The 61,854-nt window shown below is 38.8% G+C and overlaps 1 protein-coding gene and 1 long non-coding RNA gene across 2 annotated transcripts; both read right to left on the minus strand.

Moving 5' to 3' along the window:
* Nucleotides 1-2,813: 2,813 nt before the first annotated feature.
* On the minus strand, nucleotides 2,814-39,452 carry ZNF532 (zinc finger protein 532). The gene is made up of 8 exons (XM_063453955.1): nucleotides 37,110-39,452; nucleotides 26,802-26,983; nucleotides 23,179-23,355; nucleotides 19,733-19,895; nucleotides 14,865-15,149; nucleotides 11,432-11,544; nucleotides 8,819-8,960; nucleotides 2,814-4,716 (listed from the first exon to the last, which is right to left on the minus strand). The coding sequence occupies exons 1-8, from the start codon at nucleotides 39,450-39,452 to the stop codon at nucleotides 4,222-4,224; spliced, it is 3,900 nt and encodes a 1,299-aa protein (XP_063310025.1). The 3' UTR covers nucleotides 2,814-4,221.
* A 4,748-nt stretch (nucleotides 39,453-44,200) lies between these two features.
* Nucleotides 44,201-59,239, minus strand: LOC134612468 (uncharacterized). The gene is made up of 5 exons (XR_010090930.1): nucleotides 59,044-59,239; nucleotides 58,256-58,377; nucleotides 55,162-55,571; nucleotides 54,029-54,093; nucleotides 44,201-44,285 (listed from the first exon to the last, which is right to left on the minus strand). It is a non-coding gene; the product is annotated as an uncharacterized LOC134612468 (long non-coding RNA).
* Nucleotides 59,240-61,854: the final 2,615 nt, after the last annotated feature.

Below are 61,854 nucleotides of genomic sequence, written 5' to 3' on the forward strand. Positions count from 1 at the left end.
CAACCAAAGACTTTTACCAAATCTTTTACCAAAACAGGCAAAGTGGATTTGGCAGTGTAGATTTTATAAACTTTAGTAATTCTTAACCTTAGTTTTCCATATATGGGGCTTTAAAAAAAAAATAAAAAATAAAAATCCCAGGCCTAGTGAGTAGACCTTTAAATTGTAACAATTACTGTAAAAAAAAAAAAAATAAAAAAAAAATTAATTTTACAAAAATAAACACAAAAGCACATATATCACTTAATCAGGGTAGACATTATCCTGTACATGTAGACATGTCTTCTATGTGTCATTAAATGTTAAAATTAATCTCTGAGAACCTACTCCGTGACCAAAACAAATTCTATAGATTCTAACAGATAATATGTACAACAAATATAAAAAACTCATATGCTTACTCAAAATGGCATAGGTTTTGGGCTCTTTGGAATTCAGGTCCAATAGAAAATCCATTGTGTCCTCTAAACATTTCAACGAGACATTTTGGAAAGACGAAGAAGTAACGAAAAAAAGACACGATGAAAGTAGCAGCAGCCTTGGTATGGTCATCGTTTAAGAACATTTGAATGTGTCCATTAGGTTCTCACTCCATTTTATAGAGAATTGCCCATGTACTAGACACATCAGAGGAACTAATTTGTGCCTAGAATCCATTACTCCTGGTTTCCAAGCCAGCTGCAAAGCATAAAGAAACAATTTGTACACCAGCTTTCTTCCTGAATAAGATGGATTATCGTATTTCCATTTTTTTGCGTAGTTTAATCAATCCGAACCGAACGTCTCCAGTGACGCAGACAAAGCCTGCAATCATAAACTACAACAAAAGTGTTATCAGAGAACATGCAATAATCGATGCGCTCAGGACTTACAAAGATGTTATTTTGAGTAACTGAGCAACACTACATCACTTCTTCTGAGTCAAATATTCTGCTTTTATTTACATTTCCATTGTGTTTAATACAGCTTAAAGGACACAAAGAAGATATAAGTAACCATCTGACAGCAGCAAGACTTGGAACTGGTCAATCACATACACAGCGCATGCACGTTCAAAATATACAGAAAATACAGTTTAAAAAACAAAACAAAACATACAAAAAACGTATTTATAGCCATGGCGTATAAAATAATATTACTAATAAAACAAATAAATCCTAGAACTCTCACAGAGAAATATATTCATCTGAAAAGGATAATACGGTGTACCCTCTTCAGTATCCTACAATTTACATTGTATACAAATCATAGGAGAACTAACTTCACAAAAGAACTGTGAAAATAATAAAAAAAAAAAAACACAGAAAAGTAAGTGACTTTATTCTGGTAGCATTTTGCTAACTCCAGTTGGCCCTGTGCATTGTGCAAAACACACATAAAAAAAAAAAAAAAAAAAAAACATTAAGTTATCTGAAAATGTGATTCTGATTGACCTTGACACTAGCTTTCCCTTGAAACTCAGGTAGCTGTTGAGAAAATATACCTATTCACAAAAATTAGCAGTACCATGGCTATCCATCATTGGTCTAGGACGCTTCCAGGGTTGAGGGGACAATCAATACAGTGATTAAGTGCTAGATATTTTATAGTGATACATTTAAAATGAAAAAAAATTTTTTGGCGTTCTTTGAACAAATTTTTGAATTTGTGCCAAGGACAGATATTCCATAAAGACATTATGACAAAGTACAAGGCAAATTGGTGTCACATTTAGTTCTGCAACGCCTCACCCACAAAAATCTAAATATTAACTATTAATATTATGGAGTTTCATATTAATGCCTAAAGCAATCGTTGCGTAAATTCATACCTAGTTATCTCCGTATACCAACTTATTAAGATGGAAGGATTAGCTTTTTAATGACATAAAGCATTTAAAAAAAAAAAAAAAAAAACAGATGCATTTCAATTCTAAAATAAAAATAACAAAGAAAAGCTTACTCCTGTTGTCTTCATTTATTTGCATGTTTTCTCAGAGATCTGATGACCCTTTTAGATCTTGCAAGCAATCACTGGACCCCACTGAATTGCTTTCAAAAAAGGGAACAATAACTGTGAACGCGCTCGCTCAATTTTCACAGGAAACAAAATTTACTGCCCACTGATGGCTCACATTCACTAACGAGAGTCTTCCCTAATTATTTCTCATTCTCCAAAATAATGTGATGGTGATGACGGTGGCAATATGTACACCATTGCATCATTATGATATTTAGATTTCTACGAATAATTCGAGAACTCGGACTTCTGGGATTGGGACAGCTGACAAATTGGCAGTTACTCCTCTTACTTCCTTCTGGAAATGCGAGACCTGAGGGGTGGAACTAGGCTGTATGCGGTGCCAATGGGGGGGGGGGGGAGGGGTAGGACAACTCTGGGCATGAAAAACAGGTAATTTGGACTTCCATGGGGTCTAATATGTATCAATCTTGTTCAGATACCTGGATTGATCATTTAAACTAAGTTCAGGATTGATTTAGAGTGACTTTCTTTTCAATAAAAGAAAAAGAATGATCATGAAATACTTTTTTTGTGCTAAATACTTTTTTTGTGTGTTTTTAAGATTCTAAATTTGTCAAAAGGTTTTGCCTATTAATTCGGATGGTATATGTCTCATGTCATTCTAAACATCCAAGCCTCTTTACTCCTACAGTCTTCCCACTCAGTAATAGAAACATAGAATGTGACGGCAGATAAGAACCATTCGGCCCATCTAGTCTGCCCAATTTTCTAAATACTTTCATTAGTCCCTGGCCTTATCTTATAGTTAGGATAGCCTTATGCCTATCCCACGCATGCTTAAACTCCTTTACTGTGTTAACCTCTACCACTTCAGCTGGAAGGCTATTCCATGCATCCACTACCCTCTCAGTAAAGTAATACTTCCTGATATTATTTTTAAATCTTTGTCCCTCTAATTTAAGACTATGTCCTCTTGTTGTGGTAGTTTTTCTTCTTTTAAATATAGTCTATCATATCCCCCCTGCCTCGTCTTTCCTCCAAGCTATACATGTTTAGAGTAATCTAATACTACAATAAAAGCATGAATTTTGGATTGCAGGCTGTACCATAAAGGTGACTGCACATGATCTTGACAATGTACTATTTTCTATGCATGAGTCTGATACATATTTAAAGAATTTAAGAAAATACATTTTAGATGTGAATCTGACATGCACACGTCTGTCCTCTCAAATGACAAAAAAAAAGAACAAAATGAATCACATATATTTTTCCAAGGGAGTCGGTCTATATTAATCTCTGACTAATTATGTTAATTCATAGCAAAGGTAATTTTACCAATATACCCATATGATAACATAAATGAAATGCCATAGTCATATTGTAAAGGATAGTGGATTATCTAGTAATGAATTATTAAGCTACAAATGTTGAGTTGTGTTAGCAGCTTCCATAAGTGTGAATGCTAACACAGTGGTTTATAAATTATTCATGGACTGGTTCACAATTAATATAAACTAAAGTATAGAAAAAAGTTTAGAAAATGGGGATCCTTGTAGGAGAAGAAAACAGCACTTTGTGGTTTAAATGCTGAAATTAATATCACTATTTCAAACTAAAATAACTTGTGTGTGTGCCTATTCTTCATACAGATAAATAAAAACACATTTAATTCCTACCCTGTAGCTTTTTTCAGCACAGGAATGAAATAAAATAATAACAATAAGCATATATTTGTACCACCATAAAACTCTTCCATGATGGAAAACATATTGGCGCACATTCTCATGGAGTTAATATTCACATGTAATAAAAAAATAAAAAAAAATATACTAAAAACATGTCATATTGAAGTGTACGTCAGCACAAGCAAGTAACAAAGAGTATAAAATTATTAAATATATACATTTGTTTTGTGTTTTATGTCAAATACTGCTTTTTTATAATTAACAAGAATGTATCCTAATAACGAGGTGTAAGATACAATGAAACCATATATTGCCACAACTCATAAAGTTCTTTAAATCTTAGATATCTTTTTTCTTCACAGATAAAACAATACAAAACAGCTAAAAACATACTCGGTTGTCTTTCAAAACCCAGTCTAGTGGGTCAGCGTGGGTAACATCTTTCAATGTACACGGCCTCTCACTTGGTGGTGCTCAGTCTTTGTAGGCCAATGAAATACAACTAGCTGAGGCCTGTGGGAGATATAATCTAACATGTTATTTTTTTGATGGTGTGGATATCATCAACTTCTCATTTTTCAGTGGAGTTCATCCTTTTCGATTTGATGAAAGCCATTCCATGAGTTCTCATGTGTGTGTTTAAGGCAGCTTCAGTTTCAAATGTCCTTGAACAGACTTTGCATGTTCTGCCGCAGGTGATGTTGTCTGCTACTTCATTACACGTGCTAGACTTGTTCTCTTCTTGATGGTCTCCTCCAGAACCATTCTGCTTGGGTGATGGTTGAGGCTCTTTAAGTTTGTGAACAATAAAAAGATGTCTGGAAAGGGACACGTGGGAGGTATAGCAGAGACCACACTCCTGGCACTGGTACGAGGAGCCATCAGATTTATGCTGGGGGATATGTTCGTGAAACTGAAGGAGATTTTCCGTTGTAAAACCACACACTGCACACTTGTGGACCTTGAAGACATTAATTTTTAACTTCTTCAGTGGCTGAGTAATGGCTCCTCTAGGGGGCCTGAATTCCAAAACTGGTTCTTCCAATTTACGCTTTGGGGGCGGCACCTGCAATGTACGAAATATTCCATGTGGTTATTCATTTACTGGACTGTTACTACCGCTCCTCTATTCTACTTATTTCCCACCATCTCTTAAATTACGTATGTGTGTCTTAGAGAGAGTTAAACTTATTTACCAGCCCAGAATGGATATTGCCACTCATTTTTACTTATTATCTGGATAAAAAAAAATGTATTTAAAAGTTTTAAATAAATAAAAAGTCAACTTTTTCTTACATGTTTGCAAAATCCCTGAATCCTAGGCACTTGGCACACGAACTCTTACTTATTTTTAATCTTTATTTACTAAATAACGTACAGTAGTAAATGACATTAGCAGTAAAAAAATAAAATATCAAGTTTATATATAAGTGTATAATATTTATTGTTCAGTATTTGCTAGATAATGAGAATGAGTAATATAATAATCTAATATACAAAGAACTCAAAATTATTCAATTAATTACACAATGGGAAGCACATTAAACCACTGACTACAATTAATATCTTGTTTGCTCTAACAGTAACTGCAACATGATTGCATTTAGTTTTATGTTTTTAATAGGCAATATTAGCATTGGGCTGCAATCTCTCCAAATATCAATTCAAATAGCAGAGAATATAATGACAAAGGGCCTCAAATAGTGCATTATAAAGTCATTTAATATACCAGGAGTACATAAAAGTAATTGACCAAGGTAGGTTTTACATATGTCTTTAATCGAGTCATAATAGTTAATCTGTAAGTGTGCATGGCATGTGTTATACAAAGTCTGATATTCTAATGTAATGGGGCTAGAGCTGGAATCATACAGATTTAAATTGTTTCATATCGTTATTTTAATAACCCAGTTGCACAAGTAAAAAACTGACTTAATTCGGGGGCGGGGCCTGACTGCAGAGCGGAGCAGACACATGTTGCTGCTGCTCCGGCATCTAACCTTACCTATTGCCGATTCTCGGTGAACAGAGGCTGTGACCGGGCTCCTTGAGGCTTCTAAGCGATAGAGGACACTGAGACCTGCAAGATGACACCACACAAGTGGATCTTTGCACCGGTTCCGACCCTCCCGGGATTACGGCCTACAAGCATGGCGGCAGTGGGGGAGACGGCCGCTTTCCCGCTGCTAAAACACGCAGCAAGGCAAAGTTTGAGCCTCCGTTCCCCACCCTATGAACCGGTGGGGGTTATCCCGGTCCCCACCAAAGCGACACACATAACTGCACGGACCGCAGCTGCCCACTCAGGCCTGGGCTCCGGATGCTTCGGGCCCAGCAACATGGCGGAAGCATCGCAACCACAACCCACAAGCCTGGACTTGATATTCCAGCTATTTTTGGAAAAGCTGGAACAACTCCTCGCAAGGCTCCCTTTGACACACGGAGGTACATCACGGGGTCGGGGAAGTGGAGGCGGAGCGAGCCTGTCCCGGGCATTACATACCCTCCTGCACCAACATTGAACACCGACCGCCAACCCGGGCCGGGGATCACCAGGAGGCTAACTCGGCAGCATCGGCCACATCGCTGGAGGCCCAACTGCAGCTGGCGGCGACGAAACACCGCGGCTCTCTGAGGCGCCCCCGCAGGGAAAAACTCAGCCTCTACAAGCACCTGAGTTTGTGGCACCAGGATGCAGACCCCACACAGGGCCTGGTGCTAAGGGGAGGCTCTGCTGCCTTCGCACCCGCACTCTACAGACTCTCCAAGTATCAACCCTCACAATGACATGGGAGGGGATTGGCTGACGAAACGCACCGTGACCTGAGACAGGGCCTGGGAATGTGCTCTCCAACCAGACCAACATCTAAGGGGAACCGCACCGCTAGACCCTCATAAGTGGACACTATTAGAGATGAATGGATGTCTGCTTATTGATGTATCATAACTAATGTAGATCCCCAGAACTGCAGACACCCCCAACATAACATAACATGTGTGTTCCATGGTGGCAATTAGCCTGATACTCAACTACTGTAGCGACATATTGCCTGTTCAGTTTTGTGCCTCATAGCTATGACACCTACCTTTAACATATTTGAGCAGGCATACATGTCTAATGACACAAGCCTGATACCCTAATGTGCCTCACCGCTTTAGACACACTAATTTAGCTTGTACCACATCTAGTTGTTTAGCACATAGCTTGAGTGATCTGTTATATTGTGCACACGAAAACGACTGTTTGAGCGATCTTTAATTATTCTTTGCACCCATTTCTTAAACAATTGTATGTGTTATTCTGTTTATTTGAAGTATAAAAAAAAAAAAATATATGGCAGCCTTGCTTGGGAGTGTATTACACACCATCCTGATTTCATTAACTTGTATTACCCCACAATGCCTCCTCCTTTTTTATCCTGTACCCTATAACGCAAATGCCAAAATAAAAGAAAGATTTAAAAAAAAAAAACAAAAAAACGGACTTAATTTTAAATATAGAGTCACTGATCCAAACTGCTTTACATTTTTAAATAGTAAAATCTGTATTTTACCCTTGATTTTCCCTTGATTTTTAAAAAAAGTTTTAACTGCATTTCGTTTCAGAATAAAATAAAGTAGCATATATCTTAAAGAATACATTCCATCTCCTGTGCATGAATCTCCATAACTCGGAGGAAAGCATTTGGCTTATTCCAGCGATTGTTTGGGGAATGTTTAGTTGTGGGACGACTGTCAGTGTACATACTTTGCACCATATCAAATGGACAAAGAGAGACTTTAATTTTAGAGATGTGAGTAGGGGTGTAGCCAGGGGCAGGGCTGCTTTGAGAACCCTTAGGCGACTTACTATTAACAATTTATGCAAGTAAAATGTTTATTAGAACACGAACAATGTATCTTATTTACACAGACTGATTTCTAAACACATTTATTGTAGATTAAAGACACATTACTGGGAGTGTTATTGCTGCACAGCTCTGTTGTAAACTCACACACACCAACAATATGGAGATCACAGAAAAGAGGAACATTAGGATAGATAAGAGGGACCAGAGGGATTTTTGACAGAAATGAGTGACTTTCTTCCAAGTTGGGACAGTTGAGAGGTACGAGTTTAAAACTGCATGAATCTCTAAAGATGCACATGTATTTTAATATTTGCCTCTATTATGATGATTATGCATAAATGCAGTGGCACTCGCTAAACAAATTCCATCTGTAGTGCCTGCAGACCAGGTGGACCATTCCCAGCATGTCAGTAATAATGAAGAAAGATGGACCAGGCACATACAGGTGGTGTTAAGGCAGATTTTATTGGAAAACCATACAATGTTTGATTTCTAATTAAATCTGCCTTAAAACCTTCTATATGTGCTCGGTCTGATATGATGACTGACAAACAACCCCAATGTTAGATACCCATCTAAAAATATGGAAGCTTAACAACTTATTTTCAGTGACTTAGGGACAATCTGCTCTATGGACCCCAAGTTGACACCATGTCCTCCATATTTAGCTTCAGCAGATACACATAGGAATGCTACCACGATATGAGTAGAACATCCTTAGCCAGTTAAAGCAACACTATAGGGAATTTAAAGCTGTATTACTTACATTACAGTGTCCCTCTGCCCCTGTATCCCCTCCCCCCTGCTGCAATCAAAGTGTTAAATAGCCCTTTAAACACTTACCTGATTCCAGCACAATGATCCCTCGGTGATAACTCTGTCTCCACCTCCTCCGACATCTGCGCAAGGGGGAGCCTAATGCACATGCGCAGCGAGCAGCGCACACATTAGGCCTTTCCCATAAGAAAGCATTGAACCAAAGTGTGAGGATGTCAAACGTCATTTCATGGAGTTAAGCTTTGTGATAAAGCAGGAAGAGGCTCTAGTGGCAAACTGGTAGACTGCCACTGGAGGCAGTCTTAACACTGCCATGTAAACATTGCAGATTCTCTTAAACTGCAGTGTTTTCAGCAGCAGGGTTAAGGGGAAAAGGTCACTGCACCCAGACCACTTCAATGAGATGAAGTGGTCTGTGTGCTTCTAGTGTCCCTTTAAGGGCCTGTAAGAAGTAGATTGTTATGACAATATAAGCCACATTAATTTATACACTGTTTCCACTGTATTTAAGAGATCTACAGTAACTTTTGGTGAACCTACCTTAGAATCCACCTTGTTTGCAGGGGCTTTATTTGTGGCTGTGACTTCTTTTGCATCAGGATCCTTGATACCATGCATGAGCTGGATGTGTTTCTCCAACATCGCCCGCTTGGTAAACGCCCGTTTTGTGTCTGTGCAATGCCTGGTAAGGAGAAGGATTAATAAATCTTTAATAAGCAAATAAGATACAAAAACTGACCATAAAAATAGGTGTTGTTAATAGCAAATAGAAATTATAATTTCTTAAAATTTACACATAGAAAGTTCTTAGAAATAAAACTGAAGGAGCAATTATTCTTTGTATTGCCAAGTCACACAGAATTTCTCTGCCCATGCCAAAATATTAGAATAAGGATGTTTGATCAGGGCCTTCTTCGCCTCTTGTCACTGTCAATATTATTATTTTTTCATAAATCATTTTTATTGAATTTTTACAATCACCATAACAGGGTACATACATGTCAGCTTTCCAATGTGATCATGCGTACATATATACATCAGGAAATTAGCGGCTTGGCCCGCCCACTAGTCATTTGCTAGGGATACAGTTCACAGTATTACTTTATGTTATTCATACACTTTTTAAAATGTATTTTCTGTGATGGAAAGTTGCCCTTTAATAAACCTATTATGTTGGTGGTCAGTATAAACCTCATAGCATCGTGTTTCCTGTAGAACGCATCCAGTAAACTGGAGTTAATCTGAAGGTATCAGCTGAGCATACATAACATTGAAAGCTTACATAAGAAAACAAACATATGAAGAACAGAACAATAATAAAAGTCACTGCATAATGTACGGCATATCCAATCAGCATTCCATTTACCCGTTATCATGTAGGACCAATAACATGTTCCTGCCCTTGTATGTATGAAATGCATTGTATGACTAGCTGCCCTGTGGGTCAAGTACTTCGCCTAGCTAGCATGAGCCTGGACGCCACTTGGCCCATATGAATTCATAGACCCGTAGAGTGTGGTGCAATCTATGGCTCATTTCCTCATAAATTCTTGTGGAGTTTAATTTCTCCATCACCATTGACATCAGGGGGAGGGGTGTTTATTATTCCAGAATGTGGCTATACTGCTTTTAGCTGCTATCAGAACGTGAATGATGATCTTATTCATTGATTTGTCTATATGGGCAGGTAGCATATTTAAGATATACATTTCTATTCAAAGTGGAAGGGAAATCCCTGATAGTTTAAATACCACTAGTTTTATATTGTCCCAAAATGGTCCCCCACCTGGTCCTCGCATCTCCAGCATTTTGGGGTCACACTGGTAAGAATATGGGCTAATCTGTGTGGTGTCATATAACATCTCATCCACACCTTATATATATAAGGTTTCTTCTATGTGGTCAATGCATCTTGTCGCTTGTTTGGTATCCCTCATTGCTCTGAGCAACTGTTTAGCTGGGAATTGAGTGTTCATTTCCTCCTTCATTTGTGCATGTATGAGAATTTTAGGGGTTTGGCGTGCTCTTGTAGTGCTCTGTAGCAAAGTGCTAGTGGTTTTATGCCTTTCCTTATACCCCTGTACATTTGGATAATTTGCATATGCTTCTATTTATAATTTTGTCCAGTCATATTTGCTAATTGAATGTTTAATTGATCCAATTTGTACAGAGCTTTGGTTATTCAGTATGTGCTTCGGTAAAGCCGTGCAGACAACACACAGACATCATTGTCATGAAGTACCTGATGGAGGTAAGTGGACCTAGATCCCAACTCAAGGCTGTCCAGCACAATTTGTGACAATTAAGAAGTATATACATTTAGAAAATAAAATTCCCATTTATAATAATGCTTAATAGGTTGTGACTTTTGGATGCCAAGGGTCAAGAAATACATTTTAAACTACTGGGAAGATTTGATTAAGCTTCAGCTACCTACAACTAGACAAATCAAGTGGCTAAATAAGGCAGATTTTAGACGGGAGCAAGAGTTGGGTTGAATGATAATATGATTGAGTGAGGTGATTTTAAACCTTCTAGAAATAGGGAAGTTACCAATAATCTGTTATTCCAAGCACCTTGACCACTTCAGCAATTTGAATGGGTCATGGTGCATGAAGTCTTTATGTGCAGCATTTTGCTATGAAACGCTGCACATTTGGAAAATAACACCTTCTTCTGCGTAAGGTGTAACTCCACCTCTTGCAGCGTCATGGGGCAGGACAAGAGTTCAGGGCTGGCGAATGTCAATTCTGTGCACATTTTCATGCACAGAATTGCATTAATTGGCTGAAAACGGTCAAGCTGCCACTTTCAGCCAATGAATGGTGACTGGATTGACCTCTGGCTTCTACAAAAACTGAAAACATGTCGTCACCAGCCGTGAAAGGAGTCCAGGAGCTAGTCAGGGTGCAGATAAGAGGGCAAACTATTAGAAAACCATTTACCTCATTACTGCAAAACTGGGCAAGGGTTTAATAAATAATTTAATAAATTGTAATCCTCAATGCAGAATTACTTAAATGGAAATATTGCAAAATACATAACTTGGCACTTGGACCCAGAGTGGTATGTGGAAAGAAGGCGTATGACGACCATACAGACATGTAGGTTTGGTTGATGTTGAAGTGGTGCAATTAGAAAAGCAGAACTCACGTGCAGGCATAAACTTTACGGATTCCCTTGTGTTTGATACGATTGTGCCGACACAGACTGTGAGAAGAACTGAACGACTTGTCACACTGGCGGCACGGGTGCTTCTTCATTTGCTGTAGGAAAGATTAACGTAAAAATTAAAATATATGTTTAACTAGGCCTAAATAATCAGTACAACTGGAGGTGTACGCACACATTTTAAACACATACACAAACCACAAACTTGACAAAGAAAAGGAGCATTGAGAACCAGTACCTAGCTTAATGAAAATAAATGAATCCTTAACTGTAATTAAACTGTGTTGCATTGGTTTGTAATGTGGAAAATGTTCACCTCACTGCCTTTCATATAATGTATCAGTCTCTGGCATACCCAGATAAAGGAATTATGATTCTGGAATACTGGCACTTCGAATATTCCAAATAAAGCACGTACACTAGTGATAGCCAACCTTGCGAAAACCAGCAGTTCTCATACATCTGCAGTGACAAAGCTAGCTATCACTCTGTAGGCCAGCAATACATCAGAAGACTATACTAGGATCTGCACTAGGGAATTACACGTTCCAGTGCTGCTGGATATTAGTGGGAGTTACAATCCTAGGCAGCAGCTATTTCTCATCCGGTCATTAAAATGGCAACATATACTGCTTAAGAGTGTAACACTAATCTCAGGCAGACCTGGACAAGTATTGATAATGGCATGATATGTGCATTTATTTACGTGATGAACAGTGAACAAAGCACTGATCATCTTTCTTGATTCTGGTGACCTAATATTGGGCGGAACTAGGACATACACGTCTTGGTCCACCTCAGATTACAGGGAGTTACAATCCCGGCCAGCACTTGCCATTATTTTACTGAGAGGGATTTCTGTGAAAATAGTGTCAAATATATTTTATTCTCAATGATACCGAACATACCGTCTGTAGAGCTATATACTATTCAAGGGATCACCTCTAATTGTGATCCCTTTACCTTCCGGAAGTAACCCTAAAATCATAAAAAAATATTATGGAGATTTTTCAGTTTTTTTTAATTTTAATATTATTGTAATCCCACCCACCTATGTATTTTATATTATATTATGCGGGTGATAAATTCTTCTCATTTCCTTTAGTCTTTTATCTAAGTAGATAGAAGTCTTGGTTTCGATTTTCCTGAATACCATACTTTGCACACACATGCCAAAGCCTTTTCCTGAAAATGCGATTTGTATGCTTTTGTAGGATGGTAATACGGAGAAGAGACAACTCTTAGTACAGCTATGAATCTGAGGACATCCTGAGCTTACAAAAAGTGCATCCAGAAGAAAATAATTTGAATGTTTATATAAAGAGTTTGAATTACTTCACTTGAAGACCCCTGTCTCGCTTGCATTTCAGTGTTTTTACTTCTTTTTAACTGAGAAAACATCTCATAAAATATTAAGAAGCACTTAAGTAAAGCAGTTGTAAAATTGACGTGCCAATTTTACATTTGTATGGTAACATAAATAGCTAATTCTTCTGTTATTCCAGAATTCTACTAGCCATTTTAACACACCATTTATCTATTAATTGAACTTTAATAACACACAGGAGGCTACTGCATGCTGTAACAGGCAATTAACAGAGCAGGAGATATGAACTTCTAAATTAAACATACTGTGCAACAAGGGAAGCTAAATAATGTAGACTTTCTTAGGTGTGTGCACGGGAGTGTGTTAGTATAGCTGGAGTGGTGTGTCTCAGGCTGCATAAACAACATTATTTAACTCTTTAATTTTAGTTATTTAAGGAGTTAGGCTGCCCGGGCATGGTCTGGAAACTAAAACTGCTTCATTAAGCTAAAGTTGCTTTGATGCTTAGAGTTTTAGAGGGTTTTTCCGCACTTCACAATAGCCATAAGAAAGGCTACTATGATTTATTACTTATACATTTCTCTCTAATTTCTTTTTACAGAAAAGGTAGGCAGAGAGTTCTCACAGAAATCATACCGTCCATCCATACACTTTTAACAACAGCAAAATGCTTGCAAAAGTTGTTTATATCCAAGATCTCCCACACAGAACTGGCAAACTGCCATGATGAGTTTCATCGCACATCCGCTAGCCAGCATAGAGCACTCTTAGTCAGGAGCAATGTCCATGGGCCGAGGCCGGCAGGGGAGATCACAGGATCTCCCTGGCCGGTCCATGCAGGGCCGCGCTATCCGAGCACCGGCCCTGCTGCATTCCATGACGGGCCGGTGGGGAAATCAAAGATCTCCCACACTGGCCCACAGGCAGTGTAATGAGGATGCCGGTGGGGGAGGGAGAGGAGGTCCCGGAGGAGCTCTATCTTGCAGCTCCGCCGGGTTCTTCTCGCGAGATCCGGAGCATTGCCATGGCCCACAGGCTATAGTTCACTCACCACTAGGACTACCAGGGATGGCAGCACGATCCCCAACTCTGGATCATCTATACATATACACACACTACACCCCTATATACACTCTGAATCCTCTACACGCACTCACAAGATGTCCTATACACACTGTGGGTCCTTCAAACACACACTAGATCCCCTACACACACACACTGCACCACCTACACACACACTACATTTCTGACATACACACACTAGATTACTTGTAAGCAAACATATACTACATTCTCTAAACACACTCTCTACAACCCCTCCACACACTACATCACTTATACACGCACACTACACTACAGCCTGTATGCACACACTCGCTACATCCCCTACACACACATTCTCTACAGCACCTGGACACACATACATCACATTACACCACAAACACAACATGACTGAAACCAACCTATTAACACAATACCACACAACAGTCAGCTCACTCTTCACACATGCAATCCCATAAGCAGGCTCCAATCACATGCACAGTACTCTTTCCTGGCATTTTTGTCTCTTGGTATCCCATTTATGGAGCTCTGCGCATGGTCTGCCCTGGAAGAGCATTGAACCAGCATGCCCACTTTGAGATGGGGAGTGCTTGTCATTGGGGATGACAAAACACACCCTATCTGGCCCCCGTCTTATCCGGCCTTGCGCTTAATAAACAACCAACCTATTGAGATGTATCTCTAACTCCCCCTACACAGACTTGTGCCACACCAGTAAGTTTGTAGAACAGTGCGCTACCCATATTCCTGCTTTAAAACCTTGCACTGCACTCTAACCACAATAAAGTTTTTTGCAGCACCCATATTCCAGAAGAACACAATTCTACAAATATATCTTTAACCCCTTAAGGACACATGGCATGTGTGACATGTCATGATTCCCTGTTATTCCAGATGTTTGGTCCTTAAGGGGTTAACCAATACAAGATTTATTTTATCTTTAATTCTTATCTTTATTTTCCAGGATTTCCATTTCAAATACAATTCTGAAGCATGACTTGACCAAGAAATGAAAAGCCCATTTACCTTTCCATGTTCTTTTTTCATGTGTGATATATACAACTCTCTCTGATTAAAGAGTTGATCACAATCCCAGCATGTCCACCCAGGGTTGGCAGCTTTCTTGCGGTATGAACCAGTCTTTTTCTCAGGGTTGGCATTTTTTTTCTCTGGCTTTTCTGCACCATTAACAGGTTTCAGTTCCTCATTTACAGGACTAGAAGAATTCTGAGTAGTGGGTTTCGTGCTCAAAGGTAGATTTAGTCCAAACTTTGGAGGTCCTTCAATACTCTTTAATGTTCCATGCATAGACTGTTAAGAAAAACATGTGATTAACTTGGAATATTTTGTTTCTACGCCATTTATGTTTTATTCATGTTTTATGAAATATTAAGAAAAATTGCCAGGAATTCAAAGTGAAATTCAAAAATAAAAAAGTCAACTCTGTTTTCAGTTTTTTTAATTCTAATTTTAAATTCTAAAGTAATTTTGAACCTACGTTAGAACTTGCAGTTTTCTTTCACAACCACACGTAGATCATGCCTTTCCTACCCTTCAGACTTTCTCCCCGGCTACTGAACAAGAGATGGCTGCTCTTCTCCTTTCCTCTCACCCCACCACTTGTCCACTCGATCCTGTCCCATTTCACCTTATCAGATCTCCCCTTGTCTTGTGTTTTCCTTAACACACATCTTCAACTGCTCTCTCTCTTCTGGCATTGTCCCTGCTGACCTTAAACATGTCACTGTAGTACCTATCCTGAAAAAAAAAAATCTCTTGACCCGTCCTCCCCCTCTAACTATCATCCCATATCCCTGCTCCATTTTTCCTCAAAGCTTCTGGAAAGACTTGTCTTTACCTGTATGTCTCACTTCCTCAATTCCAACTCTCTCCTTCATCCTCTTAAATCTGGCTTCCACCCTTTCCACAGAGTTACTAACGACCTAATCGTGGCTAAATCTAAACGCCACTACTACTACTCCATACTAATTCTGCTTGACCTCTCTGCTGCCTTTGACACCGTTGATCATGCTTTCCTTCTTCAAACTCTTCAATCACTTGGTCTCTGTGACTCTGTCCTCTCGTGGTTTTCCTCTTATCTTTCCCAATGCTCATTCAGTGTCTCCTTTTCTAATGATACCTCCTCCCTCGTCCTGTCTCATTTGAGTCCCCCAAAAGCTCTGTCCTTGGTCCCCTTCTATTTTCTCTTTATACTGCTTCTCTTGGCAAACTTATACCCTCATTTGAATTCCACTACCACCTGTACGCTGATGACACCCAGATATATCTCTCCTCCCCGGACCTCTCCCCAGCCGTCCTGCAAAGTGTCACTGCTCTCCTTTCTTCCATCTCTGACTGGATGTCCTCCCACTTTCTGAATCTCAATCTCTCTAAAACTGAGCTCCCTGTCTTTCCTCTTCCTAATGTTGATCATTCTCTTTCACTCTCCCTTAAGGTTAGTTGTATCCACACAAGTCCATCCTTGCAAGCGCGCTGTTTTGGCGTCATACTTGATTCTGACCTCACCTTTAAAGCCTCATATCCAGTATGTTGCCAAATCCTGTAGATTCCATCTTAAAAACATAGCCCGCATCCGCCCCTTTCTTACACAAGATGCTACCAAGGAGCTTGTCCATGCTCTAGTAATCTCTAGCATTGATTATTGTAATTCTCTCCTAATAGGTCTTCCCACAAGTCATAATGCCCCGCTACAGTCTGTAATGAATGCTGCCGCGAGACTGATTTTCCTCTCTAGTCTGTCCTCTTACACCTCACCCCTCTGTCAGTCCTTACATTGTCTTCCTGTATCGATCAGGAGTCAATTCAAAGTGCTAATCCACACCTATAAAGCACTGACCAATTCTAGCCCCTCTTATATCTCTTCACAGATCCATAGGTATGCCCCTTCTCGGTCTCTCCACTCTGCCCGTGACCTTTTCCTGTCCGCTGCTCGCATGTGTACGGCCAACTCACACTTCCGGGACTTCTCGCTGGCTGCTCCCTTCCCATGGAATAGCCTGACTACCACCATCAGACTCTCCCCTAGTCTTGCATCTTTTAAAAAGTGCCTTAACCCCTTAAGGACCAAACTTCTGGAATAAAAGGGAATCATGACATGTCACACGTCATGTGTCCTTAAGGGGTTAAAACCTCTCTCTTTAGGAAATCTTATGGCCTTTCAGAGTAACCTCTACCTTTCATACCTGTCTCTTGCTCTCTCCTAAAGGGCAGCACTCTACTCTCTCCTTCAGCTCTGCTTCTCTCCCACCTTATCTGATTGCTATTTCCTGTCCTAATGTGTTTTACACCCCACCTCCTATAGACTGTAAGCTCGTTTGAGCAGGTTCCTCTTCAACCTATCGTTCCTGTAAGTTTCCTTGTAATTGTCCTATTTATAGTTGAATTCCCCCTCTTATACTATTGTAAAGCGCTACGGAATCTGTTGACGCTATATAAGTGGCAATAATAATAATAATCATAATAAGTGAAGCAAAAACCAAACTAAGATCTGTGAAATGTTTCCATGAAAAACATTGTTACAGCCCTTTTGTAAATGAATCCTGTCAATTAGAAAAGTAACAATTTATAGGAGAATCAGGAGTGCACTCACACTCACAGGGTTTTTCACTAAAGTGACAATTCAAGGTGAATTCAAAGTGGGTTTAAAATATAAGGTCAAAATAGCCAAACTATGCTCCCCATCCAGCTTCTCTGGCCTTAAATTTTAAACACATTATGAATTCAAATTGAATTCCAACTTTAGTAAATAATTCTGTCACTTGCAACGTGATAACATTGGAATCTAAATGAATCAATACTCCACTCATTCCGTTATTGGATCTGCTATTTCTATTAGGCAAAATAAGTTTAACTAGTGGTTAGTTAAGATTGACAAAAGATCAAATTACTGTATTTTGTAGACAAGATTAGGACAAGGCATTTGAAAGCACAGTGTCTCACTTTATGTATTTCTATTACATTTACCGTAAGTTAGTTGGTTAGCTAGGCTCTGAGAGTACGATAAACAGATAAATACTAAGAGCACATCACAGGTACCCCAGCTTCTACTTGCTTTAGAGGAAGTAAACTACCAGTCGTATATAAACATTTGGACTATCTGTGATTACCAGAGAAAAAAGAAAACTAGAATTATCACTAAAAACAAATAAACTTTCTTTGCAAAGTTTGAGTACAGGGTTGACAACAATGGAACAAATTAGACACAAATATACAAGTGAGTTTTGTTTTCTTAACAAAGCTTGAAGCTGAGAACACTAGTGTTATAATAGAGCTACAAAATATGCAATAGGTGATGAGGTTCTGAGAGCCAGACCCCAGGTGAAATACAAACTGTGCCATCAATGAATATTTTGTTTCCATACCATGTATGTGTTATTCATGTCTTATTAAAGGATCACTATAGTGTCAGGAAAACAAACTTTTTTTCCTGACACTATATAACCCTTAGGTCCCCCCCACCATGAGGGCCCCCCTCCCTTGGCGCTGAAGGGGTTAAAACCCCTTCAGTTACTTACTTTAATCCAGTGTTGGGCTCCCTCTGCACTGGTGACCTCTCCTCCCACTCTGACGTCAGCTCCCGAGAGGAGCGGAATGCGCATGCGCGGCCAGAGCCGCACACGCATTAAAACGCCCATAGGAAAGCATTTCTCAATGCTTTCCTATGGACGTTCTGCACGCTGGATGTGATTTTTGCATTCAGCGTCGCAGAAGCACCTCTAGCGGCTGTCAGGAAGACAGCCACTTGAGGCTGGATTAACCCTGCAATGTAATCATTGCAGTTTCTCTGAAACTGCTATGTTTACAACTGCAGGGTTAAAACCTGGCACCCAGACCACTTCACTGAGCTGAAGTGGTCTGGGTAACTATAGTAGTCCTTTAAATATTAATAGGAATTGCCAGGAATTCAAAGTGAATTTTTAAATTAAAAAAGTCAATTCTGTTTTCAATTTAGCTTTAATTTTAGTTTAATAAGGTTAATTAATAAAGTGAGCCACTACTATATTATATCATGATTTTTACATCTATTGGTTACTTTATCCTACTTTTTACATCTATTGGTTACTTTATCCTACTTTTTACATCTATTGGTTACTTTATCACACTTTTTACATCTATTGGTTACTTTATCCTACTTTTTACATCTATTGGTTACTTTATCATACTTGATCTGTGATCAGTGTACCGCAAAATTTTGTTTCAACCAAATGTTCTTCTCCCAAGTAATTGCATTCATGAAATGCATTCAAACCGAAACACCATATCAATGAATCCAGAATTGGCTGACACAATAATTTGTTTTGGACAAATTGATTCAGCCAAATCAAATGTCCAATATTGACCCATCAGGGTATTATCACACCAAATAAAAAACAGGAACTGAGACACTAACTTTAATTTCATACAAACCCTGTTCCAAAAGGAAATAATGCAATTAATAATATTATATTATGCTAATTATCAATTTTTACATAAATTCCCAGCAAAAATGCAGAGAACCAGTGCAATTTTTTTTTTATAAAAAGAATTGGGGATTATTCGGATGTTTGTGATGAGCCCTTAGAATATTAGACTTGCCATGTTGTTCCTCTCTTGGAAGGATTGTGATCCAAATCCTCCACCGATTTTTTCTGGAAAATAGAAGTGAATTACGGAGCTCCACAGTAATTAAAATTATAGTAATGTATCTCTACATTAAAAAAGAGAAATTAGTGTAAAAATGCAGTGGTCTTGTGCTAAAATATTTTTTTAATGGCATAATTCGATATAGGTTATTAAATAATCTGCACGTTTCGGAATTGACACACCTCCTGCAAACCCAATAAAGCAATAGGAGTATATCAGCTTCTCGGGGTAGAGAATACATCTTATCATACCTTGATGTGATCCATCATTAGCTGCTTCTGTGCAAACAGCAGCGAGCAGTCTGGACACTTGAATACGGACACTTTCTGGTTCTCGAGATGCACATCAAAATGTCGATGAAGCAACGGCGGGAGTGTAAACACTGTGTCACACATGGAACATTTGTATATAGTCCTAAAAAGAGAAACATTTTGCTTACTACATAATTCCTGGCTTAGAAAGAAACACGATTAAATGAGTGAAAGTGTACTTTATGTAATAAATATTCACTAATCACCAAACTCTTGTATACTTTGTGTATGTCTTGCATCGACAGGATCACTGTGCAGCATATGCTAGCTTGTGGTCCACTGTGGCCCTACTACTTGGAAGATTTTATTTAAATTCTATATTCAATATAAATAAATCTATAAATAAACAGGATAATATTTTTTTCAACATTCTGTTTTGCTAATTAGACACTATTTTTTTAAGGTATAGTAGTAGAAGTATACAAAGATAAGTCTTACGCTCAAACTCCCACGATTCCTGGGCGGCAGCAATGACCATAGTACACATCAGCCCCAAAACATACAATAAAAACGAAAGAAAAGAGTTACTTGCGCACTATCCCAAATATGTATATTTAAATAACTAGAGGTTTTTAGTATCACTTTAATGTCAATTGGATGGAAGCTCACCTGCCACGACAAGGCAAAACTCTTAGGTGAGTCCTACACTACCTGAAGTTGAAGGAAGCAATGTAAATTGTTAGTGTAGGACTCACCTAACAGGTTTGCCTTGACATGGTGGGTGGGTTTACATCTAATGGCCATTGGACTGATACTAAAAACCTTCATTTATTTAAATATGCATAGAGATTTGGGATAGTGTGCCAGTAACTCTTTTCTTTGTTATTTATAGTAGTATTACTGTTTAAAAGTAGTATTGTCATATGTGGATCTCTCTGTTTGTAGAGATCCTCCGGATATTACATCACATCTGACGAGAAAAAGGGAACGGGGATATACTTAAATTAATCACACTTTCCTCAGCACTGCCACCCCCCCCCATCTTCATCTCTCCTCACAGGATCACTTCTAAAATGGCTAGTTGAAAATTTGTTGGTTCATTAACTTCCCACCTTTTGCCATAATTCAATGGTTATATCAAACAAAGTGGTATCTGTGTCTTTTATATGTATGTATATGTTTATATATATGATGTTAGCGGCAATACCAAGCCTCAAGATGATGCATTTGGAATTTCTTAATGTCTTTAAAAAAAATAAAGAAGTGGGTGTCCACAAGGCTCCTTACAAAACAGAGACACCCAGCAGCTGGACACGTGTGCGTTAAGGAAGGGGGTAAGGGAGGACTTTAATGCATTGATCAGATTAGGAAGTCATCTCCAAGTTTTCACTCCATTAATACAGGAAGACGGAATGCCAAGTTACTTTGTCCTAAAGTGCCCAAGATGGTAACCATAATATGCATCCCTTATACACATACCAATATACACTATCAAGAGATGTTATTGTCTTTATTAATACACTATGTAACCTCTGCAGTTCAGGTAAAACTAGAGGGTAATAAAATTAACTTCCCGAACAGGTTTTGAGAGGAAAAAAAAATCACATACAAGTTTTAGTAGAAGCATTTCATTGAATAATCAAATACATAAAAAACTATGTTAACAAACATGTGGGTCTAAGAATTTAATGCAGCTTTTCAATGTCACGATTTCTGTTAAAAGCAGAATGCGGTTTTTCTTTTCACAATTTTTTTTCCCTGCAAACAGTAGAATTTCTGAATAAAATCGGCTTGTTTTCTTTCCATCCTCTGCACTTTCCTCAACATTCTGCATATTTTATAAGGCGAGAAACAATGAAACATAAATGAGCTGCCTTGTGTTACTTGTCCGACCACTAGCACCTTAGGTTTTAAGAGTAAAAATGTTTTAACTGAGCGATAAAAGGTTCGGTCAACGCAAAATTATTCTTTAGAAACACTTCTGATGACTTTGTGGAAATTTTTTAAATAAAATATAAGAAGATAATAAAATATTATCTTTTGCAATAATGCAACAGCAATGTGGCTAAAGAACATTACTGATAAGAGAGCTACTCACGCAAGAAAGAGGACATTTAAAACTAGTGACGTGTGAGAAAATGGCTTATCAACATTGCCTACCACTCTTTCCCCGTAAAACACAAGTACAATTACCATTTCAACAACTGACATTGACATCCAACACCTATGTGAGGATTGCATGTCAACGGAAACAGATTAGGTACTTTTAGATCTGATGGTCTTTTACCGGCCGTACACTAAGACACCAACAGTCATCAGTGTTCTACAAGTTCATGGCATTAACAGATAGGATTAAAAAATCTATTTCACCACTATTCTTCAGAGGGGGGGGATATGTCCAAAAAAAAGCAAACATGGAACCTTCATAAAATGCAGTTAGTATCAAGAACATTCCAATGATTTCCATAATAACATTTCCACTTTTAGAAGCTGGCCCCATAACTGCTCTGTGCACAAAGCATTCTCAATGGTTGTTTTAATTAGAGTCTATTATACCACACAGGAGTGCAATAACTAAAACGGTGATTAGCACACTAATGTTCTAAGAACATTTGTAGTCGAATGTTTCCTGTAAACCTGACAACTGAATAATTAAAACTAGAGAGGCATTAATTGTCCCCGGCCAGTTTCTCCAGTTCATGTAATGCAAACTATATTTAAATAGACAGATCAACAGGTAAGGACTGTATGCTGCTTTCCAGTCGCATAAATTGAACGACATTTAGTTCTATATTAGACAATATACATTAATGCATCTGATGGAACATATCACATAAAAAAAAAAATCTTGATATTATTCAAAAGTGCCAGGTGTACCGTACAATATATAACAAGCAAAAACCACAAGAGACAATCAAAAGGAAAAATACAGCTGTGTTATTTCCAGTTTAGGGGAAACATCTCCCCTATGACAAAATTTACTTCAATCAGAGGTTGAACAGAAAGATGAAAATTCTGCTTTTTATTCACAAAATAATACAAATGAGAAGCTGTTGTGAATGGACGAAAGCCCACATTTTATGAAAAGTGCATCTAATCAGGGTTTATGTGTTCAGCATTTCCATTTATATCAATAAGAGAAACAGGAGTACCTGAGAGACCCCCAGACATCACTGTACATGCAGCTGGGCCAAAAGATTTGCTGCATATACGTGACATTCGGAGGTATCAATTTAAATGTATTTTATCAAAAATGTCTGTTTAACACATTTTCTGTAACATGCATGCAAATGAGGAGATAACTTCAGCTAGGAGTGTTTCTTTCATGTATCAGAGGAAAACAGAGACTTCAATTCTCCACCACAAAAAGAATAAAAAGAAAAACAGTTTGCTACTATAAATGCAAGGCTTGCTGTAAAGTACAGAATACATTTGAAGACACATACTTGGGTTCTCCAATCTTCACACCAGGATGATGGGTGTAAGCATGGGAGTGTGTGCTCGGTGCGGATTTAAACGCCATTGGACAGATCGGACATTTGTAAAAGACTTCACAGTGGGATCCTTGAATATGGCATTTCAACGCTGCCGTTTCTGAATAAACCACATTGCAATGTATACACCTAAAACAAAAAATGGTTTTAATCATACCAACATTCACCGTGCAGGTTCTTTCACTAGATTGAGGCAGTTCCAATGTTTTCGGTTTAGTCTTTTAATAATTTAGGAGAAACACAATCAAAATGTAAATATCAGGAACTGGCATAAAGCAAGCCCTAAAAATGTAACATCTAATTTGTAAATCTCCGAGTGCATGGGAAGTTCTCTTTCCCTTCCTGTTGCTGAATAGCTCTACCCACAACAAAAACATGGATTATAAGGTCAGATGGTGGGAGGTATTGGTATAGAGCTGTAACCTACTCGTCGCACTGGCAAAATCTCCAATGATGCCCAAGAAAAACGTGCTTGATTATTGTTTCAAGATGGGGCTGCACTAAAAGCTTGCATCTGTCTGCACTAAATGTCATGCTCAGTATAATATAAAGGATTGGCACAGGCACATAAGAGACAGGCATGTTGGTAACAAAAACTGATTCAGTAAGTGCAAGTCCGTGTTCTGTAACTCTGAATCTATGCATCTGCATTAGCACTGGATAGAAATTAGATTGTTTGGACATTAAGAACTGGATTGTGCCAAAATGTAAATGACCCTTTAAATACATTTTAGGCTCTGTCAAGGTGTGAAGAGTGTTACATTTTTATTATATTCATAAAATGGCACATATAATAGAAATAATATATGCACCATAATAAAACAGGCTATGGTTCAAATATCTATTATCCTTCCTTCATTCTATGTATTATGCTTGATATCACAGGTGTAAGATGTACACTGTGTACGAGCTATGGGAAACTTGTACAGGCTTCCTCAGTTTGAGATTATATATGTATATATATATACACACCAAACATTGACTCCTATTAATTTGCTGACTTAATGATTTTTTTTTCTCATTTTATTTATTCATTAACAAAACTACTGGTGAGTGCAGACGTACATATTGACATAAAATGGAATTGCTAAGATGTGCACAGTATTTATATTGGGAACAAACGGAGGAGTGGGATTGGCTGAGATAGATTACTCAGATCCTGGTCCGTGCAGATTGGCAGCAAGCCAGATAAAATGCGAGGAAAAGTTTTCTTTTTATGAATGTGCATTCTAATAGTCACCTGAACAACTTTAGCTTAATGAAGCAGTTTTGGTGTATAGAACATGTCCCTGCAGCCTCACTGCTCAATCCTCTGCCATTTAGGAGTTAAATCCCTTTGTTTATGAACCCTAGTCACACCTCCCTGCATGTGACTTGCACAGCCTTCCATAAACACTTCCTGTAAACAGAGCCCTATTTAGGCTTTCTTTATTGCAAGTTCTGTTTAATTAAGATTTTCTTATCCCCTGCTATGTTAATAGTTTGCTGGACGGGGGGCGGGGCCGGACCGCCAAGCTGGCAGGTCGCACAACTGAACAGCTCCTGCAAAAATTTTCAGTTTTCTCCTTAAAATCGGATCCTACACCTACCAAACGACCGATAACGGCAGCCCTGTGTGAAGGGACACCCTGGTTCCGAGGAGAGGCTTGTAGCTCAGCTCTAGTCCCTCGGTGAGAATGCCTTCGTCTCTCGTGATGGGGAATGCTCGGGCGGTGAGTGGCATGGACGGCCGCCATCCCGCTATCCTGCCCACCAGCGGTCGGAACACAGCACGAGGTTAAGGGGGTCCGGCCCTGTTCCCCCCCCTCTGGACCGGCGGGGGTGATCCCGGTCCCCACCCTGGACCCACCAGTGAGCGGACACACCAATGAGCCGGGCGGTGTCAGTGCGGATCCAACGCTCGGAGGCCGCACCAAAATGGCGGACGCCGCATGGCGAGTAGCCCGCGCCAAAGAGGGCACACAACGACAGTCGGCCTAACAATCAGCCTGGGTCAAACCACCCGGTGCAGGAGCAGACAGACACCACGCTGACTTCGGGCGGAAGGCTAGGTGCAGGACCAGCGAGAACCCCACAGTCCTGACCACCCAAGAGAGCCCACATAAGGAGCTACACCCAGCGATGAAGCCCTGCAAGCTGAGCCTCTCCCAGCAACTAGCAGAGACCGACACACCCGGACCGACAGCCCGCAACCACGAAGTCCAACACGACAACCAACACGGCTGCAAGGTCCTGGCTTCCACCAGAGGCAAACACAGGACTAAAAAAAACCGCAAGTACACCACCTGGGGACTGTCACCAAGCCACTTGCCTGGACTATGTCTAACACGGCAGCACCCTGGCTCCCGTCATTCTGCAACCCACATGCTCCACAGGCAGACACCACAGCGACAAACCACTGGCCTCTGTCTGGCAGCTGGGGGGGGGTTACCCTGGGGTGGTAAAAAGCATGTCAAAAGCTACTCATATCCCAGTGATGGACTATTGTATTGTATTCTACCTGTATTTATCTGTTTTCGGGGGTTAGCCTGCTAAGCAACTTTTCTAAAGCGACCCAAAAGCATTCTCTCGTATGCCCCCCTGCTGGCAGTACCTAATACCTAATACTAGCAAAGCATACAACACAACCACTATGTATACACCTTGATTATGCCTTGTTTTAATGAAGATGCCAGCGTAGCTAAGTGGAATTACTTGTCCTCTTGTAATCTGTGCTCTCACTTTATATTTTTTCAACAGTTATTTGACAAGCACTGATTTTATTTAGCATGCATGTTCTCCATCTCAAACGCAGACTAAACGAGTAAATTTAATTGTAAGGTGTAAATGCATAATTATCTTAGCATGTCATATTGCAAGAATGAGCAAGTTATTCCTAAGCCATGTTTATAACCAACCTGATGTCAAACCATATGAATATATATATATAAAAAAAGTGCATTGTTTCTCTATTCCCCACTGTAACTAATGTCTTGCAACCTGCATATGGATTGCCGTTGGGGTACCATATGTATATGTATGCCTGTGATCTATATCTGCACTGCAAAAATAAAGAATTAAAAAAAAAAAAAAAAAAAAATAGTTTGCTGGACCCTGCAAGAGCCTCCTGTATGGGATTAAAGTTCAATTTAGAGATTGAGATACAATTATTTAGGGTAAATTACATCTGTTTGAAAGTGAAACCAGTTTTTTTTTTTTTCATGCAGGCTGTGTCAATCATAGCCAGGGGAGGTGTGGCTAGGGCTGCATAAACAGAAACAAAGTGATTTAACTCCTAAATGACAGTGAATTGAGCAGTGAAATTGCAGGGGAATGATCTATACACTAAAACAGCTTTATTTAGCTAAAGTAATTTAGGTGACTATAGTGTTCCTTTAATGTTTTGCAAAAAAGGAGTAAAGTGCATGCGTGGGTGTCCATTTAATCAACATGTACTATTAATAAGATGTAGTACAACATGGTAGAAGATGGACCACAATGTTATCATTGAAAGTTTATACCTTGGTGTGCTAGAACGCACCGAGAGGGTTAAATAATGAATGTATGCCTCTCCTGCTACAAACAAGAGAACTTACCGAAAACCTATCCTGCGGGTGTAATGTAGACAACTTTTGGTGACATGAGTCTGAAAATGCACAGACCGGCAGATAGCTCCGCACTCAGGACATGTGTATGGCGATTTGTGATGATGTATCCGCTGATGGCATGAGTAGCTGCATGGGTTTGGTAGCAGCATCATACAAATACTGCATGTCTTCTAGAAAAAGGAAAATCAGAAAAAACAAACAAACACAATATTAAGGGTAGTACCACAGCAGCACTATTGAAAATACAATGCATTACATAATGTATCTAGAAAGTTGTTTTAACAACAACACTTTTATCACTCAATATAGAATTTTAATATCTTCCTAAAAATATCTGAATGCTAGTAGGAAAAGGACACTGTATTTGCATATGTTGATTGCTGCCTGCAATAGATGTAAATGTACCACCATCTACTACCAAAATTCATGCTGTTCATGTAATTTGGGTCAAGTGGCTGCGCATGCATCTGTTCACATATATCTACACTAGCTACCTTTGAAATGTTACCTGTGCTGAGGAACTCCGTTACTCAGCACAAGAAATGTACCTGCAGGTACACTTTTTAAAATAAATAGATATTTTCTCTAGATCAATGCATACAATTAGTAGCACTACGAGAAAGAAATATGATAAGTCTCTTTAACACATTATAGCTCTTAAAGTGGAACTGTAACTTCTATGGACATTACACTACTGAATAAAGGAAGAGAGTACTTCTCATAGAGTCAATGCTTCTCTATATAAAAGCATTGTTGTCGGATCACGGTGAGTGTTCCAATGTATCTCTATGAGAATTGATTAATGATACCTCGTGAGAAAGCAAATTGAATAATAAAAACCACCAGTCTCCAAGATGCCGCTTAGCCTCTTTTGCAGAGATCATTAAAAGGCTAGTGTGCATGCATGGCAATATGCCAGTCTGCGCCAATCCTTGAGACCATCCTATTAAATAGCCCAGTTTAACTTGGCTATTCGGGTGGAAGAACCTCCAGTGGCGGTCATTGAGACAGTCACAAGAGGCATGTAATCCCTGCAATGTGAACATTGCCGTTCCTGCAGAATGGCACTGTTTGTGGGGCCCGTGGATAGACAGCGGAGTGGGTGATTAGGAGATGGGGGGGATGGGCTCATTCCCCCAATACCCCCGTCTCTTTAACAAGCTACGGAGATAGACAAAAACACTCATTCTAATCTCCTATGGTGGGACTTTAAGGATCCCACCGGGGGTTTACAGGATACAGCCTGCCCCATGGGCGCTATGATACTCGTTAACATTTGCATCTACACAGCGTCTAGACCACCTAGACTAGCTTGTATCATTATTGGAGACTCCCTGCCATATCCAACCTTATCCTCCCCTTCCCTTTTCTTCTCTCCCTGTACTTACAAGTTTAACGTCCACCTTTCCTATATATTAATATTTTTTCCTCTAAGTCTGACTGACATCTCAACCTCGACCAATCCGCTAGCAAACGCCTTGCACTAGTTGTGGTGAGACACAGGGCGCCTGCTGGTTAAACACGATTAAACAGGCAATGCAACGCTGGCGATTCTGTATGCTAGGTTGAAGCCCACTGATATTGCTAATCTGTGTATGCATCGTATAGGTCGATGAATCTGGGCACCTTGTATGGATAACAAATATACTATAGTCAATCAGGATTCTTTGTATTATCTAATTTAAAAACTGGGTAGGACATCATTGATATATGGACTCTCACAGTCAACAAGCAACCGTCCGCTAAATTGCTTACGGCTGGTTCTGTGAATCTACACATTTACTTGCCTCATAATAATGTTGATATGTGTTGTGTTCATGTTTGCATTCATACTATCTTGTGTATTTTAATGTGGTGTCTTGAAATAAATAAAGAATTTAAAAAAGAAAAGAAAAGAATGGCACTGTTTCAGAATTATACAGGCAGTAGCGTGGCACCCAGGCTACTTCATTGAGATAACATGGTTTGGGTGCTTGTACCGTCCCTTTAAAAATCTTAGAAAGGGACAGTTTCCCTTTAATTTATTTTTGTCTGTGTAAAACAGCCATTTGTTGCACCAAGACAAACTAAAAGTCCATACAAAGCAAACCATTCTTCCACATATATGACAGCATAACTAAGGGGTGCCCAACTAATGACCTCCAATTGATGGCTGGCAATGGATTATGGGAAGTGTAGTTAAAGCAAAGCGAGTGATTTAAGGTAGTTCATTGCTGGTGCCGGCTTTACCACATTATAAATATTATTCTGCATGTATAAAGTAAACAAACACTGTATAATTAAACTGACAATTCTGAACTATGGTTTATAAAATGAGTCTGTAACATGCATAGATGACATAATGACAAACTGTATCCAAATCTCATTTTAGTCAGAAAAGCAATGTGTAAAATTAAGAGCCTTTCCCAAAGAATAATACTTGGGACCATCTCAAATATTCATGATAGTTTGGCTTTTGATTCAAATATTTACATAATCCTTACTTAATAAGATAGCATTTGTTTAGAACTTAGCAATTTTTCGTAATAATGATTATCTGATGGAAGCTGCTTATTATCAATCCACAATAGAGTCATCATTGGTTTGTTTCACAGCAAAGCGATGGAATTCAGGACCAGATTTATGAATCATGTTCCTAAATGTCACAGTTGGATTATTTGTTTATAGGTTACGGGGTTTATACTCATCTGCAGAATGAAAGAAATTCAGCAAAAATAGTGCAAACACCATATTGAAAAAAACTGTTATGCATTAAACATAGAAACATAGAATGTGATGGCAGATAAGAACCATTCAGCCCATCTAGTCTGCCCAATTTTTAAAAAAAATACTTTCATTAGTCCCTGGCCTTATCTTATAGTTAGGATAGCCTTATGCCTAGCCCAACCATGCTTAAACTCCCTCACTGTGTTAACCTCAACCACTTCAGCTGGAAGCCTATTCCATGCATCCACTACCCTCTCAGTAAAGTAATACACCTTTGGCCTTCTAATTTAAGACTGTGTCCTCTTGTTGTGGTAGTTTTTCTTATTTTAAATATAGTCTCCTCCTTTACTGTGTTTAAATGTTTCTATCATATCCCCCCTGTCTCGTCTTTCCTCCAAGCTATACATGTTAAGTTTATTTAACCTTACCTTTCGTTGTAAGGTTTATCCTGCAAGCCATGAACCAGTTTGGTAGCCCTTCTCTGAACTCTCTCTAAAGTATCAATATCCTTCTGGAGATATGGTCTCCAGTACTGCGTACAATACTCCAAGTGAGGTCTCACCAGTGTTCTGTACAATGGCATGAGCACTTCCCTCCTTCTACTGCTAATACCTCTCACTATACAACCAAGCATTCTGCTACCATTTCCTATTACATTGTCTGCCTACCTTTAAGTCATCAGAAATAATCACCCCTTAATCCCTTTCCTCAGATGTTGAGGATAGGAATCTATCAAATATTCTGTACGTTGCCATTGGGTTTTAACATCCAAGATGCTTTATTTTGCACTTATCCACATTAAATGTCAGTTGTCACAACTCTGATCATTTTTCTAGTTTACCTAAATCATTTGCCATTTGGTTTATCCCTCCTGGAACATCAACCCTGTTACATATCTTAGTATCATCAGCAAAAAGACATACCTTACCATCAAGACCTTCTGCAATATCACTAATAAAAATATTAAAGAGAATGGGTCCAAGTACAGATCCCTGAGGTACCCCACTGGTGACAAGACCATGATTTGAATATACTCCATTGACTACAACCCTCTGTTGCCTGTCATTCAGCCACTGCCTTACCCATTCAACAATACTGGAATCCAAACTTAAAGATTGCAGTTTATTGATAAGTCTTCTATGTGCAACAGTGCCAAAAGCCTTACTAAAATCTAGGTAAGCAATGTCTACTGCACCACCTTAATCTATTATTTTAGTTACCCAATCAAAAAAATCAATAAGATTAGTTTGGCATGATCTCCCTGAAGTAAACCCATGTTGTCTCTGATCTTGAAATCCATGTGTTTTTAGATGTTCAACAATCCGATCCTTTAACATGGTTTCCATTACTTTCCCCACTACTGAAGTAAGGCTTACTGGCCTATAGTTGCCCGACTCCTCCCTACTACCTTTCTTGTGAATGGGCACAACATTCGCTAACTTCCAATCTTCTGGGACTACTCCCTGGTTAAACAAATCTGTTAATGGTTTTGATAGTACACCACTAAGCTCTTTTAATAACTTTGGGTGTATTCCATCAGGTCCCATTGACTTATTTGTCTTTACTTTTGACAGTTGAACTAGAACCTCTTCCTCTGTAAACTCACATGTAACAAATGACTCATTTGTCCTTTTTCCTAACTGAGGCCACGTTCCTTAATTTTCATCTGTAAATACTGAACAAAAATATTAATTGAGGCAGTCAGCTAGACCTCTATCCTCTTCTACATACCTTCCTTCTTTTGTTTTTAATCTGACTAATCCTTGTTTTACTTTCCTTTTCTCATTTATGTATCTAAAAAATGTTTTGTCCCCCCTTTTTTTACTGACTGTGCTATTTTCTCTTCTGTGTGTGATTTGGAAGCTCTTCTAACTTGCTTAGCCTCTTTCTGCCTAATCTTATAGATCATTCTGTCGTCCTCACTCTGTTTTTTTTTTTATAATCACTAAATGCTAACTTTTTTTTTTTTTTTTTACTAGTTTGGCCACATCTGCAGAGTACCACAGTGGTTTCTTGATTTTTTTTTTTGCTTTTACTGACAAGCCTAATGCAATTTTCTGTTGCTTTCAGCAGTTCAACTTTTAAATAATCCCATTTCTCTTGGACTCCATTTAAATTGCTCAAGTCTGATAATGACTCCTTTACACATATTCTAATTTTAGAAAAGTCTGCTTTTCTAACCCCTTAAGGACACATGACGTGTGTGACACGTCATTATTCCATTTTATTCCAGAAGCTTGGTCCTTAAGGGGTTAAAGTCTAAAACTTTTGTTTTTGTGTGGTGTGACTCAGTCACTGTTCTTATATTAAACCACACTGACTGATGATCACTGGATCCTAAACTTTCACCTACAGTGATATCTGATACCAAATCTCCATTTGTTAACACTAAATCTAGTAAAGCAAAATTACAAATGCAGCAACATAGGAGAAACAAACCGTTTCATAGTTTATTTGGCATCCAAATTGCAGGCACAACAAGATTTGTTCATATGTCAAGGGGAACCGTCCTAAAAATATTAATAGAACAGGAAGAACATAGACGAAGAGGAACACTGGTTGCGTATCAATGCTAGCCAGCATGGGTATAAAGAAGAAAAGTGAAAGTAAAGCCTCAATAGTTGGGTTTTGACTTTCACATAGATGGGATTGACGTAAGCTCTGCAATTCTGAAAAACATTAGTATCCAAGGATAGAGATCTACAACCCACTAATTTCTTTTATTTATTAGGCATTAAGTGCCAGTACCTGCAGTTCTAAACAAAGACAAATCGCAGAATGTGAGCTATATGTCTATTCAAGCATAATTCACCTATTTCAGATTAAAGTAACAAACTTAGGTTGTAACACACTAAATTAAGTTGTTATGGTGCCAGGAGACCCCCAGGTGATCTCTGACCTCAACGGGTTAAATCGGTTTTGAATGGTTTAACCGCAGAGTGTTTAACCCCAGAGTCCAACGGGTAAAAAGGAATGATGCCAGGTAGCAATAATAAATATATGTGTATAAAAAGATAAATGGTACAATAAAAAGTTACCAAATATACTTTAATATTAAAATTTACACAATATAAAAACCATAAACGCGTTTCGCCAATCGGCGTTCTCAATATGGGTAAAGAACATATTGATAATCCATATTGATAACGCCGATTGGCGAAACGCGTTTATGGTTTTTATATTGTGTAAATTTTAATATTAAAGTATATTTGGTAACTTTTTATTGTATCATTTATCTTTTTATACACATATATTTATTATTGCTACCTGGCATCATTCCCTTTTACCCGTTGGACTCCAAGGTATTCCAGGTGGGGACTATACCACCAACGCGAATTATCAGGAGCAGTTGATCTGCTCCTGTCTTGTGAGTATCCACTTTTATCATATATTTTATTTGAAGTTCTATGCAGAGAACACTATTGGTTGTCCTTTTCTATTTGAGTGCCTCTCGTATTACGGAAGGAGGAAGGACGTGAAGGAAAGTCACCCCATATCCTACAAGCGGGGATCTAAACCGCTGTACGCCCTCTATACCTGAGCTGGTTCTAGCTCTTTTAAATGTGAGTTTGCAATCAAGTTTTACATTTTAAATTCCTCAATTTCCAAACATACTACACTATTGTGGCTCTGTATTTGTTCTTATCCCTTGTATATGAGACGTCCTATAAGGAAGATAGCAAGAAAGACTGCCGTTCCATATCAAGCATCATTGTACAATACGATTCCAAAGGACATTGTCAGATAAGACTTTTTATTTTTATTCATTGATTGTATCCGGACTTTTTGTACTATTTAAAGTTTTATCTAAGCGCAGCCCTTCCTTGTATTTTTTACTACCTTTTATTTTTTACACTGATGATACATGCCTATTGGGTGTCCCTAAGTGCATCGGACATCCATTGGGCCCCCTCAGCATATGAGCCTCAATGCAGTTGCCGCTAAGCTTGGCCCACACAGGTTTTGTTCCCTTGCATTCCTCCTAAATTCCTATACTTGATTCCCTCTGCACAACATTATAGAGCAAGAGCATGCGAAGAGTATTGTGGATATGGAATTTCAGCTCTATTAGTCCCCATGTTAGTGCAGCCCTGGCTGACATTTAAAATAAATACATTCCTATAGAGATAAATTAAAAAAAAAAATTAAACATCCAAACAGGGCCTGAGAGCCCAAAAGATGAATAGCTGCAAAATCTCAATATTATCCACTCATCTCATCCATTTATTATGGTTCCATTTGTGAATGAGAAGCAGCCAATTGGTCAGTGTGTACATATGCACACCGCTTTGCACTCTTCCACGGAAATATTATCTGTCAGAATGCAAAACAATCCCATTGTTTTTAAATTGGTTCAGCAGCAAGATAACTGCATTAAATATTTCACTTTGCAGGTTTTGATTTTAATGTAAAACCTATTTTGTTCCTCTACCTCCCATTGTTTTTTTTTCATTTTTCTGAAATGAACTAGTTTTTAAGTTATACATAATAAAAAGTAGTGACTACTTTTACTTATGGGGTGTATGATCTTTAATAATGGGTGGAGTTAATTTCCCCACAATCCATCCGTCAGAACAATCCCACAGAAGGGCAAACTGCAGACATCGTGAACAGAGGAGAACAAAATGGAGGTGCCCAGAAATGTGGGATGAGCCAGGAATCGGCACTCAGCAGACCCCAGGTAAGAATACAAAACTTTCTAAAACAGTTTGACTACTTACTATGGTGACACACAGAGGGCAAATAAACTTAGGACACAAGGAGCAAATACATTTAGAGCTGAAGGGTTTGTGGTGGAATCTCGGTAAAAATAAATTTAGTAGGCCGAGATTGCCACGTGGTATGTGAACGTGCATATACTGATGTATCGGTCGGTTGGTTGCACGTGGCAAAGATACAATCAGTAGTGTACGGAGCATGTGCAAGAATACAGGATATAGTATTCCCCTCCTCCATTGTGCTGAACTAGCCATGTGGTCAAACAGGAAGTTAGTCTTTGTTCGGTTGATTGGGTAAGAGTATGTGTGGGTGGAGCTGATTATGGGTGGAGTTATATACCTATATAAGGGACCTACACTATTGTTCGGGGCTCAGATCTTGTTGTATTTTGGTGACATTAGTCCCTCTGAGTCCCGGTCGGTGAATCGAATAAAGAATCTCTTCCTTCCTGAAGAAACCTGTGTCCATCTCGCTGTGCTCGGCTTCCGTCAGTTTCTCCGGTATCAGGTTGGGGAACAGCACAGGACCGAAAGGCAGACCGGTAGTGATATACTAAAAATATGTCTTAATACATTTCTGTAGAAAAGGGTGCGTGGCTATGGGGGAGGTTTATGGTACAGAATGGTATAAAACATGTACTTTTTTTGCAAAAACGATATAGATTTAAAGCATGGTTCGTCAACCTGGTCCCTACCGCCCACTAGTGGGCGTTTCAGGATTCCAGGTGGGCGGTAGGGATTTCCAGGTTGATCGGGCGGGCGGGTGCGAGCCGGCGGTACCCGTGCGACTGGGTACCGCTGTGACCATTTGCGGCTCCGGCCCGCGCGGTAAACCGCCGGGGCCGCCTTCCAAAGTGTCCATCGGGTGGCCCATGCTGTCAGGGCCACCCGATGGATGCGGATTGTAAGGGGGCCCGGTCTGCGCTGGGCGCTTTAACAGCGTGACCGGGCCCCCTGTGATGACATCACAGAGCTGGGAGGAAGTGATTCCCCGGTCACTCCTCCCAGCTAAAACTGAGAGCCGCGCGGGAGGAAGCAGAGGGAGTCAGAGTGGGAACTCTGACTCCCATCCACCTGAGCCACCACTGGACCCCAGGAAAAGTCACCCTACTGCACCTTAAAGGTAGGAAACAGGAGGGTGACTTAAATATAATGTGTGTGTTTGTTTGTGTGTGTGTGTGTCTTTGTAGGTATGTTTTGTGTGTGTGTGTGTCTTTGTATGTCTTGTGTGTGTGTGTGTCTGTCTGTATGTGTCTTTGTATGTATGTCTTGTGTGTGTGTATGTGTCTGTCTGTATATATGTGTGTCTTGTCTTTGTATGTATGTGTGTCTGCATGTGTGTGTGTCTATGTATGTCTTATATATGTGTGCATGTCTGTGTGTGTCTGTTTGCTTGTATGTGTGCCTGTCTGTTTGTATGTATGTGTCTTGTGTGTGTGTATGTGTGCCTGTCTGTGTGTCTTGTGTGTGTGTGTGTCTTGTGTGTGTGTGTGTCTTGTGTGTGTGTCTTGTATGTGTGTGTGTCTTGTATGTGTGTGTGTGTGTGTCTTGTATGTGTGTCGTATGTGTGTCTGTATGTGTGTCTTGTGTGTGTGTGCATGTCTGTTTGTATGTATGTGTCTTGTGTGTGTGTGTATGTGTGCCTGTCTGTGTCTTTGTGTGTGTATGCATGTGTGTCTTGTGTGTCTGTATGTGTGTCTGTATGTGTGTGTGTGTCTGTACGTGTGTCTTGTGTGTGTGTGTCGTATGTGTGTCTGTGTGTGTATGTATGTGTCTTTGTGTGTGTGTCTTGTATGTGTGTCTGTATGTGTGCCTGTCTGTTATAGTGGACTATAGTAAGTGGGCTACCTAGCTCAGCCTTCCTACTGGGCATTGCTATAAGGAAGGTTAAAAAATAGAAAAAAGGGGAAACAAAGGTGGGGAGGGGAATTGAGGAGGGAGAGGAGATGAGCTGACGCACAAATGAGAAATCATATTATGCGCAAACAGAGAAGTCGTCTGAATATCACTGAAAGAGACCTTCGTTTGTTCCTTACGAAAATCGAACCAGATATCAAATATTTAGTCTTGCAGCATCAACCTCAAGGATCTCATTAATCACTAGTAAAGGTAATTTCAATTTACTTTATTGTTTTCTCATTAAACTGTATAAAGTTAAAAACCTTATAAACCTGCATTAAGTAGAAATAAAAAGATAAATGTACGTACATTTTTTTTTTTTTTTAAAACACCCTCCTTTCTTAAAAATATTCCGCATTTGCGCAAAAACTGGTGGGCGGTAAGGACATTTTTTCAACCAAAAAGATGCATTAGTGGGCGGTAGGTAGAAAAAGGTTGACTACCACTGATTTAAAGCATGTAAAAATATAGTATATTAATTAGTCCAAAAGCCATCATATATGCATTAGAAATGTGCTGGTGCCCAGAGTGTCCATTTACGATCACTTTTTCAATGTACCTTTATGCCGTATTACTTAAAATCTGTATACAAATTAGACTTATTAGTGTGGTTTAATCGTGGCATTAAACAGATGTTTGTGAATTACTAACGGAACTATAATGTCGAAATATTTTTTGAAATTTAGAAATGTATGTCATTACAAAGGCTGGATGAGACCAATCTAGGTGAAAATAGTAGCATAAAGCTACAAATGCTGAATTAATATTTCATTAACAACTAGGCAGATTGTTTGGTCATGTAAAATTTAAACAAGTTACTCAATAAACAAAATAAAGAATGCAAATAAAAATAAACACAACAACAACCACAAACAACACTCAATTAGAACCAAATGAAAAACTGGATTGTATTAATGTTAGGGATCCCTTCAACAAAGTACACAAATAAGTTAATTCTAAAAAGGTACCGTACTTGTCCACTGGTATCCGTAGCCTGTTGGTAGTGTGTAGCTAACAAGGTTTCACTCTGGAACACTTCATTGCATTCCAGACATTTAAGACTGTGTCGGCATTGCTTAGCTGGATCCTCATCTAAAGGCATTGCAGGAGTAACTGGTGAACTTACAGGAGCCGATATCACAGGCCCAGTTACACCGGATTGTACTTTTGCCAAACTGTGGGTAAAAAGTGCCACTGTATTTGGTCGAGTAGTGACAGAGCTTGAGGTGGACACATTTGTTTGGGGTGAAGAAATCATTTGGCTTGTAGGAACTGGTTTTAGGATTAAGTGTGAGCACTGCATGACAACCCCTTTTTCTTTATGTCCACGTGCATGAGAAAGAAGGCTGCATTTATTGTAAAAAACTAAATTCTTTGTGCAATGATTACACGTTACTTCTATCCGTACACTCCTGCGGTCATAATGTTGCAAAAGACTTTTTTCGAGGGCAAATGCATCGCCACACTCCAGACATTTGTACCCACGAGCTGGCAAGGTTATCCCTGCATTGGCTGGAGGTGTGAGATTAGGTACATATACTGGAACTGGATTTATACTGCTCAGTACTTTGTTAAAGGCCTCCACTACAGAACTTTGAGAAGAAGACACCAATTGGACTCTGGAAACCTTTTTAACTGGTTGTGCTCCAGTAGTTGATACAAGTGTCTGTTTAATCGGTTGCTGCGATTTTGTTAATACTTGTCGAAGCTCAGATGTAGCCTGAGAACCTTGAGGCAAGAGATTAAGATTGGCAATATGCACGGTTTTTGGCACAAGTTTAGCATTGGCAAGACTTGAAGCTGGAACCACTACAGTCTGCTGCTGAATAGCATTAGCTGCCTTGATTATGGCACTGCTGGCACTTTGAACAGAAGCAGCAGATATCACAGTCGCCTTTACAGTAGTGTTGTTAGCAAACTTCAAATTTATGACTTGTGAGCCTGCAGTTTTAACTGCAGATACAGGCAAAAATGCAGTGGCCACAGGTTTAATTGTAACTTGCTTTGGAGGCATGTCTGATGATGATGGAGTACTGGTCACCGCTGGCTGCACGGATGCTCTGTTTGGAGAGGAAAGAAGAGCAACAGACGTAGGAGAAGATAAAAGTGACGAAACAACCATTGAGGTTGTGTGATCAGAAGGACTTTTTATGCCTTCAGTTTCAAAGTCAGGTAACACTCTTGTAACGGTCCTTTTAATTTCTCCAGATGAAGTCTTGATGGTCTTAATTCTTACTTTTGGAATAGCAGGAGTTGAACCACCAGAGGATGGTGATCCTTTACTACTATTTTCACTTGAGACACTTCTAGGGCTATCAGGTTGCTTCGCTGATACTTTTTTGGTGCCATCAATGAGATTTTGCATGGTCAGTTGAGAATCTGGAGATTTGTCATTTGGTAACAGGCTATCACCGATTTCTTTTGATACTGGAGATCTTTCATCACTGTTAAGTTGTAACTCCTTCGAGTCACATGACACGTTGTTTGCACTTAGGGCTGCAATTGCAGCGATGCAAGAGGAAAGCTTTTCAGAAGACTTTGACTTTAGTGAAGACATACCTCCTCCATTGGTTTCACTTTTCTCAACATCTAGTTTCCCGTCAATTAGTTTATTTTCTAGATGCCTCTGGGTGCTTTGTTTTAGTTTTTCATGTAGTTTCCTTAGTTTAAATGTTTCATATAAATTTAAATGAGTGGAGCTCTCTTCTAAATCTCTCTTACTTTCTTTGTTTTTGTCCATAATGCTTGAAACAGCAGTCCCTGATTTAATTAAATGTTCTCCTACATGCATCTTGTCCCTTTCATAGGTGTGCTGAGAAACTGATCCTGTCAAAATGTTGGCACTGAAATTCGAACGTAACTCTTCTCGATCGAGGGGATCGTCCACTTCAATTTTTTCATCTTCGTCAAATTCTTCAGCACTGGAAATAGGACTGAACTGATTAAAAGCAGATTCTTTGAGTATGGCATTCGATACAACAGCATTATCTTTAAGGGATTTCAATTCTTCTTTATTAAAATGGTCAAGATGTGACACGGTGAGAAACCCATTGGGTAAGCCATTACCTGTGGAGTGATGATTGTCTTTTTCAGGCATCTCCGAAGAATCAACGGTTCTTACATTTTTTACAATAACGCTTACACCAACATCTGTAGATAACGGAGCATGACTATCATCATCTCCTTGAGCAGTTTGCTTGATGTGAACTTCGTGATCGTCATGCCCAGACTCTATAGCTGCTTTGGGATCAACCATGTCAGGAATGTCAAATGCTGCAAGAAGGTCATCGAAGTCCGGAGTCTTCATATCTCCCATGATCTTGAACAGATTGATTTAATCTAATTCTAGAACACAAATAAGAAAATGTAAAACAATATCAGTATAATGTATCATCTCACATGTAAATTAATAAATAGAAATGGTGATCATTTTGGAATATCTCAAATTTTATGTAAGCAACATAGCCTATCTGCCTCTGCAACAAACATTTTTTGTCTGTACTGTAAGAGGAAAATCTATGTGGTGCAGGAGAAAAACAGAAGTATGTAATTAAAAAACTAAATTATCTACAACTACAACTTGACTGTTTCTAACAAAGTCTCTTTACTTTGCACACATCTCTAAAACCCCAATAGATATGGTGCAAGAACTACGCATTTAAAAAAAAAAAAAATCTTTTGTACCGTTTGTCTTCAACAGAATCTCTTGATATTTTTCCATCCTTCTTTAACCGCTTTATACAACTGGTTTACATATCCTCATGAAAAATAAACCCTCAGCGTTTACACTTTCAAGCACTAGGTTTTTGTTTTGGCTTTGGAACGGTGCCAAACCACCTTCCATAGATTCTTAGCCCCATTTGATATTTTTCCTTTTATTCTAGAATATTTCACATCACATCCACTAACAATCCCTTTGCTATTCTCTGGTGCTTGAAAGGTACAATCCCACATTCTAGGCTACTTGCATGCATATTAAGCATTAAGGGGCACACTATAGGAACCCAGACCACTTCATCTAATTGACTATTTTGCAGCACTAAGACTGCCTCCAGTGGCTGTCTATTAGGCAGCCACTAGAGGCGCTTCCGGGATTCTAAGTCCCTTAAGTCCCTCACGCTATTCATGAGAATATCAGTCAGTAAAAATCCCCTAGGAAAGCACTGAGGTAATGCTTTCCTATGGAGAGGGTCTAATGTGCTTGGATCGGATGACGTAAGAGTAGTCAGGGAGGTGACCCATCGACTTGGGACATCAGCCGGGGAATCGGGTACGTGAATAAAGGGGTTTTTAATCCTTTATGTGACAGAGAAAGGGAAAGGGGGGGTCAGAGTGCACTATAGTGTTAGGAATACAGATGATTTTCTATTCCTAACACTACAGAATCCCTTTAAGAAAGCATACTTCATATATTTGTTTGAAACAGTTCTGTATGATTGGCTGACAATTGATCAGGTTCTTCCCTCTTGTAACTATGAGAAGCAATGAGGAAAACAGCTTGCGAAATGTAACGTTTCAGGTAACTACATCTATCTAAAAACCCTATGTCTCCGTTTCTGATTAAGAACGGCACAAGACTGCAAACATTGCGTCAAGATACAATAGTTAATACAAGATGGTCATAGAAACATCAACATGTGAATAAATACAGAAAATGATAAAGATAGTCTTTAAAAAGTAACTCTGGTTTTGAAATAGTTTTGCCAGAACACCTTTGCCTCTGATGTTGTAACCAAGGTCGAATAAGTGTTTCAAACAAATAAAACATGTAGAAAGAAAACCCACATTCTTCTATTCCCTCCCATCTGTCGGAACTTTCTTTGCCCTGCTTTCAGGGAGCTACTACTGCCTGGGGACTGTCTTGGTTCGACGGAACATCCATAGAGGCAACCTTATACTTAGGGATGGAGAGGGGAGGTGTACCTGAGTAAAGCATAGCTCAACTGAAGCCGTGAAATTATTCTTCTGGCTAGCACAACTCATGTGATAAGGCCAGTCGTGTCTCTTTCTTTCTCTCTTTCACTATTTTACATTTATAATAAAATTAGGTGGAGCACCATAAACCTATGTGGTCCTTCATGGATGTGCAATCACCATATCCAGCGTTAACGGCTGTGGTTTTTTTTTTTGCTGTTGTACTTTTATGCAAACTACATTCATCTGTACCTGCCTGAATGTGTTCATATGGATGTATGTGGGATATTGTTACTGTTGCATATGATGTTGAAACCTTGTAATAAATAAAGAATTAAAAAAAAAAAAAAAGAAAGAAAGAAAACCCACAAAGGGTTATAGTTATTATCATTGTATGGACATTTTATAGAATGTGAACAGAAAGTAAATAATACGAATTGATCAATAATAGAAAAGTGGGCAATGAAGAACAATGTTACTGCTGATACTATTGTATTCTGTGGTGACAGTTCCACTTTTAAAATGTTAAATATTTTTCATGGCAAATATGGCACATTATGGCAGTAAGGGCATTATGGGAGATACAGTGCTGAATGTTGCCTACCCCGGTCTAGAACCAGTAATTCAAATTTATTTTTAATACTGGACTTATTGTATGATTGTCTCTCTGTAGGTTTCTGAATTAATAATAACTAAATATTTTCTAAAACTGTGCACCACCCTTGATAATAAAGGTTAATCAGTCTTCATAGAATATGCCTGTGGCGAAAGAAACCTTGCCACTGGTTTTTGGAGGGGCCGGTTTGCCAGGCTACTACCCTGTGACTATGGCCCCTGCAATAGACCTGGCTAAAATAATTTAAACAGGCTCTGTTCATGTGAGTTATGTACTTTTGTACTCCAGACAGAGAGACCGACCGTTAGCCCTGATTCTCTGGAACTATTTTGGGCATAGGACCATGTGCACGGTCGGTCAAAAATAAGGCTTCCAGGAAATTCCTGAAACCCTGAACTGATCTGGGTGATTTTTTAAAATGTTGGTCATCCAGATCAGGGCTATCAGGGGATGTAACATGGTGAGGTTTTATGTATTTTTAGGGTACTTTGGGGGTGTTTTTAAAAAGCATATTTTTTCCTGTGCTTGGAGATAATTGGATTAGAATTAGTACAGTTACTGATCCAATTATCTCCCATGCTGAGGGATTGTGTGCTGTGTGTGGGAGTGTCGTGCCTTGTAACCTTTTGGTCTGTGAAGTTGCAAATCAGTCTACCATCAGGTCCATGTGGGCGTACCTCTTGCATGAGGATTGTCATATAAGGCCAAGTGTGGCTCCCATTAAAGAGAGATTTGTTTGCCCCTTCATTAAGTCTTGGCTCATGTTTGGGGGATTGGAGAACTACATTCACTCTGGGGATTGCTATATCACAATACTCTCCTGAGTATAATCACTAGCTCTTATAAGAGCTGTTCCTGCTACGCTCCCTGGACTAGGAGAGGTCTACCCACTGGAAGCTGGTTCCTGGTCAAGGGTCCAGGGTGGGTGGAGGACGGCGAGACCCCAACCAAGCTGTGGCGGTTCGTGGGGTTTACGGTTGTTATGGTGTTCCAGTGCAGTGCTTACAGTGCTCGCAAGTACACGAAGCAGCGATTGACGGAGGTACCCTGTTGGGGTGCCAGGCGGTCCGTCACAATGCCATATTAGTTTTATCAGTTCTTCCTTGCCCATACATCCACTCATTTGAAAAGTAATCTATAAGGGGACCTTCAATAAAAGACAAATGTGCCCAATTTTTATCTTACAGGCACAAACAACAAAGTTATCTTACATGCGTAGGCTCATAAGGTCCAGTATCTAAAATATTCGACTGATCAGTATACATTAATAAAAAGTAATAATGGATACATAGTGTACTTTGGTTCAGGCAAAAACAGTTACTGTACATTAACGTGTTCACTGGCTATCCTTTTACCTAACGATCATTTGACTATGTATATAGTATTTGGGCTTACTGTTTTTACCTGTACGTAGTAGCCTTGCAAGCAAAGATGTAATCATTCTCAACATGCCGTGTGAATCAATCTCCATGCTATAAATGCACACCACTGTAGCTTGCTTTATAAGCTACTCTGCTTAATGTAAATACTTTTCAGATTTTTGGACACTTTACAAAAGACAAAAATGCAAGGTATGGGGAAATATGTGGAAATCGCCAGGCTTGACAGTAGAGCAAAACAGCTCTACGTGGTTTGAGAAGCAAAGCCAAACTCCTAACTCTCCCAATCCTTCAAAAACTGGCAACCTTAGACAAACGTAGAGATGTAATCCAATTTTACAGGCAGTATTTAGCCGGGACTTATTTTACTTTTCTAATTGTAGGGATGGTAGCTTTCCGGGCAAAGACAACTGATGTTTCCTGCACACTGACCATCTATCATGTGAGAGTGGGTGCAAAATATCATGTATCTGCAAAATTACATATCTGTTCCACATTGCTCAGCTGGCACAGGGATTCTAACAAATGCTTCTATTATGCACCAAAATAAATAAATCACTGCAATGTAAAATGATATAGAGAGAGCATTCAGACACCTTAATTTTTCTAAAATGGTGTCTATTGGTGAATGGTGTCTATTTTTTCTATCAAACCTGTGTCTTATCTGCACTCATGTCGCTTTAACCCCTGGAGTGGCTTAGGAACAACTCTGGATCTCAGACAGGGCCGAAGGTTCACCTTCCAAAAAGACAATGGCACAGAGCCCAGACAACACAATAGTGGCTTAAGAACAACTATGTGAATGTCACAGCCTAGACTTGAACCCAATCAAATATCTCTGGAAGGACAGGGAAATGGCTACCTAAGACAGTCTCCATCCAACCCTAAGAGGATCTGCAGAAATGAATAAGAAAAAAAACTACAGAAATCCAAGTGTGCAAAGCTTATTTAATCATTCCCCAAGTCAATATGATATTTCAAGTTTTTTTTTCGGTTTCATATATTTCCAATGGTGTCAAATATCAGTTTTTTTACTTGGTCATTATGGGGTATTGAGTTTTGTTTAATGTGATAAAAAAATAATAATTTACAAAACTGTAGCATAAGGCTGCAACATTAAAAAAAAAACAAAAAAAAAACGATGGGTCTAAATTCTTTCTGAATGCACTGTAGAGGTCCATTAGTATCCCAGCATTGTGATGTAATCATTGAAGGCACAACTTTATCAGTGTCAATAAAACTAAAAGGAAACACATAAAATATAAAAAGTGAGTGAGGTATTTGGTAACAATACTTCATCCAATGTATGATTACTTATGTTTTTAAACCTTTCCAAAGTGTTCTCTATCTTTGCAGCTGCCCATGAATAACCATATGACCAAACTAGGATTCTTGTAAAAAAAAAAACCAATATACTGAAAATCCACTGCAGATAATTACTTTGAGACTCCAAATCTTGCCTTTCTTTCCACTATGGCTGTCAAATCCTACTTGTCAGATTACCTTAATTAAAGCATTCATCATCCTTACCACTGATTACAAACTTGTATAAATCGAGCAGCGGCCAAAGGGTCATCATGCATGGCTGAATAAACCCTCATTAGAAAAGCAAGCACAAGATGTGTTATGGGTTCAAAATCCACTGAAATATTTTATATAAAGTATGGCTGGGAACTCAGTATATTAAAAAAATGTCTAGTGCATAACTTCCAGCAGTGTAAATGTATCATCTGGAATACAAAGAAGTTGGCTTTTGATTGGGCTATGTTATATTGGCATGGGAAAACATTCACACTCCTATACAGGTGCACATTTTGTATACTTTTGCTTGTTTTCCCCAATATCCCAGTTGGAATAACACCTCTGGTGAACTGGCACAGTTGGTGGGTATGAATAATGTATTGGGGTTTGAGATGTTAAGTGCTATGTACCATAATAGTAACATGCTGATAATGCCATGCTCTCTATAAGAAACATAGAACACAATGATTGAAAGAGTGAAGACATATGCTCTACAACTCATAGAACATACTGGAGCCTATGCCTAAAGTTTCTATTGCAAACACTCTGTTTAGCAAAACGCTAAATGGGAACAATGAGCAGGATTACATATGGCAGAGATAGGCATCCTTCGGCACTCCAGATATTACGGACTTCATCTCCCATAATGTTCTTAGAGCCATAATGCTGGCAAAGCATCAGGGGAGATGTAGTCCAGAACACTCGGAGAGCCAAAAGTTGCCTACTCCTGCTAGATAATATCTGATCCAGTTCTAGAACTCTGACTCAAATGTACTTTATCTTGTGTATATGACTTATACAACCAGATTCATTGCCCATTATGCAAAAGCTCTGCATAATCCAAACCACAACATTTAATCTAGCGAAGATAGATGAGGCAGTAGGTAGATGTGCGTTGTAACATGGTGCAAGAGGTGGCAGATGTGTGTATATACACTGGCAAGCTGCATTACAATACAGATGAGAGTTTGTTCTCATGTGGTGCTAGATAAGGGCACGGTATATTTAGGTACATGTCACTTTTAATTTAGTTTTTTTTTTCCCTAATAACCATCTTTCAGATCTTTTCATAGTCATGAGATAGATACATACATCTTACAGCAACAGGAAAACATACATTAGGGGAAAAAAACTAATCACAGACACTATTTTACTCCTATAGAGGAAAAATCTCTATTTGGAGCTTTGTTAAAAACATACATCATGGTTTCACATAATTGTTTCCATAGCAACAACAATCAACTAAGGTAGGGAAAAAGCTGAAAAGATATAACAAGAAAAGAAAAACACAAGTATACTATAGAATAGAATCTTAAGTAGAAATTATTGTCAATATAAATATCCAACACAGAATGAGTGAAGGGGGCCTCAAACTGAAGGTGGTGCTTAAGGTACTCTACATCATACAAGAAGAAAAAAAAAACTATGTACAGCATTCCTCCATTTAAAAGTGCCTCAAATCACAGCAGCACAGTTTTGACTGTTACTGGTCTTTGTCAGCAAAGTTTCTAAACTTTTTGATGTGATTTGAGAAACCAATAAAGGGACTAATGTTGATCACCAAATGAGGAGCTCTGGGCTGGTTTTCTGTTTGCGGATACTGAGCTGAAAAATAATCTTCCGTTCTAGTTTCAGGAAGAGAAGAAATATAGGTGCTTTATCAAAGTTGTAACATTTAGGTAATCTACATATAGGTAGTATACACAATACTACAAAACTTACTCCTAAACCACTACAAATTATTAGGAGCTCAGATAAGATAAAATCCATAATTTACTGGTAAATATTGCATCGAGACCGAACCACAGTTTATTAGTGAAAACATCAGTCACGTCTAAAATGAAGGCTACTCTTGATCACCAACATATGTATCACAATTAAATAATTCTAGTATGTGGGAGTCAGGTGCTATGGTATTAAGTTGTGTCTAAACAATAAGTAAAAACATATGGGACTCCTGGATTACCTTGGACATTTGCTGAGATGTTTTCGAGACAGTAATCAAGAAAGAAAGGACATCTCCAAAAAAGAAAAGGATCATTGTCATCATAAAATGAAGAGTTCCGTTATTCCACTATCATCGATATGTAGGGTTCAAATATCTAACATTACAAAGCATAAAAATGCTACATAAGTCTTTGTACTCAGAGTCTGCTGGCAAGAATTTTTGTTAGTCAATACGTATATATTGCTTTAAATCAGGACGCTGGAGCACTACCAAGTATGCAGGCTATTTAAATCCATTCTATTAGTACATTAGTCGTGCTTCATGCTGAGGAAATGTTTCCGGTGTGATTTCAGGGCACTAACTGTGGTTACATCACAGGTATCCTAGATATAACTAAATTGCCACTCGTTACGTACTGAGACTGCAGTGGCGTCTCCAGGATTCATACTTAGGGGGAGGGGGGAACATAAGGGGCCAGGGACAAAAGTAGAGAGGTAGTTATAAAAAGTGTGTTTATGTGTGTGTATGTGTGTGTTTGTGTATATACATGTACCGTATATATGTCCCGATGAAAGTTCGAATGTGAACTGAAACGTTGACCTTCTGTGGGATCTTCAATTCAATAAAGAAAATCTTTTTTCACAAGACCTAGAGTGCTGGCTACCTATATCTTTTTAGTGTATATATATATATATATATATATATATATATACACACACACACACACAGACATATGTAAAATCCAAATAGGTTATGGTGGGGAAAAATTGTGATTGAAAATCCCTTCCACCTGTTTTATAACTGTGTGTGTGTGTGTGTGTGTGTGTGTGTGTTTGTATATATATATACACACACACACACACACACACACACATACACATACATACATACACAGGGCTCGAAAAATTCCAGATGCCAGGTCGCCATGGCAACTAGGCATTTCCCTAGTGCCTGGCATTTGTCAGTCCTTTTGCTAAGCCACGCAGTAAACATTAAAGCCGGCCGCCGCAGAGAGCATGGAGGCGACACATGAGAGAGCAGTAACCTTCCTGCAGTTCCTCTCAGCTCTCTTGCACGTTGTTTAGTGACATGACGTCACTCCAGCCCCTGGCATCACTACAGAGAGTGAGAAGCAGAGAGAAACTGCACGAAGGATAAAAACTTACCAGGAAAGGTTAAAGGATCTTAACATGTATAGCTTGGAGGAAAGACGAGACAGGGGGGATATGATAGAAACATTTAAATACATAAAGGGAATCAACACAGTAAAGGAGGAGACTATATTTAAAAGAAGAAAAACTACCACAACAAGAGGACATAGTCTTAAATTAGAGGGACAAAGGTTTAAAAATAATATCAGGAAGTATTACTTTACTGAAAGGTTAGTGGATGCATGGAATAGCCTTCCAGCTGAAGTGGTAGAGGTTAACACAGTAAAGGAGTTTAAGCATGCGTGGGATAGGCATAAGGCTATCCTAACTATAAGATAAGGCCAGGGACTAATGAAAGTATTTAGAAAACTGGGCAGACTAGATGGGCCGAATGGTCCCATGAACGCCAGGGAAAGATCTACTCAGCTCTCCCAAAGCTCTCCCAAAGCTCCCGGGTGGATTTAAATTAAAATAAAAATAGCAATTTGTGAGTGTGTGAGAAAATGTGTGTGTGTGTGTGCTGAAAGGGCCTGTAAAGTTTGTGCGTGCTCTGTGTGTGTATGCAAAGGTGTACGCTGTGTTTATGGGAGTGTACTGTATGTGGGGGGTTCACGGTCTGTGAGGGTGTACTGTGTTCAGTGGGGTGTAGATAGTGTGATAGGGAAGAGCCTTACAATTTTTACTTTAATAATTGTTTAAAAAAAAAAAAAAAGAATATTCCCCTTTCTCTAATCTTACCGTACAGGGAGGGGGTGGCACAATAAGATCCGTGGTGGTTGAAAAGGCTGCCTATCCATCGGGTACAGGGGAAGTTACAAGATAAGAAGTATCTCTCTTGGAGCTCAAGCACTTACAGAGACTGACCCATACAAACCCAAACTGACCCATACACACACATTGCCCCCTCCCCCCCACACACACAGACAACCCATACACACACACAGACTGCTCCCCCACTCACATACAGAGACTGCTCCCCCACTCACATACAGAGACTGACCCCCCCCCCCCCCACACACACACACACAGACTGACCCCCCCCACAGATGCCATTGTCAGACTGTTAGACAGGATTCCCCATCTCCAACCATCAGCCAATGGCTACAGAAGGTGGAAGACACACCCGGTTGAAGCCAAAACAGTAGACATGCTAGGGAGAAGAGAAAGACATATGGATCAATGGAGACCCTGGTATGTATTTACCATGCAGACAGATGCTAATGACTAGGCACGAGCGGAGGCCTGGGGGGGAGGGGGGTAGGAGAGGACCTGGGTGCACCCGGACTCCTTTTTCATCCATATTTTTTATTCACACCCCCACTACAAACTCTCCACTCATCTTACCCTACCCTTTGGAGTAACATATTCCTGTAACACCTCGAAGTCCGCCCACCAGTAGGGAGGAGCTTTGCCCATATTTCCGGGACATGGCAGCCGTGTGGTTCGGTTAAGGACGGATGGGATATCCCTGGGACGACACTAAGGGTAAGGGATATTCCACATGCCTACGATCATACGGTGAGGTCGCAGTACCCCAACTTAAGTATCCTGATACACGAGAACAGGGTCGGTCCCACCCCGGAACCACACCATCTGCAGACCATGATGTTAAACAAATGTGCCATAGTAACCTTGAAATTTCAGCACACAGACACCAACCATCTAACTTGACCTAGGTCCCCACGTTGCAAGCTGAAGGAACCATGCAGAGGAGCCAACGCAAGCAACACAGAGCATTTAAAAAAAATAATAATAACTGTATTTTTTTTAATCTTAACTTGACTTGTTGAAGTGCAATAAAAATATAAATTTTCGTTTGTTTTTTAATCTAGACGTGCCCTATAATCTTTCTTTCCCATCGTATTTAAGGATAATAAAAACAGAGGGATTCTTTGGAAACAACTCCCTCTAGCAACAGTAAGCTCATGCAATTTCATGCGTCATGATTATAACTGGTTCTTTCAATGCCAACAGTTATACCCTGTGTAAAGCATCGTAGGGTTGAACGGAAACCCCCAGGTTGATTTACCTTCTTTCTACACTATAAAGAACATACATAAATTAAAGAAAAAAACAAACGTTATTTTGTTTAATGTCACAGTTTACACCTTTAACCCACAATTCGTGCACACAATTGGCATGAATAAGCACATGCCTGGGCACTTAAACTGTACTTTCCAAGTAGATACCTGATTGTGCCTAGCATTATAGGGCACATATGCAAGAGCTCTGTAGGTAAGGGCTCATTATACTTAAAAACATGTACTTCTGTTAATACACAAACAAACAGGATCCTTATAAAGGAGAATATTCAGTAGTAAATACTGACTGTAAAATGGCAGGAAGTGACTTGTTTTGACTCATAATTGTATCATCTTCATTCACTTCTGGGAGACAGATATAAAAAGCATATTCCTCCTACCCATTGTTACAGCTTTTACTATAATAGCTTACTTTATTTCTGCATTACCAGTTAGTGCAAAAACAAACAAAAACATGTTTCAAGAGAACCCATTATGTGGATAGAAAAACAATTAGAGGTGAGAACAGACAAAAGCTTAAATAGCCTGCCCTTCGGTGGGTTCCCGCTCAGATCTCAAGCTGGTTTTAGCTCATCCTGTGTCATTACAGAGAGAATATATCTGAAGCATAACAGACTGGTCCCACACTTACGGGTAGTCCAGATCCGAAATGCCAGCAATTTCCCTCTGCACAAGAGATACAGCAACCCCAGACGATCGTTTCAACCTTGTAAGGTATCATCAGTGCGGTATAGCCAATATCCCTCAAGGCACTGTGAGCAAAAGGTCCACATCTGGATTGCCCTTTAAACTTTAGGAGAGAAAAACAAATAGCAAGAGAGGTGAGAATGGACAACAGCTCAATTAGCCTGCCCTTCGGTAAGTCGCCGCTCAGATCTCAAGATGGTTTTAGCTCATCTAGTGCCATTACAGAGAGAACATATCTGAAGAACATATCCCACTCTTACGGGCAGTCCAGATCCGAAATGCCAGCAAGTTCCCTCTGCACGAGAGATACGGCAAACCCAGACCCATCATTTAAACCTTGTAAGGTATCATCAGTGAAGTATCTCTGTAATGGTTAAAACCAGCTTGAGATCTGAGCGGGGACCCACCGAAGGGCTGGCTAATTGAGCTGTTGTTCATTCCCACGTCTCAGCTGGGACTAATGAAAGTATTGGGCAGACTAGATGGGCCGAATGGTTCTTATCTGCCATCACATTCTATGTTTCTTTGTTAAACTGCGTAGCTGATTTTTTTGTTTTGGTTTTTTTTTTTATATCCAGTGGTAGTTGCTCTTAAGTTCTATTTTTGCATGCATATGAAAGCTACAGATATCTAATTTTGGGTCTGTTATTTCCGATATGAGAGTCTCCTCCTCTCATGAAACAGCCAGCTAATCATGTATTCACTGGGCCTGATTATCTACATTTTGACAGTCTATGATCCTCATTTTTTCATAAACAGAGTTGTTTTTCTTACTATTCAGCATTATAAAATCTAAAACCATGTGCAGGTATCTCAACACGTGGCTCACATTTTCACTGATACTCTTATGTCTCATGATGACATGTCTATACTGGACTGTGATTTTGTCGCTGCAGTACAAAAAAAATAAAAAAAATAATTTACAATATTCACGACTTTTCAGAATTTACCAATGGAGTCAAAATATAAATATCCATTCTGCTTTGGGTTAAAAATTGGGTGCTTTATTTTGTAATGCATGCATTTTTCTAAAGAATTATTTTTTCCAGTGCATTTTCCAGCTTTACTCTGTGGGGAAGCCATCTTTAAAGGCCTAGCAGGGCAGAGCTAACAATGGCATCATGTACAAGCCGCGCTTTCACACCTTATAATAGCCAGCCCACTCAACAAGTGTAAGCCAATTACAAGCTAATACACAATGCTATATTACATACAATTCTTTAGGTTTAGTAATAATAATAAAGATATTTTTCCTTTAGCTGATCAGTTAATCCTCTTCTAACTTAGAAAAAAAATGGCAAAACGTTAAGTACAAAAACATACAGTGTGCTCTTGCACTTCTTTTCTGCCTTTAGAACAGGGCAGGCCTGTACACTCTGCAGGCCTCGTGGCTGAGTGGATGTTTATTTATGTATTTATTATTTATCATTGCCATATATATAGTGCCAACTGATTCCGCCTTACAATATTATGAGAGGGGGGATTTAACTATATATTGGACAATTACAAGAAAACTTACAGGAACGATAGGTTGAAGAGGGCCCTGCTCAAACAAGCTTACATTCTATAGGAGGTGGGGTATAAAACACATTAGGACAATTTGATATGTGACATTATATGCCAATGCCTCCAGTCATAAGGCCACGTACTATAAGGAAGAACCAAGAACCTAGCAGCTTAGGGCGATGATCATTTCGAGGAGAAAAAATATGAGGGGCTTGCCAGGCATTGACCATGAGCAGTGTTTTGGTTTCTTCCATTGACACCAGTCAACTAGGCTCAAGATTTGCAATTTTCGGTGGAAAAAGTGAAACTGCAGCAGCGAAAAGGTAATTATGTGAAACCGCCCACACACATTCATATTACACAATCCGTTTGCCTTTCCAGTCTGAAATATTTACTTTCATTCAAAATAATAAAAAAAAAAAAGGGACATAAAATCATGTAGTTTGATAAAATATTATTTTTAAAAGGTTAGTAATAGCCAATGTGACTCCCTATTTTGGACCCAAATCCCTCTGTCCCTCTTTTTTATTCTAATGGCCCTCTTTTCTGTGAGCTCCATATTGTTGATGTCTGAGTGTATAACAGAACTCCACAGCAATATTACTCACAGTTTTGTGTCTTTACACTACAATAAATGTGTTTAGAACTCAATCTTTGTAAATAAGATACGCAGATCGTGTTCTAAATTACACTTTAGTTGTATACATTGCTATTATTAAGACATCTACAATTTTTCAAAAAAGCCACGCCCCTGGTCACACCCCTAGAATTAAAACGTCCATACTGCTTTATTTAATTTAAATACATGTTGGGAGGTATGCATTGACACTACAGTCTATTGTCGTGGTTATGGTTTAATGAATCTCTTGGTGCCTTCACTTCACTGTTTTTATGAATGAGCTCATTATCTGTACACATTTGCACAACAATGATAGGCTGTGGGCTGGGAAAGCTTGTATATAAAGTTCAATGATACTCATTTACCTAAATCAGAAGGATGAAAGGCTAACGCAACTTGATGGTTTGACCCAGATTTACACATACTATGGTTGGCACACTAACAAAATTAAATTATGTGCTTGTCTGTTTAGGCAGGCGGGTTGGCTCTTCCTTCACCTACCCCCAGCTTTTTCTCCCCCCCCAAATGACAAATCTACTGGCATTGTCAGGACTATTGACAGGTGTGTGTTGGAAAAACATGTGTCTGTCACGATTATATCAGCTGGATGACTGGAGCTGGTGTTGAACATGGCATTGCATCTCATGGGGTTAAGTGGTAGAGCCCAACAAGTCAGGGGAGCAGCACCTTCCCCGCCACCTTTAAACTTCACCAGCCACCACTGTATTCCATGCATAGAAACCATTAACAAACAAAAATTAGCACATGAAACCCAATTCATATATGTTTATGTGTGCAGACAGAGAATTATGGCGGTATCGCAGTATCTTGTAACTCCTTTTAAGGACACATGACATGTGTGACATGTCATGATTCCCTTTTATTCCAGAAGTTTGGTCTTTAAGGGGTTAAACTGGGACCATTCAATTAGGAAACTACTCCTTTGGGAATATTTTACACTTGAAAAAGAAAGTACCTACAGAAGCTTGATACAAAATTACTGTTCAATAAAACAATGCATTAAGTGACACTGCAATATTCCACTATTGTAAACATGCATCGGTGTACGAATAGAGCGACTCTAAACTACGTAGATAAACAATACACAACGACAAAATGACAGAAGCAACTGATAATTTGAAATGTACTTTGTGTTTGTTTAGATATATATCATGTATATGTTATACACACACATGCACAATAATTCAAAATAAACAACACTACTTGCAAATCCTAAAATTGTGACTCATGCCTATAGTCTTATTAGATGATTTTGGAAAGCTTAGCATTATGAAAAATATACAAAATAACAACAGCAACAAAATAGTGCAAACTGATCTTATTATCTTTTAAGATATCCCTGTCTCTTTACATGGTCATTTTCCAAACAGAATTTGGTTATTGCCTTTTTTGTTTTAAGCAGAGACCCATCTGAGACTGAACAAAGACACAATAACTGAATGGGGCCTGATTTTCTCCAAGGCAGTGTTAAGATTCAGGCCTACTCACCAGACTATGAAAATGAACAGATGACTTCAGGCTGACTCGATGACTCTTCCATTTAACACTCTAGACTTTTCCAGAAAATAAAAGAAGGTGCAGATAATTAGGTATTTTTAGGCCAAGACATTTTTTTTTTTTGTTGGTTTGATTTTTAATTATCCGTTTCTTCTAGAAACGTCTTCCAGCCAAACTAAACACAAATATTTTTTTTTATGTAGGCTGATGTTGATTCCTGCTCGGAAACAGGGTAATACAGCTGCAGGCAATCACATTCAGCAGGAAGAAAAAAAAATTGCAGGCTAGGCCTGCCTCTGCAACACTAGCAGTAAAAGAGGCCCTCAAAACTGATACGTTTATACGTGAATCCAGTGTCACTCAGCCATCTAAATGCACAAAGACCTCTCAGATGCCCAATTAAAGTGACAACGCTCATAGAGAGCCTTTAGCACACGCACTGTCAATATTCTTTAATTATAGAGAGCTCTAGAACACAATGCATGGATGAAAAAAGAAAAGAACAAAATAGAGAGAAAAGCAGACACAAGCGTATTTATATTAACGTATTGCACTAAGCCTCTAGCAATGCAACATTTTACGTCTGACAAAAGGAAGGCCTGAATTTTAGGGTTGAAACCACTGAGTGTAGGTTGACATCTATATAAAACAGCATACGCATAACAGATTAATATAGAGTGCTTGTCAACAATCTTAATAGTCACTGTAAAAAAAAAAAAAAAAAAAAAAAAAAAAAAACTATTTAAACTGCCCATGCAATTTCCATGTCACATTGCCAGACCCCCCTCTCCTCCCCCCCAAAGAAGACTGCATTAAACTTAAAAAATAAGCATAGCACAGTTATACATCTGTTTCAGCTCACCTTCTAGCTGTCTTTATTAAGTGGTTCAAAAGCCAATGCAAATTGTGAATTTGCCTTTGAAAAGCAGAGGAATCTATGGAACGTTTACTAGCCTGCTAATGACAATGCAAAGGAAATGTATGAAAAGCTGAATCCCAAACGTAGTCATTTGAAGAGAAGAAAACATTAAATCAACTAAGCATTGCCTTGCTTTTTTTTAAAAAAATAAATAAAAAAATATTAATAATAATAATAATTCTTCTCCTCTGATTAAACAACTTACCCAATTCAAAATTTCCAGGGCTTTATGGGCTGCATTGTGCTGCGTTGTACAGTACCAGGGACAATCTTTCATAATGAAAATCTGAATACACTTTCACTAAAAGTCTCCATTTTTTTTTTCCTTGATTGCAGCTAACACAAAGCCAGCTTTAGGGCTAAGACCCGTCAGTACAGTAAAGCATCAAACTGGTCAGGAATGCAGAGCTATGGATTTCCTGTTTTTAGGAAGTTACAGGACATGTCTCCCTGGCTTTCATAAGGCGGATTGTTCAGAAGTCCATTCTCTCTCCTCTAGCTGTCTTTGTTCATCCTTTCATTACAGCTGCCTTCCTCCTGTGTCCCTCTTCTGCCACGCTCATTCCCCTTCTCTCCCAGGCCTCTCCAGTTCACAAAACAAGATGCATACGCCAGCTACAAATGAAAGCATAGATTTTTTTTTTTTGTAAGAAACAGATTTTGTCTAATTTCCATAACTGTGAAAATTGTAAATAGAAAAACAATTTGTGCTACAGCACACGCATACATTATTTTATATATATATATATATATATATATATATATATATATATATATATATATATATATATGCTACCATTATAAAAACATTAAATAATACTGTGATTACTGGGGGATATACAGCATAACACATATTTGTCCTTAGAAACTGCTGGCTATATTTAAAAGTCACGGTATATTTTATTACGATATTATTATTTTTTGTTTAAACCTGTAAACTGTCACAGTTGAAACACTTACTCTCCTGTACACAGAAAGATGTTTACTGCGTACAGAAAAGCATTAGTAAAAGAGACATTGTGTACAGTGATTGCATTTTCCAAGCAACTATATTTCAGTTCTTGATTATAATTTTTTTTATTTTCGTTCATGCAAACAAATATAGAATGCAGATCTGGCACGCAACAGCCAATGAAAGCAGTTATGGTGGCAGATATATGTGTCTGTATTCGCAGATGAATAGAATTTAAATATATATAGAATATATATTTTATATAGAATTGCTGCTGTCTAGTGGTTAAAAATAATTCTATCCAATGCTACAATACTTTGAACTTCGACCTTTCATTATCTTATCCTTTGGAAGGGGTTAAATCACACCCAGACATGTCACTGTGGATTTAAATTGTGTGGCCTGGTGATACAAGTCTTATTTTTAGCACAATGGTTTATTATTCTTATTTATTATTATAACCGAAGGATCTTTAGCTAACAGCACATAGAAGATACAATGCATGCACAGAACAACAGACCATGCAATAGTCCCCCCCACCCCCAATCCTCATTTTTTTGTTCTAGATTTTAGAATGTTCTGCTTAATTAACCCCTTGTACAACAAATGCAATGGCAGTATTTTTGAAATCTCAGCTCATAAACAGCTGACATGTTAACATGCCCACCAAGCCCATTCCCATGAATGCAAAATATGCACACATATGCATGTTTTGTTTTTATTTTTCTGCTGGTTTTACATACCAGTGCTGTGTGTCTATAGTGCAATTCATACTGAAATAAAATGATGATGCCTTCCTGCTACTTCCTCTGTCTGCCATGAAGGATTTATCCCACTGTAGCTCTGTGGCTGCATTGTTACATGAGCTGATCTGCCTCAAACCAGTTTCAGCCGGATCTGGACACCTACATTAAAGCGTATGGCAAGCCTAGGTTGCATGCTATTAATCCTAAAATCATAGGCCTTCTTTAATACAATGTTACAAATATTTTATCTTTATCTTTTAAAAAGTCACCTGGAGACATGTATCCGCTTTAAGTCTCTCCTTTTGTTACATATTCACTGATTTTTGTATTTATTAATCTTTATCAAAGACAGACGCAAACATGCAAGCAGGGCCCCACATGCCACAAAATTCTCTCTCGGGTTATCGAGAACATATGGAACTCTCATTAAATGACCTATAACAAAGTCAGCCCAATATGATCCAATATGAGCAAACAGCCCACCTGAATTGCACTGGGCTTGGATGAAACAGAAACACTGTGGAAAATCAAAAACGTCCTTTGTTGCCAAGTTTGACTGTATCTGTCTATGTCACAAAAGTGAGTGACATTTTACAAATCTGTCATGACAAACCAAAATGATACCTTAACCCCTTAAGGACACATGACATGTGTGACATGTCATGATTCCCTTTTATTGCAGAAGTTTGGTCCTTAAGGGGTTAATTCCCACTGAAAAATTAAAAAAAATGTCACACATATAATAATAACAAAGTATTTAACCAGGAAAAGTACATTCACATGTAGCGGGAATAAAAGGATAAATATGTCCTATTCACATAGTAGTGTTAGTATATAAAATGTTAAAGTGGCGCATTTCTGAAGAAGTTTTATTTAGTCACTCGATTTTCTGAAAATGTATAAAAAAACATAAGACATTCTCAGACATAAAACTGGTTAGTTGTTTAAGGTATATAGTAGTTAAAGAAATAGCTGTCAAACCACAATTTGATTTAGCGACACCTATGAAAATGCACGCGTCAAGGTTGTGTAGATATAACTAATGGGAAAGCATGATTTTTTATATATATATATATATATATATATATATATTTTATATAAACTGTCTTAAATTAACGTCTGACCTGAAAAACCGACTTACAATCATGGTACAAAGGACACTGACTAGCTGGCAAACCAAAACGGTTTAGAGTTCAACTGTATATTACACTTACGGCTTCTATTCTAACATTGGGACCCTGTCATTCAAAATATGGAATCCTCTTTTAATGTTATAATTATTTTCAACAAAATATGTCAAAATGAGGAAAAATATACTGCAGTATAAATAAAAAAAATCAACAAATAGCTGGTTTACAAAATGAACAATAGCAGGTTAACTTGTGTGCAGCTAATTCATCAAACCACCATGGCTGCTTTAATGGTATATATAGAAATCTCAACTATAAAGCACAATCATAATTCTGAAGTGCTAAATATAATAAAGGACTAAAACACAGACGTTTCGGGTATACACACCCTTTTTCAACATGCAATGCCCATAATTAATTTCATCGATAGGAAAATGGATAGTTATTGCAAATGTCTTTATTTATACTTACTGCTACAATTGTAAGTTATATGACAAATTGCTGTCCACCTGCGTCAGTCAGTCCCTCGTTTGATGCTGGCTGTATTTCTTGAGGGAGGGTCAGGTTAGTTAGTGTTTGCTGCTGGGTCTATGCTGGATGAGGGAGAAACAATCTTTAGGTAAGTATATCAGTATCATTTAATCTATGTTGCTGGCATTTTTTCAGTAACATACAGTATACTTTAACATGTGCACTCCGACAAGAAGCTGAGCTTGCCAGCAATGTGTGTTGTGCATGACAGTGCATTAAGCAGAGGTTGTATAGAAGCAATAACATAAGGGGCATATTAGCTAAACGGTGATCTTTGATTAATTGACGAGACGACTGCAGAAGGTGGGACAAGAAACGTATGGAGTTTTGCTAAATTGGCCTAATATTTCTCAATTATCCAGTGAATATGTGAAAATTCACAACCACACCATCTTGTTTGCACTTTACCAGAATTGGTAAAAAAAAAAAAAAACATTTGAGCTTTATTTGAGAAAGAACTATATTGAGGTCAATCCTTACCTTTCAACTAGGTCCTAAAATGTGTTGTAATGTGCAATTTAATGTTCCAGAAATGTTCTAAAATAGTGACTACAAGATACAGTAAAATGTTTCTCTTCAATAAAAACATGGGGGAAAATATGCAATCATTAAATGTAGTGCTTCTGTCTGTGGAGGTTATTCTGCCATGAAAACGTGATATCAAACCAGATGTTCATGTTTGGATGGCAATTTACAATATTAGAGTTAAATAGATGTATTTTGCCTACCTGTACAACACTGCAAGGCTACACCAGGCTGTGGCAACAGCATCTCCCTCCTGCCCTGCCCCCAGTCCTCTCCACTGTGTATTCCCAGAATCCCCTGGTTTGTTTTTCTTACATTTGCAGTCACAGAATGAATAGATATTCTATGTTCTTTACACTGGCAGTAATGCATTTTGATAGAGTGAAATTGATGCATCTGCATTGTGCATCACAAAATGCAATGTAAAAGGATTACATTGCAAACTGTCAGCCTGTAGATACCCTGAACAGGCCTCACCATGATCTCTTACTGCAGAAGAGCTGTGTTAAAACCCCTCCTTCTACATTTCAGCTTGTGTATTCAATTAAAGGGACATCTCTGTCGGACAAAATCTTTTGTCTTCATCTCACGGAAAGAAGAGTGACTAGCCAGGATATAAAGCAAAGCCCCACATTAAACAATTCAAAATTAAGCTACATTTTACCCATGTTTTTTTCTTTTTTATGCATCATCTCATAAAAAAAATGCATTAACATTAAAATTAAACAAAAAATTCCTAAAATTCATACCCCTTGTATTCAATGCAAATCACAGTGCTGTGCAGTCTCTGCAGGAAGCTACACAGCTTACTGATTTCTAATTTATTTTTCCCCTAAGGCCCCGGTGGTCATCATGTCCTGTTAGACAGTGGTGGCAAATGGTTTTTATGACCCAAGTGTCCAAACTGAAACACAAATCCAACTAATTTATCTCAAAGTGGCAATTCAATTAACTGAAAAAACACATCAAACTACTTGCTAAATTAATTCACTGCTTTTTTTTCTTAGAAGGAAAACAGAACAGATTTTTTTTTTTTGGGAGGGGGAGGGGTTATTATGGTTTTTGTATTGCAATAAATTGATGGTACAGTATAATAATCAAGATATACATTGGATAAGTAAACCAATCTTTGTAAGTAATTATATCAAAATTAAATAAAAAATAATACATTAGGTCTTTATATGATCAGAACACAATCGTATTCTGCACGTACCAACATTAAATATATACAGATACAAGTGACCGGGTGAAAGGGCAAAATATTTCAATATTATAACCATAATAGGCATTTTAAACGTTCTCATATATTTACATTACTCTGTGTAAATCTTGTTATTGCCTCATATTCACTAGAGTATGCAGCAATACTCTGTTTCTATAATAATCAGTCGCCTATCCCCTCATCCTCTGACCTATACTTCACCCATGGCTGCCACAAAATGGTAAATTGTGGGTATTTGTTGGAAGCATTTGCAGTCAACTCCTCCATTCTCTTTATGTCCTCTACTCTATCTATCCATTCAGCCATGGAGGGGGAATGAGTTGTCTTCCAGTTCAAAGGTATCAGCGTTTTGGCTGCTAATAATAGAATTCGCAAACAGGTCTTTCGTAGTTTCCTAAGTGGTATGGTGGCGTGTAACAATAATATTTCCTCATGGTTCGAGGAGATGGGCAAGCCAAAGATCGTACATATCACTGGCAATACCATCTCCCAGATATGCAAAAGAGTACTGATATCTATTCCACACCTCCAGCATGTATCCAAAATCTAAGAGTTCCAAGTATGCAATTTCGTTGGTGTGTGATTCCACCAGGTAAGAAATTTATATCCTGCCTCTTGGAAGCATGTTGTTGGGGAGTGAGTTAAGATAAATATTTTTTTGCCACTGTTGATTAATTAGATTAATATTAAGATCGGATTCCCATTTCTCTGTGAATTTTGGTTGACCAGAATATCTAGTGTTAATATTTAATTATTTATACATATAAGAAAGCCTGTGTTTCAGTGATGTGCGTGTGTGGCAGATTTGTTAAAAATGTGTTAATGGTTGGGTTGTCCCCCTTTTTCAACATAAGGATTGTAAATAATGTGTCAATCTATGATAATGAAAATTGTCAAGAAAAGTTAGGGTTCATGAAGTCGGGTAGTCACTAATATTGGGCAATGAATGCCTCTGAAATATATCACCAAGTATTATGTTCTTTTTGTAGACAGCAGGGGGGGGGGTGACCGATCGAACTCTGAGACGGCTGCTTGAGACGACCACTCAGGCGTAAGAGGCAGTAAGCTACTATCTTACGAGACGTTCTGACAATGTGAATGCCTAGCAAAATGGCTCCCAAAAATGCTGATAACCCAGCAACACAGACAGACTCCCAGATAAGTTCCCAGGCTCAGATGAAGCGATATCTGACTGAAATATTGGGCCCCACGCAAAGCGGTAAGATGGCAGCAGGGTATCTTGTGGCAGCGGCGGAAGACCCAGGCACTAGCCATAACAAGGAAGCTCAGGAAGGTGAAGCGATCACTGACCTCCACTCAATGTTACACTTATGACCCACAAAAGCGGATATCACTGGTATGCTCAGAGATTTGGAAGCAAAAATACACAGCGATGTCACTTCCATTAAAGGAGAATTGGGTAAGCTGGATAGGAGAATATCTGATTTTGAGTAGGAAAGAGACACAACCCTTCAAGTGCTTCAATTAAGACCACAGGTCACACATCAACAACATCAAATGTCATGACTCCACAGGTATGTCGAAGTTCTTGATAATAGAGGTCGACGTAATATCAGAATAAGAGTTGTGCCAGAAAAGGAAGGCCCTGAAAATATCATGTCACTAAAGATACACCACGTGCTGTTGTTTGCAGGCTGCATTACTTTTCCTTCAAGGAAGATCTATTAAGAAAGGCCCGAGCAGGACCGTCACTGATGTACAATAACCAGCCTATTGCCATTTTTCAGGATCTTGCCTGGTCTACGTTACAAGCGAGGAGACAGTTGAAACC

The sequence above is a fragment of the Pelobates fuscus genome, chromosome 5 (genome assembly GCF_036172605.1).
Source record: "Pelobates fuscus isolate aPelFus1 chromosome 5, aPelFus1.pri, whole genome shotgun sequence".
Lineage (NCBI taxonomy): Eukaryota > Metazoa > Chordata > Amphibia > Anura > Pelobatidae > Pelobates > Pelobates fuscus.

What these genes read in the sequence shown, in the direction of transcription:
- ZNF532 (XM_063453955.1), bottom strand. Translation starts at nt 39,452, where the DNA reads ATGGGAGATATGAAGACTCCGGACTTCGATGACCTTCTTGCAGCATTT. An exon ending in GTGAAGATTGGAGAACCCAA is followed by an intron (nt 19,896 to 23,178) that starts GTATGTGTCTTC and finishes TTCTCTTTTTAG; the next exon opens with GACTATATACAAATGTTCCA. An exon ending in TAATGATGGATCACATCAAG is followed by an intron (nt 15,150 to 19,732) that starts GTATGATAAGAT and finishes TTTTCTTAACAG; the next exon opens with TCTATGCATGGAACATTAAA.